We start from the raw sequence: 72,089 nt of genomic DNA on the forward strand, positions 1-72,089 counted from the left end.
CAGTCGTACGCACCCCTCTGAATTTCTTTGAATCCGGATATCTTTGCACGTGCGAAATAAACGCTGTCTTACGTTTCGAAAATGATCAAACGACGCAGATGGCCACAGCAAGCTTTTAAAACCATATTGAGAGAATATAATTATAATATAGTTAGCTACGGCACTCTGCAGTGTTACCACTCGTTATGTTGTTCATGATACACTTGGTAGCGCAACAGTCAGTCAAGCAGGCTATTATAGGTATTATATTTTAGTTCTCTTTTAGGGAAATTAAATAATATATTTGTTGCCAGGAATTTGCAGTCTGTACAATTGAAGCGTTGTACCACTTGTTCTTTAATATCACCGAAAGAAAATGAACACATAAACATATGTTATAAATGACAAAATTTTTTATTGCGCTCAATCCGAAACGATTTTGCTCATTGTATTGAGGATTTACAACTGTCCTTAACTACCCAGGAGTTTGATATCGTGCAACTTGTGTGGATCCAAATGGTGATCGTAACCGGAATCTGCAAATATAGCCATCAAGTTCAAACTACACCGCAGTTAAGTATCAACCATGAGCTAGGTTGCAGAGTGCCCTGCCCTGATCACTGTACATGAATAAGAAAAAATTGTCCTTGCTGCTCATCAACGGGAAACAACACGCGTACGCAACGCACCATGCCATGCGCTGCTAATGTGTGCATGGTCGCTTAGCAACCGCGGTGTACATAGATACAAAGGTCTATACCGTGAAACGGGCATACATGTTGTTACGACGATAACAGGAAGATTTTCAAACTTTCTCCTCAGCTAACAGCAGCTCTGGTCGTGCTCAGACTTCACACGAAGGTCCCATTTTGTGGTCTATTTAGTTTAACACTAGGAACAATGACGGAGCTTACGTGTTTATTCTGAGAATAAAAAAAAACAAATTTCGTTCATGGGAAAATGGCTGCCGATTTGGGCGTGTAAGCCAGAGCAAGCTGACCTTGGAGCGACGTAGCCACTTGGGGTACGCAGAGCAACACGGACGAAAGGGGCTTTCAGTATGAAGGAGTCATATGAGAAAGCAGAAAACCAGAAAATACCTCGTTCATAGTTTGCGATGGTCACAAAGTTGCATAACAGCTAACACCAATCATAAAGTATCCCCAGGTTCAACGTTGCCAGTAAATGTTGCATGTGTTTTGCCATCTGCTTTTATATTCTCTGATCGTCTGCTACCTCACTTGGCTGTCTGCACGGCAGAAAGGAGCCAAGTGAGGTAGCAGACGATCAGAAAACCTGCTTTCACATTTTCTGGTGGTCTGCTACCCCATTTGGCTCTTTACATAGCTTATGTTTTATTGTCCGTGCTGCTTTCTTAAAGTTTGTATGATATGAATGTTGTATTACTCTACATAATTAAGTAATCGGAATTTGATTACACTTTCCTGTGCTTGCTGCTATTGTCTTGTATGTGGTTTCCATGGATTTGCCCAGCTGCTAAGGCACTTTTACCCGGGAAATCACTCCAGTTTCTGGGAAATAAAAACTGAACTTAACTGAACTGAAAGAGGGTGAATCCCCATCATCCGTTTCGCTGTGCGTAGCCCCGGTGGTGCCGTCGTTCCGAGAATTGCTTGCACTGTCTCACACGTCCAGATTGGCCGCCAGTTTTCCATAGGCGAAAATCATTTTTATTTATTTTCAGAAATAACACGTAAGTGCCGCCATGTTTCTTGGTGTCAAACAAAATAGACCACAAAATGCGACTTTGTGAAGTTTGAGCGCGAACCGAGCAGCGGTCCGGTCGGGGAAGAAATTTAAAGTTTTCCAATTATCATTGTAACACTATATTTAGTAGACTTTGATTGGCCCATAATGAACCCATTCACACTACTCTAAAAAAGGGCGCCATATTTGTCCTACGTTGTCTGGTGTGTGAACTAAATCTGAGAAGTAGGAACTTTGAGCACCAGCAATATTTGGATAATTTAAGCTATATTTGACCATATTAACAGACAATATTTGACTTCATGTTGGGCTACTCCAAACAATTAAGTTCAAAGCGCTCTTTCCAGGCTAAGAATAAGAAGCGCACGCAATACACTAACACCGTTTATACGTTATTCTACCACGATTACGCGACAGTTGTGGATACGGCCCTTTGCGCACATTTGAATTGAATGTGGGGTATCGCACGCAGTACAAATCACGTCATTTTCTTAAACTATTTACCATCGGAATTCGATGACGTCAATCACTGTTTATACCCAATAAACCCATGTTTTTATCAAAGCGTGTGTTATTTTACCCTGACGGCAATGAATTCTTCTCTCTTTTCTGATGCAGGTCTCCTTCCCCCCCCCCCCCCCTTTTACTTCGTTAGCGCATAGCTCGAAGGCGCACCATGATGCTCCCCCTATAGCATCTGTGCGGTGAGTAAAGGGCCACTTTTGTTGCTCTTGGGACTTCGAAAAAAAATGCGGCTTGGCCATAACCCCTTCTAGCAGTCGTTGTCGGCGGCGGGGGTGCCTGACTCATCACCACCTGCGTTGAAAGGGACTCCTCCTTTTCTTCCCGGCCTCCGACAACAAAATACAGTGGCCCTGTGGCAGGAATCACGTGATTTGTGCTTGGTGTTTAGTTTTTTAAGGAGCGCGCGCAAATCACTCGAACGGCTGTTTGTTCATTGGCGCTTTGGGTTACCAATACCGGTTCGCGTCGAGCGCCCTTCAGTTCGCCGGCAGCATCCGATATTACGTTACTCCGATTCAGTCATGCAATTACACCAGAGTGCGGCTCCTGTTGCAGTGGCTCTTGTTCCCTCGTCACAGATTAAGTAGTTCAGTGTTGCTCTCCGGTCTTTGGCGTTAACACTGAGGCTGCCCTCCTGCGCGCCGCTCGTCCACCATGCTACCCATACATGACGGAGGCTATGGAGCTCTGTACGGGGACGCCTTCGCCAATGTAACACTACCCTTGCCAGGGCAAGGGCTCATGTTTTGTGTTTTTTATGCAATGCTATTGTTATAACTCCGCATGACTGTACGTCTTCATTGAGAGCTATATACACCCGCAAAAATTAATTTTGACTATATCAGAGGAATGTCAGAAAATTTTAAGTAATTTATTGTATAATTTGGAATGACCAAACACTTGGTTCTGGCTTTCTTTGCACATTTGTGTACATGAACCAATAAAATTCAAATACTATTTCTATTTGCAAGCCCTCCCCTTTGACGATACATTTGATTAGGTTCGTGTGAAGTTGGGGCTGCTTGCTCCTACTCCTAATCTCAGTAAGAGATTTGTGTATATGTTTTAAGCACGCTAGCAGGTAAGCGTCACTGATATGTCACAAATAGGGCTTAGTGCTGAGTCTTTATCATACATTTTAATCACGGCAAATGCTTAACGGAGTCATTTCTTACCAACCACTTCAAATTGTGATATTGCTTTGGACCCTTAGCACCGCTAGTGAGCTTCAGTAGCGATTTCAAAGTAAGAATGCATGCCACAGATTAAGCTCGCTTTGACATCTTTGATTTTCTTATTCTTCCTAGCAGGAAGCCGGCTTTTATTTACTGACGGGGTCATTTATTCGCTATTGTATATGCAAGAAAGGATAGCTGCAGCTGCGGTGCAATGTCGCGTGTTTTCCGCAAGAGGCATGGAATAGGTAACTGCGCACAATTAAAAGGCTAGCTATTCACCAGCCCACAATTAATTATGCCCTGATCTGAAATGCTAAGGGGTTGTGTCATGTCTGTAGTGCAGCTCAAGCTAGGAATCACATTAAGTTGCTATTAGGACTTCCTGCTTATCAGAAGCAAAGAAATGACAAAGCAATTTTATCACCCAGTGCGTACTACGCAAGCCTAACAGAGGTCCAAAATGGTTACTGAATTGATCGGAGAAAATCGCGATAAGTCATGGACAAGAAAACAAGATGAATTAGCTCCACGCCAAGAGAAACACGACGGTATTTGCAGTAATTGTGGCACTATATTTTGCAGCAAACCGCACCTACCACTCGCTGTAGCTCACTGATTTTAGTTAGGACCGGACAAAAAGGATCAACGCACGCAACGCAATCAGCGAACTTACAACTGATTCATTTTTGCAGCGCACTCTCCTATACGCAGAACTGTTTTTTGGCGCAGGTGTGCAACCAACTATCCCCAGAGTCAACTTCGCGTCTACCTTTACCACAATTTGCTCGTGTGGCAGATTCGCTCATTGTTTTCATATGTATAGAATAAAGCAAAAATTATAAAGGAAACGTGGGGCGTGCTTCTTACACCCTGCAAAAAAAAACATACAAAAATGTACTTATGTCATTCAATTGCACGTGATATATATTGTTGAAGTGTGCGTAATTGCACGACCAGTTAAAGTTTAATATTAATTTTTCAGCTGCTTACGAGTGGTGCCAGCACGGGTACACATTCGTTTTTGTTCATGCGACAGCTTTGCGCTCGAGACGAGGTGCAGTGAAAAAATCTGCGATGAAACTCAACTAGCTGCTCATAAACACTTTTTCAGTTATCCCAAGTAAAACGTGTTATGATATTAGGTGGCACGCCGAGGGAGCAACTTCTTCTTTGGCCTATAGTGACTAAAGAAAACGTTATTGAGGGAGAGTGGCGCAAGCTGTGGTCCAGTGGCCGATTTTACTGCGTACTGAATGGTCCGCTCAAGGCACATCGGAAAGTTTTGCTGTCGCGATCACCTACTTTCGACCGTGAAGCACGTGCCCTCCAAGACTGATAGACTCTGCAGATCCACGGTTTGATTTGAATTTCCAGTATACGGCAGGGCATGAAGCTGGAAGACATCTAAGGTCCGCCTTTAAGTGTGTAACACGACAGCCGGGCAGAAGCCAAATGCGCAATAGGAGATCTAAGAAAACTCCGACTCAAAAGGGCGCCCGGAACCGCCAGACCTTGAAGCACCCTCCAAACACGTGTTCTCTCTAGCAATTCAGCAGCAGCCGCGCGCTGGTAGGCATTCTTCATAAACCAGCGATTCTGGTACGACCATGGCCAGAGTGCGCCACGACAGACGGGAACTGGGAGATTCGTTAATGTAAAATTCACAATTTTCGCTACCCGGCGGGAGCTCCTTACTGCGATGACGTCAAAACATGTTGCGATGTTAAATGTACGACTTTTCTTGTGGTAAGGAAATGAAGCCTTGTGGTCGGATAATTTCGCATAAACGTTTACCGCTTAAACCCAATACCCAAAGGCAGCTCTTAGTTGTTTGCGGCCGCAGTAGTACACAAAGGCCGCCACGTATTCGTCTTCACGCGAAGACCATTATTGTAATCGTTGGGGTCCTTGGTAATAAAATGGTTTAAGTGTCATATCTGGCAGCGCATTCCTCGTTAAAAATGTAACGCGAAACTGGTACAATTCGCCTATAATTGCCAATCAATTACTCCGTTTACCACGTTGTTGATCCAAGTTAAAAGCCAAGGTAAAATGCTAACCTTTGGTTGTCATACCACTGTGCTCTGTTTCGAGGCTGATTGGAGGGTTTAGGCAAAAATATTTCCAATTACGAAGAGTTATATTTTTTCCATCGTTTGTTGGATTGCGTTGGTTATAACACAAAAAGGGACTACACGGATCCCACAAATCGCAGAACAAGACGGAGGCGATCTGGTGGATCCTAGCCATGACAGTTTCGGTGTAATAATGATCATTTAATTCTGGATGTAGCCGAATAAAAAAATGAAGGAAGCCAACACTAGCGCGTAAGGCTTGAAGGCAGCGAAGCTGTACTCAATCATTACGACCATCACAACGATTTAGCTCCGCTATTGCGGCCAATTGCTTCTCCTTCACTTTCGCAACTACCTTTACTCCATGTTTGTTGGCATAACGGCAAAGGAGAAGAATCAAAGAAGCAGAACGAAAAAACGGAACGCGCACAATCAAACTAGCCGCCCGCTGGTGCAACGTGTACCCTATCGGGTGCTCTCTGTCGAGAAGGTGGCGTGATTCCTCTACCCACAGTCATAGCCGAGTGAATATGCCGTTGGACTCTCTGGTAGTAACTCATGGTCGCAGCCGAAGGGTAAGACGAATGACTCGAATCCCGTTGGTCTACAAGACCCAGGTTCGAATCTTCCCGTTGTTGATTTCTTTTCCTTATAATGTTATGCTGAGTTTTATGAAACGCCGGAATCAACGGATTGGTAAACCGATAAGCGGGTAAATGAGCAAGACTTGCTGAAACACTATCAATTGTAGCTTGCCAAGCGCGGGCTGGATCTCTGCTACCTCATCTGGCACTGCCCAAGTTTTTTCGCTTTGGTACATTTTTTCCTCCTAACCACGACAACTCAACTTACATTGACTGAACATCCCTCTCACACGACACACTCTTCGATATCATCATTTATGCCCCCAAAAGCGGCCTAGTACGGGCAATTTAGCAGTGGTCTGCACGACGACTGAAGAGATCCCTTGAAGACGACATCATAAGGAGTGGGATCAGCCCTCCCCATTCCCCCTTCCCCCCCATGACCTTTGCCCTTTCTTTTTTTAATAAAGTTAACAACTCTAACAGCTGATTGAACCTCCCCATTTGGTTACAATTACTTACGATCGGTGGATTGGCAACATGGTTCTTTTTCCCCTTGTGAAGGATATTCTTTCTACTGAACGGCTCCTAACAGTTAGTCGAAACGGTTTTCTTGCCAATTAGTACGAAAATGCTTGCTCACTCACCCACGCACCCAAAAAGCAGCTCAAGAAAACACAGCCGAGTTTATACCCACGCCTCTCGACTACCAATCCTGAAAGAGGCGGTGTTACAATTCCCCTGGAAGTAAAAGAACAGATTAGATGCCGTCATTCACGCGTTAAGCTCGCACCGTGCTAGAATTACAGCATGACTCACCCAAGAACCATGAAGGAGAAAACGCAGCTCGATACAAAGCCATTGGTACGAGTGTTGTTTGGATATCCACTTCTCCTGAAAGAATGGCGTAGTCTGCACAATGATCTGGGGTAAGGACGGCGTAAGCTAATTTGGGCTGGTGCATTAATTCATACTCACATAGCGTGACCGAGGGCGTGGTTATAGGCACAAACAAATAGCGCTGACGTTCCCAAACCGATAAAGGCCTGGCACACGTACACATTCCAAAGTTTTCTGTAAAACACATGAACACGAAGCGTAGAGATATTGTGTGATGCTTGGAGAAAACGAGAGGGGCCATTTTTTTAACAGGTTGCGCAATAAAATCACAGGTGTGCATTAACCAGGTTAGATCATTTTATCTGAACCTGTAGTAAATGGTCTGTTGGTATGATTGTGCCGTTGACAACAACACAATCAAGATCAAAAATTCTACAGCTGGACTACATGTATGTCAACTCGGTGATATATATATTGATAAAATTGTACCTATGTTCGATATGTTCTCGGCTCTCTGACTGCAAAATATTATTGTAAAGAATTAGTTCGCACCTATTTCACGTGTGGTTTGCTTAGGAAGAGAGTAGCATAGGTACAGCGAAGAGCAGAAGTTTACGGACCACGAAAGCAGCCATTCTGAGTTATTTCTCCGCAGCCTGGCATCTCGGAGTACAATGTGCGGTAGGTTTCATTAGTTCAGTAATTCTAAAACATCTAGCATGCATTCGACACTTTATCGGGCTGCTATAGGAAAAGAAATAACCTAAATTGCCGTTTGCCTGGTCCGTAACCTTTTGATCGTGGCTGTACATATATGTGTAGGATATCAAGAAATCCACAACTGAATAAGCAACGTTTGATAACGTGCATAACACAATTACGCAAAATCCTTCATAATTCCAAACCACAGTGGCTAAACGTAACTGTATTATTCAACCAATGAGTCAGTATTCAAGTAACAACCGATCCTGTGTACTTTAACCAACAGCAATTAAGTTTATTCAATGTTGACAAGAAAATGAATTTATTAGAAGCTTTGTAAGGTCGCCCTTTAAGCGCATTCGTAGATATGAGACAACCACAGGGGGAAAGGGGGACCCTGCGGCATTGAAGAAAACGGGTGAAGTGAAGAGTTTTTGTCCACTTAATGCAACCAATCACTTAGCGAGTTTCAATAACAAATCCAGTTAGTTACGGCAGGCCTTATGAGAAAGCAAGGCAAGAAATATTAACATCTGCATGAGACTGACGCCCACAGAGCACCTGTAGAATTACGTTTGTGTCTTTTTGGTTAGTTTAAAATGAATGTCGCAGGTTAATTTAGCGAATAATTTTAACGCTTAGCATAAATGTTTCCATGCGTTCTTTTCAATGCGGCAATTAAATACTTAAAGCTTCATTTCAGTTCTACGGCTCCAATAGCATTCCTTCATTGTGTAGCCCTACGCTCGCAATCTCTTGCTTTGTATTATGGCATTTTCCTGCAACCTCGCGGAGATAAAGTTGCCTCCGCCTGGTTTTTAATTATATGTATTTAAGTGCAGTTTCGCTAGTTACTTCCTACGTAACCTTTCGGAATGAACATGCTGTATTTTGCTTTGTCGGTAATGGCTTTGACCGAAGCTTGCGAAAGGGCATTGTTCACTTGAAACTTTAACTCTGCTCTGATTTTGTTTGTTTTTATTTTTTTCGCAGGCAAGTGTTTCTTTTATCAGCGCACACTTACCTCATAAGTGTATGCTAGACGCCAGCGCCGCCGTCTGCCACACATGAAACTCAGGCTTGCTGGCTTCCACAGGTTATCCTCTTTCTCGTTGCTCTTTCTGTTTTTATTTCAAGATTTCTTGCCGTTTCTACGAAAGCCGGGCATTTTATCTGACGCGTGGAATAGTGATCCGTTTTGCAATACGGAGAACCACACGTTTTCATTAAACCAAGCGTCATGGACTTGTTTGCTTTAAACATCCTCGCTACAGTTTCAGATGCAGAGCATCTCTTGCTCGGGGGGATGTCACTTGTCCATGCCCCGTCCGCAACGCCTCTTATGATGAGTGTGGCAGGATGCCCCTAGGGATTGGCCAACCAAAGAATCCATCACGAAATAGCTTCACGTTCAACCACCGTAAGGGAATCGCTGAAGAAGAAGAAGGAGAAGAAGAAAAAGCTGGGAAGAGGAGGGCGTGTACGTTGCTAATCCATCACGACATACCTTCGCGTTAAACCACCGTCGTCATATTCCCGTAGGGGAACCGCTGAAGAAGAAGGAGAAGAAGACAAAGCTGCGAAGAGGAGGGCGTGTCCATTGCTCTCAGCCGGTGCACCAGTGTCAACAACCTTTACCTCACCAACGCTGACGGAGACTACCGATTCTACCTCAGAGACAACATAACAAGAACATGATGGACGAGCTTCGGCGCCTCGAGAACCACAGCCTACTCACCGTCACACACCAGTACTTGCGTGCCTTTGCCACGGGTGTGGACCCGGACGCGGAATTCCCTTTGGCGCTACTATACCCCACATCACTCAACATAACGGCAACACAATAGAACCACACGGAACTCCCAAGATGCTTCGCATCCTCATCAGGGTTCCCCACCGAAGATGGTGTAAGTTTTTCGCAACTGATAAAGAACTCTCCTGTTGGGCTTCCACAGTCTATACGCTAAGTCTTTGTATGGGACGTGAAAAGCCTGGGTTACATTCCTGCCAACATTTTCTTCTAGATCGATTTTACATATCCTTTTTGCCAATACTCCTGATTTTTTCGTTGAAATATTTGCGTCCTACTAAATGTGTCACCACTTATAAATAAATTTGTTTCACCCATGTAACGCCGGCTGTGTATCATTAAATAACGTAGGTTCGATGCCTGGGAACGTAACATTAGCGCATTGTCGAGTGTTTCGTAAGACAACCCATGTAAAATTCATGTCCTCGTGCTGAATAATTACTTGACTGATATGTAGTACTTTTCTCTCAGGAGAATATCTCTGAAATTACGTGTGAGCGCGTTAAAAACACTTATCCTCATGTGTCATCCCGTAGCCCTACCTCCTGCCACACATAAGGGCGCTGCTAGTTTCCTGGACGCAAGAACTGCCTAGAAGCAGTTCTTGCTTTTAGGAAGCCATTTATCTAAAAGACATTTATTGCCAGAAAGTTAGCCTCACCTACCCCGTCGTACCCGTAAAAATACTCGTATTTTTATTCCGAGGTCGAGGTGCAAAAACTAAGTTCTCAGCTCAAAATGCCCTTCAAAATACCTTATATAAACGTATCTCCATTAATACCGGTGTGTTCAGGTGGCGCCGAACGTGATCCTTGTTCTAGATAATCGCGAAGTACTAACCTGGTATATAGGTTTGGATTAGTTGCTCTGCGCTGACGTACATATAATAAAGACCATTCTAGAAAAGTACAACTCAGCGCGAGAAAACATCATCTGCCCCGTTAAACTGCGCAAAAAGTGATAGATTCTGATCGTGCATGCGCAATGGTGCTTGCAGGAACACTAACACTTAACTTCTCACTCAGGACAAACTCGTGGCTCAAGTACGCGTCTACATTGCATTGCAGAGCTCAAAAATCTCAAGTGCTAATTAAATATATTAGAAGTACGGAATATCTACAATATAAACTGTGACTTAGAATGCAATGGGCAAATAAACCAGGATAGCTGGAGCATTTTGACGAAAGCGTTTCTCGGGCGATGATAATGTTGACACAGTGGCAACATTCCCTGGTGGTCTATTCCCCTTCACCTTTGCCGGAACAGACCCTGCCTAAATACTATAAATGTTGGCACTGAAAAACGCAACTCGGCGATTGACCGTTACAATCTTCCAATGTTGGATTCGAAAACATAATCATGGCGGATTGGGTCAAGATGAACTGGGAAGCAAGCACGACAAAAAGCGGGAAGTCTAAAATGCACGCCTTGTTAGTGAACAACGTGAAATTGCAAGACATGTTTGGCGTTGTAAACGCAACGTGAAATTATTTGTTGGGCTTCCCTGAATGTACAGTACTAGACAATACAGGAAATTGCATCGGCACGGCAGATCTTACACAATGGTTGAAAAGGCAACGGTCGATTTAGTTTCTACGGTTTTTACAGTGAGAAGTGTTTATATCAGGAAATAGCGACAGGCTTTAGCACCTCCTAATTTCTGCACCCGACTACTGGTTCTGTACGTTAGCACATATAACCGCAATGATATGAAATAGATAACAGTGGTGATGAAAAGTGACAGTCATGGCTTCGCAAGATAGCTAGTCTGGACGCAATTTTTGGTGCGCAAGCTTGTGTGGCCAGATCTTCTAAATTGTTCGTTTCTGGCGGTCCTAGGACATAAGCACGACCCGCATTGTCACTCCAGCCTAAACGTTCCTGAATCCAGCCTATATAAATACAGAAAAATTAATTTGACAATAAACATAATGGTGTGAAGGTAATGCTCCATAGTGCACTGTTACTGTAGTTCACCTCATAGAAATGTACCTTTGATCTCCCAGCACTGGCAACGGCACCAACACAAGGTATGCTCCACAGCATAGGCACTGTCCAAAAACCATGTACCAGCAATCACCCTGTATAGAGAAGGGGAGTACGTCACACCCGGCACACTGTTACGATAGTCTCCACAGCGTGACAATTAGCCAAACTTTATCAGTAAACGGCTTGGGTCATGATGCACAGCCTATATATTTTCCTAAACCCATGATCACCCCAACCGCTGCATAAAATAAATGTAAGGTGCCAGCATAAAATTTCCCTTAAACCGGGTACCAGCATGCACACTGTATGAAAAAACCGAAGACTTGCTGCATAGAATTGGAATGCTACTCACACAATCTACCAATGATCACGAGGAGGAAAGAAACTGCTGATATCACAAAGGCACGACCAGTTTTTAAAATTAGTTACAAGCACCCCGTTGTAGAGGAACGTCACAAACACCACCCTGCAAGGCGTTGCCTCATTTCGAAAGCTGTATTCTAGCAAGCAGACTGTTACCCTAAATGGCATAACTGAATGCGCGCAAAACTGATGGCTTGATAAAACTGTGGTCTAGCAATCAGGCTGCACAAAAACCTTCCGGTTGGACGTATTGGCTGTGAAAAAAATAAAATATCGTGCGAGAGCATTTTTACACCAAGAAATTTGTCATGTGCGCCGCAAGTTGGGTCATGCAGCATCGGCCTTTGCATGGTTTGCAATGCACAAGGTTGCTTGAGCATGCTCATTTGCATTCTATGTGACTCTAAGCGGATATGTTCCTATTTAAGGACATTGTTCAATGTGAACATCTGCTGTGAATAGTCATGGGTCTGGCATGCCGCATTTTTTTTCGCAACTTCTTAACAGAATCTCTACCTTCGTTTGCAAATTTATTTCACGTTAACCAAAAGGAGCACTTGCTCTCAAGGCGAAGAGACAACGCCTATAGCAGCACATGCTACCGGACTTCCCTTTTAACGCTTTACTTTTAATGAACCGCCCGTCCGTCTAAAAGAGTGGTTAAGAAATCGACTTAGCAATTGAGAGAACACGTTTGGCGCCGGCTGCGCTAGCATTTTTTTACTGTGAGCATTACGACAACTGTGGTGCAGAAAATCCGCCTCCGTAAGCAGCCCGTTGACCGAAACCGAAAAAACACGGATAACACCTTGTGGTACCCACTGAAACCCGTAGGGCCGTAAGACCCTTCCCCACAGATAGAGTGTGAGAAGGATGAGAGACATTTGGCTACTTGCGAGCACCGCGAGGGGTACGGTGATGTAAGCGCTAGAGCGAGGCTGCTTTGGTAATCCTACGTTACGTCAATAGGCTCTGGCCAGCTGCACGGGAACATTACCTGACTGCATAAGTGCAGCAGTGCTTAGCCCTGCGCACGGGCGTGGCCGATGCAACATGCGTCCGTGGAGCGTCCCAGTGGAAACCGACATACTGAATTTCGCGCAGGAGACGCTATTCTCGCCATCGAGAACAAGTTCCGTCCGCGCGTCGGCGCCACGCCGGCAGCAGGCTGCGGCTAACTCGCAGTTCCGTGTCATGCAGAAAACATTTTCCGCGGGCCTCTGGGAAGTGCTTACGGTGCGACAGTTAGTACAGCGTCGACGGTTATCATGCGAATGTGACGTTACGAACCTGTCGTCACCGACCTTGACCGCCTCTGCCTAATGCGCGCGCAGCAGCGGACTCTAAAGTGACCCTATTATGCCGTATCACGTGCTGCACTTTTTGTAGACGTGTGATAGATGCGCTGCCGTGTGTCTGCATTGGGAGGGAACTACAGTCTTCATCATAACGCAACAGATCTTGAATTTGACGTGCAAAGGAGCCAGAGCTCAAGACAATAGTTTATTTGCTCAGCACACGCTCCATACCAACAAACGAAAAAAATGTTTGCTTGCTGTCACTGCTTTTACAAGAGAAACTGAAGCTTACAGGTTGCCTAGCATAGGCACTACCGTAGTACTGACTACCAGACATGATTCTGTACAAATAAACCACATACGTCAAGAGACATAGCTTATGCACCGTGCCAACATCATATACACACAAGCAATCAACCTGTACAATAACACGGCACATGTTAACGTGCGCCCTACAGGCGCCTCTATAAGACACATTGCCACCGACAAAGCTGTAAAACACAGCATTAGGACTCTCGCAACCATGTATACGGGCATCCATCCTGTACAAAAAAGCAGCCTACGTCAGTGAGTAGCATACGAACCATCCTAAAGCCTTGTGCCAGCTGTCGCAAAGTACAAAAAAATGCTATGCGTGATGGTACGATATGTTCCTTCCTTAACTTGGGTAGCGGCAATTACAATGAGTCCAAAGCATATACATCTGCGGTTTCTGACCTGCAGAATTCGGAAGGCCGGCCTTGCCCGCTTTTTTTATCCACCTCCTACCATTTTCAGAATTCATCGTTTATTACTCATTTCTATCGCCTGCGCAGCCTTCTCACAAAACCAACAATAGTCCTGCACCAAATGACGGCGTACGTCAGACTGCACAGCATATGGACTACCCAAAAACCTCCCACAAAAAATTACCGTGTATAAAACTGGCGCATGTTGTTCTCCAGACATTCACAATTTACTAAAAAACGGTTTCCAAAAATAAAATTCACGAAATATAGCGTAACTTTTGCTTTGCAGCATACTACACCCTGTCCCGGTATTGTACGAACAAGCACCCTGCATGCGGAGATAGTATATTGTCACTCATCGACGAGAGAAGCTAGGTCCATGTTTAAATAACATTGGTTAGACCAACGTATGCATCGCAGTAAACGAAGACAACCATAATGCGGCCAAGAAACAGCCACTAACCTGACATACACGGTTTACGGTAGGCTAATCAAGCGCTCAAGCTTTTTCTCTTTCAAGCTTTTTTTTTATTATGCTTTTCAGTTATCGCATATAATTGATGTAATTGTTCCGCAACAGACTTTGACTGAGTTACTTTTCAGTGACAATTTGTTTTACAAATTTAAATGAGAAATTAAAGCGGCCTAATAAATGAAAACAGCACTTTTCAAAGCAGTAAAAACGAATTGGAAAAGTAAACTTTCCCCTCACTGATACAAAATTTAGGTTCACCCTACCTTGTAGTTTGAGATGACACCAGCGATTATACATCCGAAAACGTAGCAGCCAAATTGAGCCGTGTACACCATGCCTATCTCTGCGTTAGTCAGCTCAAACTGCAAAAAGTGGAATACAAAAATATTCAATCAATAAGTTGTATTTTGCTGCTGCTACTAGCGCAACCTCCATAGAAACACAGCGTATGTAATCACACTGACAACTCACAGAATTTGATAAATAAATTAAAAATCGAAACTGAAAACATAAGCACGAAACCCAGGAGGAGAATGTACATGGCCTACCGTTCTTCACAGCCATGCAAAAAGCGTTTCATACCAGTCTGTGTAAGAGTTTATAAATAAACAGAACAGCGCATAACTTGCCTGGGAAAGTCATTCTCCGGACTGGGCATTGCTTGGGAAAATTCCTAATCGTTTTTAGATGTTGGTAAGCATTCACATATGAGGTAAGCAATATGAGCTGAAAAAAATTTGATTACTGAAAGGGCTTTTGGCACATTCAACAAGTTCCAAACACTCCTTCCTTTTGGAGCCAAGCATTGTACCTATGGAGCTGCCCCAGTGGCGCTAGTTCGCACGGTGCACATACACGAAGTACAAAATACCCGTTGCGGCATGAACTCCCACGTGAATACCCTGCAGACCTAGGATTTATTGGAAATTTGGTCACTTTTGTAAACTTGTAAAACAGCATAACTTCATAAGCATTCAACTTCAGGCATAAACTGCAAAACAGCATGCATAAGGCTCCTATGCGTTTATTGGAAACTACTCTCGAAATTTGAAATCTCTTCATAAACAACTTTTAACTTTGCGTTCATATCGCATCTTACCTGTGTTCAGTTCATTAACTGTGCAAAGTGCAAAAAAACGGCTCTCTTTTTTACAGGATCTTAGTACAAAATCCCAAAATGTGTTCTGGGGTACTTGTATTGATAACATCACACGAGAAATTGCCATCGGATAGTACACGAAATGGTTTGTCTGAAATAAAAACTGATCAAAGAATGCCAGCAAGGACACGAAACTTAGCAGGTAGGCTCCAGCAAATCGAAGATCAGTATTGCATTTAAGACAATCGTTTCAATTTGGGTCCTGGTAGGATGCGAGCCCGGGGACACTCGAGTGCAATAAGAGCAAGAAACCCAACCCGATACGCTGTGGTCTTTGACTCCAAATCCTGTGTTAGAAGCGTGTACTGGCGCCTATATGGGCATTTATTATGCAATAGCCAAGGCAAATTTAACGGCTAGTAAATAACGAGGGCACCATACGTCTTTATTGTTTAACCATGTGAATGCGGGAATCGTGGTGTCATAGTAACCATGGGGTAAATAATGCATAGGAACTAGGATGTTGGAAATGAGATGACAATATTTTCAGCAATCCGAACTTAATCGGATTGCCAGCATCCTACACAGTGCTTAGTTGTCCTTGTATGTTTTTATCACTGTTACGTTTTTTTTATATTGCTCTCAGAAAAATATATACTGCTGCGGATGTAGATACAGTGAGAACGCTGTGTGTTGCAATCGGCTGTGCTACAGAAAAGCGAAAAAGGGACACGATTCCTATGTTTTGATCTCACGCTTGTAGCAAAAAGGTGAAACTCAAGCTTAAGTTCTGTATTAGTTTCCTTGGAAGGGAAGAGTTTACCGCGAGCTTAATACTGGCACAATTTATGTGGTAATAGAAAATCAGTGCCGTATGGTTGAATCTGCGCAAAATGTTGTACGGTTACGAGTACACTGAGTGAATTGATAAGTATTCCAGGAATATTTTTCTAGAGATTACATGTTTTGGATGTATAGGCCGTAGGAAGTTAAATATATAACAACCATTACCACTATGAACGGTATACGTACCGACTATTTCTTTTAGTTTCAACCAATATTGGGACATTCACCTTTGCCTATATTCCAAAAACTATGCGGAAGTTGCAGCTTCTTGCAGCACGACAATTTTAGAAGGATGTTACTGGGACTGTATCTTTTTCGCGAATTAGAGCATCAACACGATCACAACTTCTCTTGTTATGCGAGTGCTAGCATACTTCACTTCGCATTTCTTTTCAAATAGTATGTCGAGTGAAATTCATTGTGAGTTAATATTTTTGCGTCCGCAAGGACCAAATTCTTCGCACTCCTCAGCTACCCGTTCAAATGCGTACGGGCCAATTCCTGTTTCTAAGGGCTCCTAACTTAATGTTTACTCTCTGGCGTTGCAGAATTGCATCCTGCATCCTGCATCTTGCATCCTGCATCTTGCATCCTGCAAAATTTGAACAATGTTTTTTTCTCTTCACGTGTCCTACAGCAATGAGCCGAATATGAATACTTGGGACTGTTCATGCTGTTATTTTTTCGTAAAATTGTGACAATGTGCAAACCCACCACTGCAGTTTCGGCCACGCTATTTCTGGTTTTTGTTTTTTTGTGGCTGCTTAATTTTGAAAACGTGGAGTTGCAAAGTCACTAGAAACAAACATAATAAATTTGTGAGCTTGCGTAGATACAAAATTTCACCTTTTTGTGAGGGCACCATGAAAATTTGTAGAAAATTTATTTATGGTTTGAGGGGCCTAAAACGTGCCAATGCTACACAGGTTATGAGGCGCGGCGTAGTAAACGGCTGCGGGTTATTTTGACCATTTGGGTATCTTTATCGTGCAATGAAATCTCCAACACTCGGGTGTTGTTGATTCCCGCTGCCATCAGAAAGGCGGTCCCTGCGGCCTGGAATCGATCCTACGTTCTTGGGTTTAACAGCAGAAACCCTTAGCCACTGATCAACCGCGGCGGGTGTAAATTGTACGCAACAACGTTCTTCTGGACGTTGTTAGTTTGAACGTAAGAAGAGTTGTTATTGTTCATAATAATAATGTCTGAGTCTGTGTGGTGTCTGCCAATGGAACTCAGTTTAGGAATGGGCTGGACAACTTATTTCGGGTATTACACACGGCTTAGTAGGTTAAGCAAGCATCCTAGTAGCGTATTGTCATAAATGAGATAACTTCATTAGTCCTTTTCTGGTACTTTTAACACTAAACTTGTGGATGCTCTCAGGTTTGTACTTCTCCCTGCTTGTAGAAAAATTGGGGCGTTTTGAAATTCAAAGAGAATGCGAAACACGCTAAAAGTAGAGTCTGGTATGGGTTCTCTCTACCGGAGACGATATAAGCTTTTCACTCTCCAGCAGAAGCAAACTTTTTTGAACTGTTTTGAACTTTTATTCTTTCCTAAAGAAGTTAGTATCCTTCCTTTCTAGTACCCATGTACAGAAGGGGAAAGGGTACCGCTGCTGTTAAGCTAGTCGCTTTTACGTGCAATTGGGCTTGCGAAGAAAATCTCGAAGAGTAAGCTTTTGTGGTCGAAGAAAACCAAGCATAAATACAACACCAATTTGACAACACTGTGACACCTTAGAACACATTGTGTGAAAATGAGACGGGCGTTATTGTAAATACACACACACCACACACACACACACATACATACATATATATATATATATATATATATATATATATATATATATATATATATATATATATATATATATATATATATATATATATATATATATATATATATATATATATATATATATATATATATATATATATATATATACATATATATAGTGGCCATGGCCCGCCGATTGAATGCTGCACCCTTTAATAAAGCAATTTACACTCCACGGTGTTTCAACAAATACAACCATAGCTAACAACCTGCCTGAAGAAAAGTTTATATTAAAACGAGTCCATGAATTGCACTTCCTCTAAGCAAGCCTAACTAGGGCACTGAATTCAAGAAAATAAATAAAATTCTGCATAAATTCAGCGAATTATCTACCAATGCGTAGCATTTTTATGCCGCCAGTCTTCAGTGTGAGTTTTTACAGTCAAAGTTCTGGGTTTTTCAAATTCCTGTCTGATCAATTATCTTTATTTACGCCATTATAACGATCCGAAGTGAAGCGTTCGCAAAATCTGTATAATTGTTGAAAAGCAGGTCGTTACCCTGGTTACACTGCTTGCCATTTTGTGTATTTTTTCATATTGCCGAAATGTATTATTTTGAAAATTTTGTATCACCAATTATCTCTATATACGCCATTATAACGACTATAGGTGGAACTTTCTCGCATCTGCATCATTACGGAAATGCAGGGCGTTACACGGTTCGCCAGTTTCCGAAAGTACTTTATATTTTTCCTATTTATTTTCAAAATTTTGTTCCCCAGATTATCTCCATTCGCGCTATTAAAACGATTACAGGTAGAATTTTCGCGATATCTGTATTATTGTGGAAATGCGATGTGTTATACGTTTTGACATTTCCCGTAGTTATTTGATATTTTTTTGTTTTTAGTTGTTCAAAATTTTGTTAAACTAATGATCTCCAGTCACGCCAGTATAAAGATTACAGGTTGAAATTTCCCGAAACCTGCATTATTGTGAAAATACAGGGCGTCACAAAGTTCGCCGCTTTTCGCAATTATTTTAGATTTTGCTTATTAATTAGCTTTTCAAAATTTCGTTCGACCAATTACGTCCATTTACTTTATTATAAAGAGAACAGGTGGAACATTCGAGAAAACTGCATTTTGTGGAAATGCAGGGCGTTACTCGTTTCGCTATTTTCCGTAATTTTTTTTTCGGAATTTCATGCGACCAGTTGCCTCTATTTACGACATCATAGCGATTACGGGTTGAATTTCCGCGATATCGGCATTTTTGTGGAAATGGTGTGCGTTACATGGTCCTGGCTGTGGGGGTACTCGGCAAAAAAAGCTACGCAATAAATACACGGTGCGCATACTTCCGTAAGACTTGGCTCCAACGTTGACTCATTGAATCCCGTGATGATCCATTCCATGGTCAAAGTGAACATATCAGCCAGGAAAACTGGATCACAAAGTAACCGCCAGTAACGAAGGTTCTCTTCCTCGGCATTAGGTCCTGTTTTGTTATTCTCTGCGAAACAACAGGGAGCGGTATGTGCGTTGCATTACCCATTCCGAATTATTTCCTCGTCGCATCATAAAGGTTGCTACTTGTTAAAATTTTTAGACCCACGCTGATGATCTAGCTTAAATATATCGGTTATCTTTCCTTTTTTTTCCTGCCTCGGCCAGTAAGTGTGCACAAGTGAAGAACAGTTCATACCTTTTGTTGAATTTTTGTCTGCTAACGCATTGCTCGCCATGCTACGCCACACAAGAAAATTCTGTCTCCTTACAGGGAAGTTTTCTTTCTACAATGCACACAGTGCTAGAAATGTTGCTCAGGCTTCATAGAACGACTGCGCGCCCTCAGTGCCAGTTAATTAAGTAAGCGAATCAAGATTGCATTAAAAATGGTATTCTCCGAACATGGAGTCTCACTTGACGTCCACTTTTGATTTTCTCTCGCACTGTCTATGTAATTCATGGTTTCGGCGAGTTGTGTGTATTCATAGGCGTGACATTCAAATGTAGATCGACGAGTCAAGGCATAAGCTGGCTGTTTTACTGACAAAAATGAATGTCAGTTCTATGCGTTTAACTTAAGGTATACGTATTTACGTATTTACGTAAACGTATACGTATTTACGTAAATACGTATACGTATTTACGACAACGGCGCTGTTTAATAGAGGGCTTCTATACGACCACAACACGTGCCGCATATTCGCCTCATGATTCGGGTGTCTAAGCTCTGGGCATCCATGTACCTAAAAATGGCTCAACCTACGCCTCGTCTTTAATTTTCTGAACCGATGTCGGGTAGCCGTTTATGAAACAAACTGTAAGAGAATTCCTTCTATGGGGCTCTGCTGTCTGCAAAACTAGAATAAACATTCCATTCGTAATGGTGGATGTTAAACTGCTAACGTTACCCCTACTCGACCACTGCAAATAGCCGCCTTTCCACTGTCATTGGTGAAGTGTAGAGTAACGAAAAATTGCTACCACAGGAGATTTTAGAGTTCGTGCTCTTGGGCAAAACGAAAGGTGAAATCTACGTGCACAAGAACCTTGTAACGATTATTCCAATTTGCCTAGCGGAGCCTTTGCTGTGCGCGTGGTTTTGATTATGTGACTATTAGCAATGAGGAACCGAACACATATAACCCCATATGCCATCCCCGTGCGATATCCACCAAGATTCCCTACATTTCCTTCATCTCCGCTACACCCTGTCCTTCTGTTCACTGCCGACGAATCAAAGAAATCGTTCGGCATGAGAGGCTTTGCAAAGCCACACATGTAACAAAATTTTTGAAGTGCGCTAAGAATGCTGATTGCACTGTATATTGTACGAAAACGCATATAACGCCTCCAAGTTGCCCCTTCTCTGGAGGATCTTTGATTCGCGGTGCAACGTGCAGCTCATTGTTTCGCTACACGGGCGTCGGCAGCACATTTTAAACTAGCCTTTTTCCCTGTTCTGAACGTCAGCCAGTCATTCGGCGTTTGTCCTGTGTAGGATGTATTTAAAGCATAACGTGCGTCTTGGTAACCATTAAAAAATGTACTGAAATTTTTTGTGTGCGAGGGAAATTGCTTGGTACTGTAAAAACGCTGGATGGCGACGTACATTTGGCAAGCTGTCCAAGAACGCTAATCGCGTCAAAAACTGATACCGCATTCACATAATCTGGTACGCCTTTCGGAAACAGAAGTGTCAGTGGTTGCACAAACATGAATGCCAAATGCAGTTGTCTGGAATGATGAGCCTGCTGTGCTTCAACAAAGGGTTGTATTTTCAGGATAAATACTGCTAGTCCAGTCGATTACGCGGCAACACTCTATGGAAACTCCCTAGGTGAGTTACAAACCAATAAATATTTGATATTGTGTCAAACACGTCCGAGGCACCAGTTCAAAAGTCACAAGTTATGTGGAAGCATATTCGTTGTAAGGAATGAGGCTATTAGAAGCGAGTCTGCAGTTTGTTGCGGTAAGGGACTAGGAGATCTACAAGAGCAGTGAGCAGGCGCACATCCTGACTCCCGCAACTATCCCCACGACCACGAATAAGGGAAACTTACGGCAACAAGATTTTGAAATATGTATATATATATATATATACAAATAGCAGAAAAAAGTAAGGATGAAATAAAGAGGATAAAAAAGACCCTTTTAACCGTAAGCCGGGTTTTCATTACACTATTGTAACCATCTACAGGGCCTAACCGCACAAAATCCAGATGTCAGTGTGGATTCCAGTACAACAGAAATGTATACCTGATAATTCCGAATATCACGTGCGTAACAAAGATGTCACTTGGCGTGTACATGTGCGACGACTATTATACAGCTGCTAAACATTCTTGCAGAAGCCTAAAGAGCACATATATGCACGCAATGAAGGTTAGCACCCTTCGAAGTCATAGATACACATGCCTGTTTCCAGTCTAAATCTGATACACGCTCTTAGTGTCCCTGTGGCGTTAATAGCGAGTGCATGTCGTTACTCTAAAAACAAAAGACCTAGCAACGCTCAAACGAGTTTCTTTGTTGGTGTTTCGGAAGTTTAGCAATTTAAGATCATTTTAAGCGCGAAGTTATTTTTTTTCCCCAGAATAAGGTATCGTGCGCAGAAGTGCTGGCAGAATCGTCATACTGAATCCTTGCGAAAGCCCGAAAACTATTACGACCCTCGAAATAGCCCCAACTAAATCCTGACGTTTCGTACATTTCCAAGGGAAAAAGTTATTAGCATGCATGTGTCCTACGATATTTCAAATAGTGATCATTTGATTTGATCCGGCATGTTTACGGCATCGCCGGAGCTGGTGCCCTTCATTGAAAACTCTTACGTTTTTACAGCTATGGTGCTGACGCACGCCACCTCTAGGAAACTTGTGAAACACTGGATGAAGCCAACCTGACCTAAATAATGCTTAGAGGCTCATTCGCAAACATTGGCTAGACCTCCTATGGCCGAAAACTTGTCTTTACTCAACAGCAATGCTCCGGCTGGCCGCTGGACAAATATTTTTGCTGCTCCCGAATGTCTCTTCAACAGCACAAAAATAGGCGAGTTGTTGCATGCAGTCAGCCCAATAAACGTTATGGGTAGATCCCAAGACGGTACTTTCCAAGGTAATCGAAAACACATCAAGTCAGAATACTGCAAATTGTAATGCCCGTGGAGACTTTTGCATATTCTCTTTTAATACCATTTCCGATGGGCAAAATGAAGATACGGATAAATCCTACACCTGGTAGCATTCATCAAGCACTGTTTATGTTGTTGTTTCGTTGTGCTAAATGCAGATGCGGATAATTTTCGCATATGGTGGGTTCCTCAGGCACCCGTAGCGGTTGCTGTGTACAGTTTGTGATTCTTTACGCGATTACCTTGGTTCGCTCAGGTAATATAATGTTGGGTTAACTTTCAATTGGGCCCTTGCTGCCGCAGTTAATTATTGTATTAAGTGCCTTTAATGTATACGACATATCCTAATATTTTCATAGCAACATGCGGGACCTAGTGGCCAACACGCGAACACCAATAGTACATTGCCAGTCAATCCTTTTTGAATTAAACTAAATAACAGGAAGGGTCCCGGCAGGAATATTTTTCACAAAATTCAATGTATTTCTTGGTCCATGAACAGAACTATCTGGCAATAGATCATTAAGTTTGGTATTCTTCCATGGCCCACCTCTGAAGCAATTAACGTATTTTGGGTTCGTTATTATGCCTACGCACTCAGCTGCAACCGACGTCACCACACGCCCTCATAATGTAAAAGAAGCAGGAAGCTGCTGCCTTACAGTCATAGTACATTGCTTATTTTTAACCGCTTTACTACCCGACACGACAGCCTCGCACTTTGCTCCGCAAGTAGAATGCAGTTGGGCATGATGATGATTTTGAATGACTCCACATCTTCCCAAATAAAATAGTGCGTTGTGTTCCAACGTCTGCTGCGATAGATTTTGCGACCATGTTTTCTTTTCTCGGCATCGCTGAACGATTACACTGTAGTACAATGCCCCATTATACTAGAATCTTTAGATAAACAACCGAACTTCACTCATATATTCTGAGGATCACCTAATTCACGCCACATATGGAGAGAAAACAAATGGTCTGCAGTTAGCTAGACTAGCTGAGTTGCTTGTTGCAACACCGGATTAGGATGATTGTTATACTAACCGATCACTCACACACGCACACACATATGTATATATATATATATATATATATATATATATATATATATATATATATATATGCACAGTTGCACGCATGCACATACACCCAAAACGCGGACACTAATGGGGTTAACTATTTGATTACATAGAATTCTAAGTGTCCCCTCGAGTGGGGGGTTTCAATAAATTTTAACAATGCTATTTTGTTCGCCCATGCTCAAAATCAAATTTGTAGTGGACATTCGCCCCGCGATAGCCCGCATAACGTAACTACATACGGTTTTTTTATCGGCGGGTAATGAAGGCGGCTATGTATCATACTAGTAAACGTTAGAGCTCGTCTATGCAGTTCCGTATGTCGTGTGATTGACAGAAGACCTACGCATTGAAGTTGCAAAGCCCGTAAAGCTTGTGTTTATTTTGCACATGTACAGGCGCATAGCTATCACAGTGGCCTACAGAAAAACTGCGTAAATCTGAAAACCATTTGGGATTCCTGCGTGATACTTACGAGCTCCTCTCTGCTGATATACAGAACATGCAAGCTGACCTGCATGAGAGATAAGAGCTCCTCTCTGCTGATATACTCAATATGCAACAATTCTAAGACAGTCTTGTCTAGGCTAATCATTATTTGTGCGGTCCCGAAGTTCTGAGGCCGACGAAATCCCCTACGACGCTGTAGAGAACCTCTGTCAACCAAAAATAACTTGCTTGCATCCCTTTTCACGAGTTGCTTAAGCGGGGACAATTCTTGTATAACGATCCATAGAACTCCCTTAAACGAAATGAGTTCGCATACGTCCTAGCTATACCGGTTAGAGTTTTTGAAATTCTTCTATTATAAGGGCTTTGCAGCGCATAATAAAATTAAAAAGATTCCAAAAAATGCGCGACAATCCACCCTCCGAAGGTATTTGGAAAGCGAAGCTGTAAACGTCACCCACAACGATTACCCATGCGGCATCATTTGTATACACACACGTGGCTCTACAAAGAGTGAAACCAGAGACAGGGAATTACACTTAATCACACCCTTTATTACTTCGAAGAGATATTATTTGCTAAGGTTAAATCAATGCATGAGTAATTAATAGTGGTTGGTTGGGTTGTATTGGGTAAGCAAATGAGTGGAAACACTATTTTATAATATTTATGGAAGTTCACACCCGGTGTTAGACGATCTCACCTCTCCCCAGTTTCTGCCGCCGCCGACGAAGGCGACGAGATCGTGGGCGGAGAGAGAGGAGACATGAGATGTCATGCGTTGGTGTGAGCTTCCTTTAATTTTTATTAACTCCTAGTGCATACGCAAGGCCCGCACACGACCGCTACACATGCCGTGGGCGGAGTGCACAGCGGGGCCAGGGGTCGTGGGAAGCTAACACATGGCTTTCCGCAAAAATGCCGGGGTTAAAGCCAGAGATGTGCTGGGTGAGCACGCCGTCTGTCTCCCCCGTCTCCGCGTTGTCTCGTAGCTCAACCGGTAAGACAACGGGCTCTCGCTCTGCTTGTCTATTCGTTCCATGTTAAAGTTCTGGCGGTGCCAGTAACATCTTTTATTGTTCGCGGGAGTTTTCTCTTGACACCAACCCTACTGAAACGTTCCGTATATATGGAATTATGGGAATACGGAGTTCATACGCATTATGCCACCCCCAAGCACACTGAAAGTATATGTTGGGATAAAAAAACAGGGAATCAGATTAGTGTGCGCAATAAAAGCGCTTGACATTCGTTTCGTGTTTTTATCTTCAATAATAAGCAAAATGACGCTCCGTATCCGTATACTCCGTATATATGGAATTCATACGGACAATGATATGGCGGTTCTAGTAAACTTACAGACATAAAATCGGTGTCAAATTTTTGGATAAGTATGCACTATTTCGTTCTCGTGTGTTCCTCATAAATATTCCGTGTTTTGTTGCGGCTTTGTGTCATTCTAGGAAAGTACTTCGTATTCCCATATTTCCATATATACGGAACTTCTCAGGAGGGAACGGTGGCGAAATAACCCTTCGGTGTAGAGGTTTAAAGCTTCGCTTTAATAAAACGCACCAAACAAGAACATGGTGCCAGTTAGTATCATGCGGGTCAGCCGTGAACTCTACTCGGTATTTCCCCTACGATATTTTACAGTAATTCTTGAACTTTGTTTTAGTGTTTTACCTTCGAGGCTACCTCCTTCTAATCATTTTGAAGGGTCCGAGATATAGACGCTGTTAAATTTCGCTGGCTTCCAGACTTGTACAGACGGAAGCTAGCTTGCATTCGCCAAGCGGACGGTACTGAGAATTTAAATAGAGCGAACTAGCGCGTTCTTTGGTTGCTCATGTACGAAACGGAGGAACTCGTACCTCGCAAATTGTAAGATTTCTCAGGTTGACAGAAGGAGCTTTCGGTTCATCCATCAACTTCACAGCAAGCTCATATACATTATTCTAGTGATAGCCATGAATATTTGGCTTCGAATATGTGAAAGACTGCGTAAACTTTACAGAATATTTTTAAAAAGAAATGTATAATTTTTATCACACATTTTTTCAAACACTTTTCATGGGGACTCGTCGTATAGCATGCTAAAGTAAATTTTTATCCGACCAAGCAATATTTAACTAATTGTATTGGAAGGGAAACCGTCATGTGCCCATTTTTTTTGAAACAGTAATCCCATCTTTGCGCTACCACGTTCTGCATCTTCCGCCTACTGTTGCTTGTTACCTAAAGCCCACATTAGAGCATGGGGCCGTTACTGATTACAAGGTTATTACATCACGAACAAGATCCTATGTCATCAATAAAGCTGTTCGCCAACTGAGTGTCCTTTCTTCAAAACAGTAAGCCTCCCTTGTTTGGCGGGAAATGTAACTGGCCAACGGGGGGCTGACTTTCATGCATGTCCGGGATGCCGCAGTGGTCTAAAGTGTTCCGCAATTTTTGCTGTTTCAACAGCTCAATACGTAGTGGAAGATTCAGCTCATCCGCACAAAATCCCACTCTCAATTCATACAATTCTTTGTACGTAAGGGTTGGAATGTCACCGCTAAAGGTTAACTGCCTAGGTAGCCTGTTCAGAGGGAAAGTAGGCGGATATTTGTGAACAAAAAGAAACGCCTCACCTGAATAGCCGTCCAAGGTGTTTCGATAAAACACGATGATTGGTAAGTTTATTGCAAGAAGAAGGCCAAATACAAAAAATGGAAGCGGGAATGCCCAGACCTGAAATTGATAGTAATAATCACCTTGTTCACTGCGTAAACCAAGGTATTTCATTCTATGGAACATTAGAGATTTAATTCTCGATAATTGCGGTACTTTTGCACTCATTTTTCTGTCATTTCCAAATGTGCAGGAATTGTGATTACCATTTTTACGACTGAAACTGCGCCCAAATAAAGTGGACCAAGTGAAGAGTACACATACCACGCAGTCCTTGGTCCAGTTTATTTGTGCGCAGCTCCAGTCATGAACCATTTTCAACTAGCCCGGCTTTCCACTTTACCACCTTTATGCCAGTGAGAAGTCGCATTAAAAGACACAGCCGTAATAAGAATCACAACTACAATCCCGGCACAACACAAGTACGCATACCATGAACCAGTCGAATTGATCGCAACAGTCGTAGCACAACACACAAAAAGAAAAAGGCGCACAGACATAAAAACACATGCAGGCCTAGTGGATGCAGCGTTTTTGCCGAGTTAAGAGCCATGTGAATATTGTTTCGAGGTTCAGAACGCAAGTTTATGCCGAGTATTTCTAACAAAGTAATAGACATTACCCAAAAGTGAAAACAATGAATCAATCAATAAATCAGTCAATCAATGATTATTTCTGTGCCCAGGAGCAGCCGGAGGGTATTCGTAGAAAAGCAACAAAAAAAGAAGCAGGAGACGCAAGACGTGCACATCTCACTCACACAAAAACGAAAATACCATTGCTTACACTAAGTGACAATTACACGCTTCGACAAACATGCATACGCACGCACACACACACACACACACGCACGCATGCACGCGCACACAGCTATATATATATATATATATATATATATATATATATATATATATATATATATATATATATATATATATATATACATATATATATATACATATATATATAATAAACAAAATGTAGCGCCTATAGCAATTGGGCAATGCACCCGAATGGTTATTGGGCATGCCCACATACTGGCACGATATATATGCAGACGAAATAATGTGAGCCGTACAAGAACAGACTGATCTAAGATGTCTTCCACGTGAGAAAAACAGCATAAAAGGAGTGCATACAAGAAAAGATACGGAAAAATGAAACAACAATAAGAAAGAAGGAAAAAGGTTTGCGTTGCTCGCGCTTCGCGCAAAATGACAGCATAAGTTTCAGTTGTGCATCATCAACACAAGAATGAAACAGCCTAAATGTATGGCATGACAAGCTCACGGACCTGCTTGCGATAGAGAGTGCGGGACCTATTAAATATATTTAAGTATTGAGACTACCGGTTGTACAAATAGACCATTCGGAACAGAGGGCACAAGCCACGCAGGCATTTCTTACTATGAGAAGCATCATGTTTCTTGGTCAACTTCTGCGGCACACGGAGTGGAATATGTTGTAGCAGCACTTCACAAGACTCCGCGCCGTGAACATTTTCACTGTGTAAAGAAGATCTGCCTTACTCCGCCTGGGGATTATTCCTGGTAGCTTCAATGCAAATGGTGATCCAGAATTATTATTACCAGCGAAGCGATTGGTAAAGATCGATATAAACTTATTTTGACGCTGCCATTGAACATACAGTTGGTATTTCGCATGCTATTCCGAACAATACAAGCGTACTCAAGCTGCGGATGACAGATCGTAGTGTAAAGCTTGACAAGAGAATTCGGTTCTTTGAAGTCCTTCGATATCCGGCACACAACACCAAGAGATCGGAGAGCCCTAGGACTAAATAACCGGATATGGGGCGACAAACTCCGCTTCCTGTCAAAGTTAACGAGGTCATTAACCTCTGCCACACAAGGTAGCACTTAACCGTTTATGTTATAGGGGAACAAGATGTAAGTTTTTCTTGTGTATGTCATTTCCTTAGTTTTAGATGTATTGACAAGAAGTTTATTGCATACACACCAGTGCGAAAATGGCGAGATTTCCCTTTGGAGGGCAGAACAGCTTGCAGTGTTCGAAGCAAATTTACATATATGGATATCATCAGAACATAAGAAAATTACAACGCTTAAATACTGGCGAAACATCATTTACAAAAATTGAAAAGAGATGTAGCCCGAGAAGATATTCCTGAGAGACACCACTGGTAGCCTCATAGCAAAGTAAAGTCTTCGCATTTGGGCCTTCATTAGTTGCCATTAGGCCTCGCCTTAGGGTTAGACGGCACACCCAGCGACGAAGCAGTCTTGAAGTTATTGGAGATGAAGCAACGCCCACCACCAGACGTTATGCCTTTTGCGAGAGCACGCTTGTTGCACTCACCGCCACGAATCAACTTCTGTTTTACATAGAAAACGCAGAGCAAAGAACGCACGCATCCTTACTGGGAGCCATCTTTGAAAAAGATGCACAATTAAATAAATAAATAAATAATAATAGTAATAATAACAATAATATAATATTAATATCATAACAATATTATACTAATAATATAATACTAATATTGTAGTGACGCCATCATCATCGTCTTCACCAGCGTCACAATCATCATCAGCAATATCAGTCAGCTGGCGCTTAGAACAGATGCGGCACACCTCGGGAACGGCACCCTTGTTCTACGCGCCTCGTCCTGTCCATGGCAGCGCCAACGCAACCGCAATAAACGTGGGCTCGGCCTCACGGCCTCGTCGGCCGCCTAGAATTTGCTGTTCCGGACGCGAAGCTTCGCCATGGCATCGCACCGCTGCTTCCCCAGCCACAATGCGGACAACGGCATGCGACGAGCGTCTATCGCCCTCATAGAGCTAACCGGGATGATTCCGTTTGGGTCAATTTGTCGCACCACACGGCGTGGTTAACGATCCTGGAGAGTCATTTCTATGTCAGCGACATCGAGTCGTAGGAAACAAGGTACCTCGTCACTTTAGAGAAGTTACCTGCTTACCTCACTGAGCGCATTCAGCTGCCGGCCCCAGGCCCAAGTGCATACGACGATCAGAAGGCCGCTGTATTAAACCACTACGGTATGGGAAGTCTTTGTCTATACCACCATGCCTTGCAATGCCATTGGTGGAATACACGTCGCCAGCAGGTCCACCCTCGCCTGACCAACAAACGCGGGCCCCGACTACGACTTGCGGCCCTTCCGAGTTAGAGTTTCACTCAGTTAACTCGACGCAACACCACGGCGCAGTTCTACACGTTGTTGCGTCTGCTGCACAAACCCACGCAGGTGTCGACTGCCTTGCCGCTAATAACTGGGAAACATAACCGCCTTCGCCGCACAGCACGGGTGAGAAGGATCTTTGAGACCGTTCTCCTCCCCGCTCACGCGAGCCTTCTCCCCCGTCACCGGTGGAACAGCTTCCAGCAGTCAACAACACGTCAACATCCTCGCAAGTGCAACTTACACTCGAAGCTGATCAGACTTCCCCCGACAGTCCTGACACACTGGCTATGATGGAAGGAAACACCAGAGAAACAATTGCGGGAAAACCTCTCTACAAACGTCGCCGAAAGAATAATTTCTTGTCGCTATGCGATCAGACGCGCCATAAACTGGTCACCCCACCTCGATCGATTCCCTGCTACAGGAGAGTATTCGGTATACGGTGTCAGAGGCGCTCTGCTCTCAGACCCCAGATGAAACCAGCACAAGTGCACCGCACGACAGGAACCCGACAGACCGGTGGTTCGAGAGACGCTTGTCGTTGGCGCCCTCCGCTGCTCCGTCTTTCACGGCGCGTGCGCAAGTTGCCCAGACAGCGACACATCCCCAGAGCTCACACCACAGCGAAGCCAAGCCCGCACTTTGGCTGGCAGTGGTCAGCATCATGCTTCATCTCATCGCTGTCCTTCGAGTTTTCCCTGCGGTTCGCTCCGCCATCCATTGTAGCCGTCCCCCCCCCCCCCCCCCCCCCATCCCGCAGTGCGACCGCGGCCGCACTCCCAGCCTCGTCCACCCGAGCTTTCCCCCACATCCCCGACGCTACCTCACCGAAGAACAGGGCCGTGCCGTTTAGTCAATGCCTGCCACTTAACCACTGACTGCCCACGGACTCTTCCTGACTACGGACAAATTGTACATAGCTGTCGATGTTACTCACGGCGATCAGCACAGCCCTCTCCGCAGTTGCATGCCGCTATGTTCTATCGGCAGTTCTATACCCTACACAACCATCGCGCTCCTTTCCCGCACCGGCTAAAATGGGCTTCGGTTTTTTTTAGGTGCGAATGCACTTTATAAGCGACCATGAATTCCGGCGACCGCCGTCCGTCCACATAGCAACAGCTGCGGATGCGCGCGCTCCTCGTCTTCCTTGGCAACGGGGGGAGATGGGCGCGCGCTGCCTGGCCGCTGACATGGCACATACCCACGTGGGGGATTGGCCAGGAATCTCCTCGTCTTCCTTGGCAACGGGGGGAGATGGGCGCGCGCTGCCTAGCCGCTGACATGGCACATACCCACGTGGGGGATTGGCCAGGAATCGGGCGTGAGAAGGGCTAATGCACCCGCTTAAAGGAGTACTGAGACGAAATTTCAAAGCTGAGATCCGCCCTAGCTATCAAGTACAACGACAACACAAATAGGTGTCTGTGCATGGCACATACCCACGTGGGGGATTGGCCAGGAATCGGGCGTGAGAAGGGCTAATGCACCCGCTTAAAGGAGTACTGACACGAAATTTCAAAGCTGAGATCCGCTCTAGCAATCAAGTACAACGACAACACAAATAGGTATCTGTGAATAAATGCATCTTTCTTTCTTTGTAGTTGTGTGTGTGTGTGTGTGTGATCTCTCTTTCGCGAACATTACCGAACCGCGCAAATTCAACTCCTGCATTCGCACTTTCACATTCTTCCCCTCGGGAAAATGCGGGGAAATTTTTTAATCGCGCCGAGCGCTAGTGGGGGGGGGAGCTCTGTAGTGACTCTATCATCATCATCTTCACCAATGTCACAATCATCAGCAGCACTATCAGCAATCTCGCGCCTAGAACAGATTCGGCACACCTCGGGAACCGCACCCTCGTTCTACGCGCCTCGTCCTTAAGGACTGACCAAGTGTCCTGGTAATTTTATGGCTCTTAGCCTGAATGACGTGGAATGACGTGAATGACGTGAGCAATAAATACGCGGGTTTTGTTTTACTAAGCCGCTTCTGTGAATGGTACCCCGCAGCAAGGACTGTGGAACTCCCTGGGTTCACAAAAAAAAAACAGAATTCATGGAATAAACACATTTAATCATTATAATAGCATAAATGCAGATAATTGGTCCAAATATTTTTATAAACAAGGAAAATAAATAGAAAAGAAAGATTTTTCACAAGAATGATCTGAGGAAATAAAGAATAGTCATCTCATATAGCTCCTTCAGAAACCAAGGACTAAACAAAGAAAAGCCGGCGAAAAAACGTGCCAAATACTAATAAATATGACGAAAATAAAAAAAAAACCGTGTAGTGTTCTGCATTTCCGCTTAGTTGAATAACTAGCTGAGGTAACTGATTCCACGGTTTTAGAAGTGAAAATTTAATAGTGGAGCACCGCCGCTTCCCTTTACCCCACATTATACATTTAAGATTGAAGCCGCCGTAGTGGCTCAATGGCTAAGGCAATGTGCTGCGCAGAACGAGGTCGCGGCTTCGATTCCCGACCGCGGCGGCCGCTTTTCTGATGGAGGCGAAAAGCAGAAACGCCCGTGTGTACGAGATTTCGGCGCTCGGTAAAGATCCCCAGGTGTTCAAAATTATTCCGGAGCCATCCTATACAGAGCGCCTCATCGCCTGCGTTGCGTCGGCGCGTTTAACCCTACAACCAATCAAATCATTTATGATTGAAGACACCAGTAAGGCACGTACACGCCAAATTATTGGCGAGACATCTGATTGCGTCTCTGCAAGTGTCGTCAAAAGATGATAGTCTAATGCCACTCCCGACTCGTAACTGTCTCTCTTGTCTCATCCGCCTATTTTTTGCACTCTCCCCTTGCTGCTTCGGTCCACCCATGGAAATTTGTGGAGTTCAATTTTGCCGCGTTCGCACTGCTGCACCGTCTGTTAGGACTTGAAAATAAGCGGTCGGGCTACGAGATCGAGGTTAGGGCGGCAGCACTATTTGTCCAGACAGACAGACAGACAGACAGACAGACAGACAGACAGACAGACAGACAGACAGACCGGCAATTTTGACGTTTTAGTATCCCAAGAAAGACTATCGTCTTAAAAAATCTGCAGACCTTGAGAGAATTGTTTACTAATGCGTTACATTCTTATACCGCTTGTCTTAAGTGTTTAAAGCCAAATGTTTTGGTTTTTCAAAATTTTGACCGACCAATTTTATCCATTTAGGGCACAGGTGGAAATTGCGCGAAATCTGCATTATTGTGGAAAACCGGGCGTTACATGGTTTACCTTTTCCGTATTTTTATATTTTTCTTACTTTTTACTGTTCCAAATTTTTTTTTCGGCTAGTTATGTCCATTTACGCTATATTAAGGAATAAAGGGTGAACTTCTACGAAATCTGCACTATTGTGTAAATGCGCGGCCTTACATGGTTTGCCATTCCGGGTAATCTTTCTATTTTTTTAATTTTTTATTTTTCCTAAATTGCGTTCATACACTTCTTATCGTGATTACAACGCTATTATAAAGGCTAACGCTATTATTCCGGCTCCCGATAGAAATTTTGGAAAACTGCAATATTGTGGACTGTTCTACAAGATCCGTATTTTTATTTTGTTTATTTTGCAGAATTCTGCTGGACCAATCATCTACATTTCCGCTATTATAACGATTACCGGTGGAACTTCGGGCATATATAAATTTTTGTGGAAATGCAGGATGCTACACGGCTCGCAATTTGCCGTATTTTTTTAGGGACGAAGCTCCTTAGGGCGTGGGTCTGTCCATCCTCGACGTATCTATGTAGCCACCTCTAGTTTAGTTCTTGAATTGTTTACTAGATGGCGTGGCTACCTCTAGTTTAGTTCTTGGATTGTTTACTAGATGGCGGTACTTGTATATGATGAAAAGATGCGCTTGGATTGTTTACTAGATGGCGTGGCTACCTCTAGTTTAGTTCTTGGATTGTTTACTAGATGGCGGGGAGCGTTGTAATAAAATCCGTTCGCTGTTGGCGCGCGCTCGGAGTCACCCGATGGATAAGGCGTCAGATGTGCGAGCCCGCGAGGCAGAAGCGCTCCGTGAAGCTGCGCGACGCTGCCGCCAAGATCCTGCCGTACGAGAGCGGGAAGCCGAAGCGTGTCGTCTGGCTGCGCGACGACGCCGCCAAGATCCCAGCGTTCGAGAACGAGAGGCCCAAGCGTCACGACAACGGCGCGAGGACCCTGCCGTACGCGAAGCGGCACGGCTGCGGCGCGAAGAGGATCTCCAAAACGTCAGAGAACGGGAAGCGGCGAGAAAGCGCGCGTATCGGCAGGCAGACCCCAATGCAGTGAGAGCTCGTGAGGCGTCTGCAAAACGCATCATGCGAGCTCAGCCCCAAGGTGCCGACGCGCGGTTTAAGCGAGACTTTCTAGACGTTACGTTCGGACACAGATGTAGTGGGCGAACTTTCACTGAAGAGTCACGGTTTTACCGATGATTTCCCCTCAGGAGCTTCGCCCACTCATCATCATTCACCCCGTGGATATGCTGTGAATTTTTTCTTTTTAATACTTTTTTGTTTTTTGTTTTTGAAAATCTGTTTAGCCAGTTACTTTAATTTACGTTATTAAACGAATACCGGCTGAACGTCCATTAAATCTGAATTATTGTGGACATGCAAGGCGCTGCACGGTTCGCCATTCTCTGTATTTTTCTATTTTTCTTACTTTTTATTTTTTCAAAATTTTGTTCCACTATACGTGTCCATTTACTATATTATAGCGGTTACAGATAGAACTTTCAAGAACTTTGCCTAATTGTGGAAATGTGGGGTGTTACACGGTTGGTCTTTTTCCGTTTTTTGATACTTTCCTTATTTTTTGGTTTTTCAAAATTTTGTCTCACCAGTTACACCCATTTACGCTATTATAAAGAATACAAGCTGAGCTTGCGGGAAATCTGCATTGTTTTGCAATGCGAAGCTTTATAAGGTTCACAGTTTTTCGCAATTTTTTTTTGTTGATCCACAGTTCATTCGAACAATTATCTCCGTTTCCGCCTACTGTTGCGTCTACTGCAGATTGCGATAACACAGCCAAGACAAAAAGGGTGCCAGTTACACTTTTGCCTATACCGCCACCCCGCTGTCAAAATAAACACCCTACACAGCAGGCACGTCGCAAAAGGGAGAAGCTTTTCGCCAGTCTTCAGTGTCTAGCATGCGTAATCATGCCAACGGCAATTAAACTTCCCACTTTAATATCTCAGAGTTCGGATGCCCCAGAAGAATTCTGCCAAATGAAACTGCATCTAAGCACGATTGTCTCTAACTCTTCAATACAAACAAGCCTGCTCACTGGAGCCACTAAAAAGGTTATTATTCAATTTTACTTAATTAGCCCCCTACATCATTAATTACAACCCAATTCTGTGTCCCCCTTGGCGCATAACCTCACTGTAGCAGTTGTCTTCACTACCATCTAAGCGCCTAATTTTTAAAATATCTCTCGACCTAACTTTCATCACCCGGTATGTAAGCCATATACCAGATACGGGTAGTTATCTCCCCCAAGGTAGCGTGATAAGAAATACATCACCGAAATATCGGAAGTTTTTTATAATTGTTCTGAAAATAGCGTTGCGTTTGAGTTACGCTCGTTCCTGACACCCTGGTGGCCGACGAATGAACGAGGTGTGAGCTCGAAAGCTGGTGTTGCAAGCGGAATAAGAACGCTACGCATTCGTCAGCAATTATATCACTTTCTGCAGATTTTAAGAAGTGTGAGCATTTAACAGGAGCCTGCTATACGGCGTGTCAGCTTGGCAGGCGTAGATGTGCCAGGCGATTGAGACAGGTGTCTACGTTTTTGACATGTTTTACGTGCGATAACGACAAGGCTCGACAAGGTTGCCAAGGTGCGCGGACTGCTCTCACCATCCTTTAGTTGCAGCCACTTTTTGCAGCAAATTTGTACACCTTCACTTCAGAAAATGATGGAGTGCGCGGAAAATCTCGGTGGTGATGCAGCTATCTGCTCAAGGGTAGAAATATTAGAAATTTGCACGCACACCGAAAAAGTAGTCTTAACCTGTACTCACATCAATGAGTAAACCTCCCAAGTAACTTCCTGCCATGTTTCCTGTCCCCCAAACGAATTCATTCAATCCCTGAAATCAGAAGGGAAGAGTGGGTCATTTTCCGAAGTGTTAGAAAGGAGGATCATAATAATGCGCGTAATAACGAGGAAACCCAAGCAATAAAACACAAACAGGCGTTCCGTTCCTCCAAGGTAGACTGACATTGAAAAAGGTATGTGAGAAAGGACTGCTCGTGGACATATAGCACTGTGAGGCTAACCAATCTGGTGACATGCATGTTCTGAATACCTTTAATAAATACTCACAAGGATGAAGCCACTGTTGCGTTGAAATGTGGTTGTGAGAACGGTAAAACTGGAGACGAAGTACATGTTGTTGGTGAGTCCTCCAATGAATGCTGTCGCCAAAGACGTGCCCAAAAGAATTGCGCCATCTTGTATCCAGTGAAGGGAACTGGTGGAATAGTGAGTGCGATTTTGCTGTCTAGATCTGTGATGGCTTTTAATGCACGAGTTAAATGATTATTGAGCCTTGCTGTATATTCGCTTACCGCCAGTCGAACTGACTATCACGCTTTCATTTATGATGACCTCATCAGTGTGCGCGGGTAGCAATGAAATTTGTATATTTTGATAAACTTTCAACATGCAACCACAGGAAGGAGGCCCTCTGAAGACATGCGAACCATTTATGCTTCAAATAACAATATTCGTGTAAACATTCTCTTCAACTTACCTCCCTAAGAACAGGTGAAAAGTACCCGGAAATCATTTGTTTTATAAAGATGCTACTCGCTTGTCGCAGATGGCACAAACTGAACGCAACAATAACAAAATTATGTGACGCGGTCATAATACTATTCCTTCGAGACTCAACCACAGGGGCCTAGTGTGAGCTGCACGAAATGTCACGTACATTTTGTGTCGTGATGGGGCATGCTCAGGATTGATTTCCGGTTATGAGAAACTATGGAAGGCGTTTCGTCAAGATGTCCGCAATTAAGATGTATTTTCCTTCACCAACGTGATTTTGCATAGTTTTGAATCAGGTAATTTCGACATTACTTTTAAAGATGTGTTTTCCGCCTTTGCAATTCACTACATTTACTATGGACACAAAACAGCTGACGTCAATTTGACATTACCATCTGTTTTATACATGCAATCTCTATATATGTACTATTCATAGCCGAACATCTGAACTAGGGTTTAATCTTTGGCAAATTACAACTGCATTCTCTGCTTGATGCTCATTAGACAAAAACACTGCAGAGGTGACAAAGACGGCGCTTCACTGAGCAGTTTACTGAGTTTTTTCGCGCGCATCCTTACAGTAAACACGACTAAAGCCCAACTAGGTGAGCGAATGCTAACCTCTGTTGGGTTGTGCTTTTTTATGGCTTAGCATGCTCGCGTGAGCCTCGTTGCTCTACAGCGTTCGTGCTGCAGATCATCTACAGACAAGCAGCCCAATTCAAACTTATTTAGCCGATCATATATTTGCCTACAGCTTCCATCCGCTCGATCGCCGTGAATGGCTACTGTGTAGCTGCCACCCTTTATCAGCACCACATTGGTAATATCCCGTATCATTCCCATCATTTAACAGCATATTTAATGCAGCTTGTACTCAAATCAGTGCTATTGCAGAACCCTATATTCTGGCAGAATTGTAGGTCAAAAACTGGTCAGTTGCAGCCAAAAGGTTTTGTATTATTGTCTGAAAACGGCTCAATTATGAAGCATTGTTTTGTACTCAAAATAAGCATTTTTTTCTTGCTACATATGTTGGTGGTTGTTTTCGCCATAATTTGGTGTTGTTCACAAGAACTCCGAAAGCACCAAAAAACATCTGCGTCGTGAGTTCTGTTACTAAAACTTTAAGCGACGCAACATGTCTTACAAATGAACAGAGAACTGCGTTATGATTCAGGCCAACAAAAAGTAATTCGTATAATTTCGAAAGTGATTGGAAATGTTTCACATAATTATTTCGTTTGCCTTATTGAGTGAACATGGCGTTAAGCCTTTCTAACATGAAAGATCGCAGACGCCCACGTGCGCACAAGTGCACGTACATGCAAGCTCTGTGTTTTACGACATAATGCTAAAATGTCGTCGTATACCTGGGTTACGACATAGCGGAAATAAATCCGAACAGAGAACAAGTCACAAACGAAATCAGTCTGACCTTTCGGAGATGCCGGAGACGGACAAAGATGGCTTAATATCAACGGCAGGGTATGCGTCGTGCTCGGGATAGTGGACTAGCAGACAGCGCTCGTACCATCTTGGTCCGTCTACGTCTGGGACTATTCTCGCTTGCTTCCCCGCTTACCCATGATACGTTTGTCTCTCACCAGCCAGTGAGCGCTGCTGTGACGTTACTAAATTGTGGTGGCTTTAGAATGTCAGTCAATTATTCAACTTCCTCAGATGTCTGACAAGCTACCGCGTGAAAGCCTCTTTTGAGTAAGTTTTTTCGCTTGTCAAGAGGCCAATTTTTATTTTTTTGTTTGTATACTCAAACCAATCGTCTTTTTAGGGGGAGATTTAAGTATTGATATGCTGAAAAAACTCCTAAAAAGGGCGAATTATTTGCGATTCTTGATTCCCATTTTTTGTTTAACGTATTAACCACCCCCCCAACGTATCACTGCAACAAGTGAAACTCTTATGGACCTTTTTATAACTAATGTAGCGCTTAATGACATATTTTCTGGTACCATAATGTGACACTTAGCGACCACTTGCCTATCTATTTAGTGACTGACACGTACAATACGGCAAAAAAATTTACACGTTGGAACGTGGTTTATGCGTGCTCTACGGCTGATACTGCATATGATCATTTCAAAGAAATTTTTTCTTCTGTATATAAAAGGTATTTTTTATACAAAGAAATAACTAAGGCAAAACGTGCATGTAAGCCTTGGGTAATGTTCAATCTATGAAAAATGCTACGTACAAAAAAAACACGCTGTGCCAGGTGTTCTTGAACAATCGCGATTTGAATGCACTGAAAGCGTTTAAGGCCTACAGAAACAATCTTGCCAAACATTTGGGCAAGCCAAACGCGTTACCATACTATTTTTAACGGTATCGTAGATGTCAAGCAAATGTAAAAATAACAGAATATCAAGATATCTTCAAGTAATAGGACGCCCCGTGTTGACAACTTTACAATTGATAATCAGAAATTTAAAGCGAAACCTTTAGCGAATAAATTTAATGGTTACTTTACTTCTTTGGCAGGAAGTACTTACAACGAAAATGCGTTACATTACATGCCAACGCCTATAGCCCCCTCAATAATTATTGACCCTGCGGAACAATCTGAGGCTAGCAACGTTTTTATGAAACTTAAAAAAAGCAAAAGTGAGGACATTGACGGCATAAAAATGGAACCGGTTATTTTTGTTCTCAATTCATTATTGCCCTGCCTGGCCCATATCTCTAATATTGTTTTAATCACAGGCATGTTCCCTAAGCGGATGAAAAATCCCATAGTCGCAGTACTTATAAAGGTGGTCACAAAATGAAACGAGTAATTACCGGGCAATATCGGTATTATCAATAGTTTCGAAGGCTCTAGAAAAAATTATGTTAATTAGATTGTATAAATTTTTGGGCTCCCATTCTGTTAACACAACAGCACAATACGGGTTCACAGTTGGTGCATCGACGGAGGCAGCACTGTTGCATCAAAGGAGTTCATACTGAGCAACATTGAAGCAAGAAAGGTAACACTAGGCGTACTCATAGATTTTACGAAGGCGTTCGACAGGATTGATCACCAAAGCTTGTTAGAAAAATTGTTTTATTACTAGGTTAGGGGTATTTTGCTTGATGTAATAGAAAGCTACCTTAGTGATCGGTACCACTGTGTGTCTATAAATAGGCAAATATCTACGCTCAAAAACTCAACCGCGCGTACCACAGGAAAGCATATTAGGGCCTCTTCCATTTAACCTTTATATTAAAGATATTGCAGACGTGGAACAATCAATAATGTACACTATGTATGCAGACGATACGAGCTTGTTCTTTACGGGAACAAATGTAGACGATTTGATAAAAACAGCTAATAAAACCGTAGTCAATTTTTTGAAATGTTCTTGTCATAATTCATTACAGATCAACAGCTCTAAAACCAAGGTCGTTCTTTTCTGTGCGACAGGACTAGTACGTAGGTACAAACAAAAACTGTTGCTGAAAAATTTTAATACTGAATTTTCAGAGAATGGCAAAGGTTTAGCTGTCATCTTTTATCAACTAATGTTCGTGGATTCTCATAGTGAAGAATTGTGTATTAAGCTAAGCAAAGCCCTTGGCATGCTAAGAAGGAGTCAGTCGTTTCTTCTGGTCCCCCAGAAATTTCTTAATTTTAATACCTTTTTTGTTCTCATCTACCCTACTGTCAGTTGGTATGGGCTTCTAAAGCTCAAACATCAACAATAAGTTGTATACATTTCAAAAATGCGCTTTACGGGCTTCAGCAAATTTAGGCTATCGAGATCACACATACCAATTATTTGTCAAATTTAAAGTTTGAACATTTTAAGCTGCATCTGAATGTAACCTGTGGTGTCTTTGAGGTCTGAAATTCAAAACAATGGTTCAAACCTGAGTGGTTTAGCGCATTTACAGCCGATAATTTTGTTGCGTCTGACGCGAAATTCTGACCACTGGCATATCCCGCGACCACGAACAGATTACGGACTCCAAATGTTAAAACACTCTTTTCCACACATACTAAATAACTTCGAGCTTACAAAACACCACTTGTGTCTCCTTTCATGTAGCGATATATTAAACCGGTTGGTATAAGGAGCTATAAGCGCAGAGAAATTGCATTCAGTACTTCTAAATGCATAAAAATTCCAACATTCTACCCCTTCCTGTTAAATCATCTTATTATGGTATAAGTTGGCTTTTTCCCCCCAAAAAACTTATGTGCTTGTAAACGCCCAAGTGTGCATGTATACTGTACTTGAAAAATAACCACTAGAATGTTATTTTCTTTTCTTTCAATCATATGTGAGGACCGTATGGGGTTTGGTGTGCCATTGTTTCTGCTGCCTTGTACAAATGGGAGGTGGTGGTAAGCTTTTTTCCCACTTTCCATGCCAGAATTGTTTTTATTTTGTGTAAACCATAGTGCATCGTTGTGGGAAATTAACTCAGGCTTCAACTTCATTTCTATACTGCGAAGTGCGAAGTAGACGATGATTTCGGTAGGGGCGGGGCTACCGTCATTATTTCTGCGAAGCAAAAGGTTGAACCATTGTCGTAGCAATGTTTTTTCATGTTGCTTTTCTATTCGTTTTTTAGCGCCCTGTTCTAGCGAATTAGTTTAAAGAGGAACAACTGCGAGTGAGATATTCGCGGTAGTACGTATGTTAGCTTTTTGCATGGCTGTGCAGCCGTTTGCTTTCTTTAATGATAGCTTGTATATGTACCTTGAAACCCTATTATTTCCACCTCACTTTATGCTCACAAGCGCGGACAAACCTGAATATTATTTCTTTCTATGTAAATATACAGAGTTTTGCTTTTCGCTTGTACACTAGCCTCAGTGCACTAGCCCACTGAAAAGCTTATTTCTGAACATTGAAACCCATTCTTCAATGTTGCCCTATTATCATTGCGTACGCCACTTGACAGCAGCTTTTCTGTTTGCTATGTAGGTGTGAATTACACGAACCTCAAACTTGATGCTCCACGGCAGTTCTGATGATAACATTTATGTGTTGTTCCGCAGCAAAATACGCGAAAAATACGCCAGGCCCTGAGGGTGAGCGAGGAAGGTATGGGCATTGCTGCAAGCCATTTTGCGCCGTGTAAGGTTACACCGATGGTCGTGGCCAGTGGCTCAGCAAAAGACGCGACAACCACCATCGTGGCTGATTTCAAGCCTAAAGGGGGTCTTCTCGAAAGTGCATCGTTTTAATCCTATAGGCTACGTTCCCGGCCAACTTAACACGACCAGTCATCAGCTGGGTTGATGCATAGAACGCCTTGAAATACTACTGTACGTACGAAGCATCCAAATGCATATAGCATACGCGTTTCGTGCAAACTACACACATACTTCTGGGTTGCACAGTTCTGCATACAACCATGCAATAAAACAATACTGGAATATTTACAGCTTTCATGTTCAGGTAAGGTAAGCTTCCACCACAAACTATAAAACTGGTTAACATTCTACTGCCTAAAAAAAGTTGTATTTACAAGACAATTCAAACGACACTACAATGGAATAAACCTGAAATGAGAAAAAACTGCACAACTGCAAATTTTAAACCACTGCAACAGAAATCGCTTCAGAGTGTGAAGGAGCGATTGAGCCTGGGTGTCGTTGCTTCACGGAGCATATATACCCCGCAGGTACTGGCACTCGCTGTTCCTTACTTGCAGCCTTCGGTGTTATCTCTACTAACTGCTTGAGTAACAGTCCAAGAACATTTTTGATTGTGTACCAGTGTCACTTCGAGAGCGTGTGCCGAAGCCTCTGTGCAGCCAGGACGCGATAAGGTTAAAGGGCAGGAAGAACTGAGCAATTGGCTGGAATGCAGAGCTATAAAGCCCTCAACCCCTACCATTCACCCATATGAAGGACTACCCCTTGGGGCGTCGCAGCTATAAAGTCACCCAAAACCTTCCGTTTTGTACCTAGGGAAGACAGTCGCTTACACCTATTACGAGGGGGTCAGAAAGAAGATACATCTTGACAGGAAGGAAACCAAACAACGGAGCTGTATGCTAGCACATGTAGTGGACCCACAACATTAAATGGGGTGCTAATCAGCAGGTATTTAGAACTGGCGAATGATACTCAGAAGAACTACGGAAGTTTGGATTACTAACCTGCTGAAGTCCCATATATGCTATCGTGTTCAATCCATCCACGATTGGTTTTGGGCTCAAATTAATCTGACTGAAGGCTGGGCCATGAGAATGTTTTTCCCTGTAGTGCCTTCATGGGCGACAGGGCGTTGACCTCGTAATCTTCAAATATTTATCTCAAACGCACAAACTCACAACTGGCCGCCAGCCAACTTTAAAGGCAAGGCTGAAGCAACGTTTTATAAAGCACCGTGAAGTATGCCTTCTCTGTAACAGGACGCGGTGTTGCTGAGAGAGATATTAATAACTTCCATTCAGTTTAGAGACGCCGGCTCACTCGCATGCAATTGTCGGCGCCTATTCCTAGGCGCCCTTTGGGCGTAAACTGTTTGACACTGCTTAGTGAAAAGTAATATTTGTCAGCTAATACAACTTCCGCCTACACCGTCTAAAGGTATAGTGGTGTGTTATGATTTCAGCAGTACAGGAAAGCATTACTATTGCTGTCAGAAGGCCAGGTATGTTCTCAAAGTTCTCAGGTAACCTTCATTCCCACAACTTCACTTTTACAAACAAAATGCTTCTTGGGTCATGGTATGCCTGCGTCCGGAAATGTTGCCACAATATTCACCGGGCTAACAACCTGCCCGTATAAGTGTCGTCGCCTGACCCTGAAGCTTCAGATGGAACAAATGTCCGCCACATAGTGGGCCGAGCGAGGGCCCGAGCCTCAAGGAGCCTCTACGCTCCGTTGTCCGCAGTATTTCGTTCTAACTCGTAACCGCCGCATTCCTCACGACAAAGAAACAACACGTAATGCCACGTTTAGAAAACTTCCTGTAATACTTCGTAATCGTACGACATTTTCTTGAAAGGACAGAAAACCACAACGTAAGCGTACTTCTAAACAAGACTGCAGCTAATGTGCGCCCTACAAAAACCTGTAAACATCACTGGAGAATACAACACGCTCTCATGAAAGATGTAAGAACAGCTCATCAGTTTCATTCTTATTTTTCGATATATTGAGGCAAAATATAATTCACAGAGCAGCATGCAGTAACCGCCTAATCCTGCGCCGTCGCTCCGCCTCCACAGGCAAGCAGACATTCCGTCGTGCAGCTCTGCGATTCTAATTATAAACTCGCTGGACGCCGTCCCTCCGTAACATTGCGATGAGGTATGGTTGAATAAACTACTGCACGCCCCTTTACTCTCGCGTCCTCGGTCACCATTCGATTGCGCGCCTCCCTCGTGCAGCACTTAGCTTTCCTCCTCACTGTTTTCATTCCCTGCATTCCCTTTCTCTACACTCCACTCACTTTGCTCAAGCCACATACTGGAGTTTAATGCCTGAGCTCTAATTACAGAAATGTCAAAAACTCAGACAGACCGAATGACGCGCACAAGGCGGAGTCAACGAATATAATATTGAAGTTCGAGGTGTGCCGGTATGTTTCCCGAAGCGAAGTCATTGCTCAAGATACGCTGTCAGGCCGCAAGCACTGCAGGCTGACCAGATCAATTTAAGTAACTCAGTGATGAGCGACGTTCTCTCTGTTATATCAAAACATCAGCGCTGTGCACGTCCTAACGCCAGAAACAAACAACTGAATCATCTGCTTTAAAAACCGGATACGATAGCCGTGCGGGCTTGGCTCCGCCCACCCAGCCCAAACTTGTGATTTCTACAGCAAAATTGAGCAGAACGTGGCCATTACGGCAAGGCTACAGTGACGTGTCAATCAGCCTGCTAGCGGACGGCAGGCCAACACATCGAGAGCAAGCCTGCGCGCGGCATAGAACTGGGAACCACACCCAGCGCAGCTGAAGCTGCTCACCGGATGCACAGGTCGCTGGCAATAAGCATACGGAAGACGGCAATGCAACTTCCGCTTCGTAGCTGTTTCTGTGATCCGCGGGCAGCTGCCGGGTCGCCTGATAGGGAGCTATTTGAAACGATTGAAACATATTAACATGGTATTTCGCGGTGTTACGAATCATGTCCGAGTTGATATGGCTGTCCTACTCCATGCCAAAATAAACTTGTGCAAGGTGCAAAGGCACTGCAGCTTGCCCTTTAGAAAGGCAAGTAACACTGCTATGGCTGGAGTTCAGGCCAGTACAATAGAAACACACACACTCAATTTCAAAATAAAACGTGCGCCGTCTCATCAGAATGTGCTTCTCATTAGGTGTTTATGTGCCCTGCAAATCTTTGTTTTGTGGTTTTTCAATGACGGTGCACATTCACATATAAATTCTTTATTTCCGCGATTCTTACAGACGATACCTAAAGTTTTTCTTATGCAGATCTATTCATTTCGTTCCGTCTGGCGTTAATGAAACGAGGTAGGGATAGCGTAGTTCGCCTTGAGAAAAGAGGAAGTTTTCTACTCAAGAGGACCGGAGGGATTGCATTACTGATCCTTAGGGTTTTGTCCCTGCGTTTTAACATTTGCCTATTTGTGGTTAGGGTTATGATCAAGTGATGGTCATTATAACTGATCAGATATTACTGTGCAAGACATTCCATGTTGTTTTGCGTTCATTATTTGCTTTCTTCGAAGCGCTGAAAGATTTTCGAACACTGAGCTTTCTCACCCGAATAGCAGTAAGGAAATGAAGAATCCGCCTTGCCCAAAAATGTAGCCAATTGATGGTTGCGTTGACTCTAGCTGCAACATAAAAAGCAGAGTTTGAAGTAATCTTTAAATGTGACACCACAAAATGCTGAGCAGAGTACATGTTCTTACCAATCGCTCGGCTACCATTGAACCCATCAACATCCCGAGCTTGTAAATGGAAAAGACAAAGCCGTATTGCCATGCTGTAATCGCTCTTGACGAAGCCTGCAAATGCATATTTTCATCAGTCACGGAAGCTTAAGAGATCACTGTTAGGTAAAACGAAGAATGCCAATTGTCTAATACGCCTTCATTTGACGAATGTAGGGTAGCAAAAGGGACAGCGGGAAAGGAATATTTTGATCGCAGAAGCTGGCTGGCGTTATTAAGCAGATGCCTCGGTGTTTCACGTCTGGAAACCTCTGGATGCTCCACCAATACCCGCAATTTTCTGCATGCCTATTTGTTCTTCTTAATACGTGGTTCAAAGTACATAAGCTTCGCCTCACACATCACGAATCCAGCGGTTGTCCAGCGCGTTATCGATGCGGGGCACCGGATAAACATCTTTGCGAGTGATCTTTTCGAGGACCCCATAATCCACACAAAACCTCACGGAACCGTCTTTCTTCTGAAAAAGCACAGCACCACAGATGATGACTAGGAACTAGCCGAAGGACAAATAATATTTATCTTCTGCATGTCGTCGACGTTTGTTTGAATAATTTTACATTCTTTAGGTGAAACCCGGTACGGGCATCGATGGACGACACAGAAACCATCCGTTACAATGCCATGAGTGCCCACAGAAGTCTGCCCCTGAACAGAAGAGTGAGTGTCATATAAAGCTTTGTGGTTTCCCAGTAGGGTCAATAGGGTGTTTGTTTGCTCCGTGAAAAGGTCGGGATTGATCTTCGCGCAAAGAGGGAGAGCCGGCGGTTTAAGATCAGAAGTATCCACTGTTGCAATAGAGTCAAGCGGAAGAACGTTAACGGCATCATTGTTGGGCACAGAAGCAATAGTGGCGTGTTGGGGTACCAAGAGGGTCTCCGATGTCGAATTTATAGCGGCGAGATAGGCAGATCGACGAGAAAAACGGAGAAGGCACGGTGGTATTAAAAGTCCTTTAAAGAAGACTTTTCCGGTTGGTGCAATCAACACGTCGCCGTCAACAATTTGGCCTGCTGACACTGAAAGAACAGCTTCTTGGCCAGGGAAGAGTGTACAGTCGGAGGTCGTCAATAAACGCAGATCTGACGCGCTATCGACACTTGCAAGCTCTGTATCTGCGATATGAATCAAGGGTTGACCACAGGAGATGATAGCACATGTCGAATTGAGAACGTCCCAACCAATAATTACTTGATAGACACACGAAGAGAGTACTGCAAACTGAATGTGATGGTCACTGTCATTGATGAGTATACGCGCAGTATAATTTGCTGAAGGCCGAATCATATCCCCGTTCGCACTGCGTGGAGCTGGGCCGGAGTAAGGAGTCCTCATATTTTTTAGTCGAGAGTGCAAACGTTCATGAATGATATATATGCTGTCACCCGTGTCTACCAATGAGTCCACAGGGATTCCCACAACGACGACAGTCAAAGCGTTCCATGGGCGGTACGGGGGTTTTACATTTTCCCTTTGCATTGCCGTTTCGCCCTCCAAAACTGCAGGACCTAGTTTTCTGGAGCGTGGTTGATATGATGCATGACAGGTCGCAGAGGCGACACAACCCGGCGGTGTGGTGATGGTGAACGGCGTCGTTCGTTTCGGGAGCTGTGAGGAAAGTCAGCGGCGCCAGGTGGAGAGGGAGAATGACGTGGGGCTGACGTATAACGCTGTTGGCGGAAACCGTAGCCAAAAAGGATGTTGTTGCGCTCGTATGTGTCGCAACCACGTCGCTCGTCCTGTTGACGCCAGCGGCAAAACCGGGAGATCTGGCCATGTATACCGCTGTAATAACCAACGGGTCGGCCCACAGCTAAGTTTTGTCGGGATGTTGCCATGCCTGGTAGGGAGAACGGGGATCCAAAGCCGTAGGAATGGGCGCCACATAGTTGGTCGGAGGTTGAGCCAGGATAAGAGTCAGCGGTATAGGTGGTCGCCGGGCAACCTCTGAGTAGGATGGAACCGGCAGAGGAGTAGGAGAATCGGGAGGAGTGAGGCCTGTCATAGCGGCAGGTTCCTCTTTATGATTTCGCGCAGGCCAGTTGTAGAAAGCTGTACATGGGCACCAGAAGCGCATCTTGAGGGGTATAGTGAGGTGGCTGGAAACGGCTCTCCAACTTCTTGGCGGCTTCGCAGCGAGCCGCGGGAGAGCTAAAAACCTTGCGCAGTTGCGTGGTGAAGTCCGACCAGTCACTGATGCAGCGCTCATTGTTCAAAAACCACGTCTTGACTGATTCGTCCAGGGACCCCGAGAAGTTTTGAAGCTTCGCGTGGTCGTCCCATCTGAGAAAGGCCCTGACGCGTGCGAAGGTATCAAGCCACTCCTCAACATCATCAGCCCTAAGGCCACTGAACATCGGCGGATAACGCCGGCGGCTGGTTACGAGTAAGGTGGGATCGCGCCTGAACCCGCACCGCCGGCTCCGCTGCCGGTTCCGCTAGCAGGTTCCACTGTCATATGCATGACGTCTTGCGGTAAGCGACGACCCGAACGGAGTTTCAGGGGTGCACTCAGAGATGGAGGGCAAGGGATCAAGACGCACGCTCCACCACTTGAGAGGCAATTCCAGGAGACTTGGCGGATGACGTTTATTCGGTAAGCGGTACCCTGGCAACAACAGGATCAAGGACGATGGCCATGATGGCGCGTCCGAGAAAGACGAAGAATGATGAGATGATGATGGACGCACACAACGCAGCGACTACGACGAAACCTGAAGGCGGTATTGGCCAGTCATAAGACTTAGCTATGGACTGATGACGGGACAAACGGAGAGTATGCATGCAGTCGGGCTAGGCCTATGTTACAACAACAACAAAAAAAGGAGAGACCGAGAGAGAGAAAGGGGTCGTATTAACAAAGCAGCGTTCAAGGTTGCACCACGACGGGGCAACGTACGCGGCGGGGACTGCAAGTTCAGACAATGCAGAAAACTTGACAATTGCGATTTCAAAAGGAAGGTAAGAGTATAGAGTAAGGTATTCAGTGGTTGGGGAGAGTGATTTGGGCGGAAGCGAAGATGGGTGTGCCCCCCCGCGGATGGAGAGAATAGATACAGGGCACAAAAGAGCATTGCACAGAAGCTAGCAACTGCAGTGGAAATAGGTAGGGTCTATAGATCACAAAGGGTTAAACATTCCTAAGTTGTGGTGGGAACGCGGCCTCTTTCCCAAGGACAAATAGCATTGTTGAGCCGCATTAGGCTAATAAAGCTGCTGTATTTGGAGAGTTTCTGCTAATTCTGATGGGAAACCTAAGAGTGGCATTAATGAACATCGTTATAAAAATTATGGGGGCGCCAATATTATTCGAGGGATAATCACGTTAGTTATCCGTAACTTTCATTAATCCCAAGCGTCGCTGACGCAAACTTATAAATGAGATAATTGATTGATTGATTGTGGGGTTTAACGCGCCGACGCAACGCAGGCGATGAGGCGCGCCGTAGTGGAGGGCTCCGGATTAATTTTGACCACCTGGGGATCTTTATCGTGCGCCGAAATCTCGTACAGACGGGCGTTTTTGCTTTTCGCCTCCATCAGAAAAGCGGCCGCCGCGGCCGGGAATCGAACCCGCGACCTTGTGCTCAGCAGCGCAACGCCTTAGCCACTGAGCCACCGCGGCGGGTATATAAATGAGATAAGATTCCAGAACTTCGCGGTCGTGGTGGGTTTTGAAGGCGCATTCTAAAATCGTTGCTTTAAAGGGGCACTGACAAAATATTTTGCATGTTGTTTTCTTGGATGCGATAAGTAGCTAGTGAACTACTTATCACCTGTAAAAACCTCATTTGCTTCAGCGTGCGACGGTTGTTTAATTAGAGGCATTTTCAATGCGGCCAGTCGCAGTTTCGGTTTTAGCGGGTGCCGCAAAACGATGGATTTTGTGCGAACAAAGCAGACCACGTGACCGTCGGAGGGATATAACAGAGCAGAGGTGCCGTAGCACTGTCGAATCCGCATAGCCGTAAGTTTCTGCGAATGCCCTTACGTACTGATCTCGTGAGCCGCTTAATTAATAAGCGACCGTGGACGTGACGCAGGCGCTGCGAGTGCAAAAGCGACCGCGGCTAAAGAACGAAGCGCGACGCATTGGGTGGCAAGACACGCGCTGGGAGCAGCCGGCCGGTCTGCCTACTGGTCCGCATACAGATGTGTTTGGCTTAGCACTGCGGCGGATATTCTATTGCCGCTCTCGTAAGTGATGCAGATGACAATTTTTAATGCAACCCGCCATCGCCTCATTAACTCCTTTCTCGTATAAGCTGCCATGGTTGGGGCTTGGGTACAATTTCGTGGAGGGTAACAAGCTATCGTTCGAGCTACCTCCGCCGTCCTGGGCCACTTCACGGCTGTGGACGCCGCTTGCACAGCGACCGTGCGGCTGCTCGCTCAGTGGGCGTTTCGTGTCTCCGGCACGTTTTCGCGTCCAATGTAAATAGAAAGTGATAGAAAAAGAGTGCCTGTAAACGCTGTAGAACTTTGGTCGCGGCCAGCTGCCCGATGAGCTGACGAAATCGCGGCGCCTCCGCCGCTAACGATCGGGTCGTTCGTTCTCGAGAGCAGAAGCTCCGCCCCCGGCCCTACGATTGGAGCGGCGAGCCGGGCGAGCCGGCGACAAACGCTGGCAGTGCGGAAGCGGCAAACACAAACTCGTGACGTGTTTGGATGTTGTTTATTTACAAAATATCCACGGGATCTCGATTGCCCGTGGTCCTCTGCTGGCTGTTCGGTGGCGTTTCGTACACTTTAAAATTGATTTTAAATATTTGCTAGGCTGTATTCGCCGCTTATATTTTGCAGATGATGTATATGTGCTCACACGAATCTATCTCCGAAGTTATCTCGCCTTCAAAATTTTGTGTCAGTACCCTTTTAAGATGTTTGAATGCATACCCGGGACTGTTCACATGTCTTGACCGGGGCAAATAAGGGCAGCTTTTTGCATGAGAGCGGTGATTATTGAACCGTATTCGGAAGGGCGTTTCAGTTTGGCCGATATATTGTTGCCTACAAACAGTACTCTATAAGGTATGCGACATTAGCGGAGTCACAGTTAAAGTCACCTTTTATATTTACGTAGTAGTCTGAAGTCGTGCGGGTGGCGCGCTGTGTAGTGGTCATGTGTGGGCATACTTTACATCGGGGTTTAGTACAGGGCATGCAGCCAGTATTTTCCGGTCGGTTGATGCTAGAGTTAGTAATCGGAACTAACTAAGGCAATATCTTTATGGCTCACCTCGAATCAAACTTTCTTAGCACCCAAAACTGAAAACAACTGCAGGTATATTGATGACATATTCATGATTTGGCAACACGGTGACGCGGAGCTCCTCAGCTTCATTGAGGCATTTAATCTAGCCCATCCTAGTATTTCCCTTGCTCATTCATATTCGGAACACAGTGTAAAGTTTCTGGACGTCACCGTTACTACCTCCCAAGGTCGGCTTCAAAGTAAACTCTATAGAAAACCGAAAGACACGCGGCAGTATTTGCACTTCCAAAGTAGCCATGTCAGACACTGCAAGACAGCAGTACGAATTACAGCCAAGCCCGCCGATTTAGGAGAATTTGCTCAAACCAAGCCGACTTTGACTCAAACTGTCGAGAACTGAAGACCGCCCTCCTGAATAAAAAATACCCGGAACAAGTTATCGACGACGCTATTGGGCGAGCCAACCAATTAGACCGTAACGAAATCTGTAAGAAAAAAGCCCCGAACGTAACCTGCAAACCAAATTAGTTTTAACCCACTCATCCTCCGCTCCAAGACTGTCAACCGTACTAAAAAAACATCACAATATCCTGATGCAAAGTGACCGCTTAAAAAGCATATTCCCCGAACCACCACGCAATGTCTATCGGCGTAATAGAAATTAGGCGACTTTCTTACTAACTCTCGTATCAACCGACCGGAAAATACTAGATGCATGCTCTGTAATAAACCCCGATGTAAAGTATGCCCACACATGACCACTACACAGCGCGCCACCAGCACGACTTCAGACTACTACGTAAATATAAAAGGTGACTTTAACTGTGACTCCGCTAATGTCGTATACCTTATAGAGTACTGTTTGTAGGCAACAATATATCGGCCAAACTGAAACGCCCTTCCGAATACGGTTCAATAATCACCGCTCTCGTGCAAAAAGCTGCCCTTATTTGCCCCTGTCACGACATGTGAACAGGGACATTTGAACATCCTAAAGCAACGATTTTACAATCCGCCTTCAAAAGCCACCACTTCCGCGAAGTTCGGGAATCTTATCTCATTTATAGGTTTGGGTCAGCGACTCTCGGGATTAATGAAAGTTACGGGAAACTAACGTGCTTATCCCTCGATTAAAATTGGCGGCCTTATAATTTTTATAACCATATTCATTATTCCCACCCTTGAGTTTCCCATCAGAATTCGCAGAAACTCTCCAAATACAGCAGCTTTATTAGCCTAATGCGGCTCAACAATGCCATTTGTCCTTGGGAAGGAGGCCGCGTTCCCACCACCACTTAGGAATGTTTCACCCTTTGTGATATATAGACCCTACCAATTTCCTTTTCAGTTGCTAGCTTCTGTGCAATGCTCTTTTGTGTCCTCTATATATTCTCTCCATCCGCGGGGGGGCACACCCATCTTCGCTTCCGCCCAAACCAGTCTCCCCAACCACTGAATATCTTACTGTATACTCTTCCCTTCCTTTTGGAACCGCGATTGTCCAGTTTTCCGCATTGTCTGAAGTTGCAGCCCACGCCGCGTACGTTGCCCCGTCACGGTGCAGCCTTGAACGCTGCTTTGTTAACACGACCCCTTTCTCTCTCTCGCTCTCCTTTTTTGTTGTTATTGTTGTAACATAGGCGTAGCCTGACTGCATGCATACTCTCCGTTTCCGAAACATCTTCCGCTCCTTCTCACAGTTTTCTGCAAAGCTATATAAGAAATGTGTTCCAAATGGTTGTGACAGCCAAATCATGTAACTGTACTCTGATGAAGAAACTAGCAGCAACCTTATGAAAAGGCCCAATCAGTGACTAGATTAAAGAGTACTTGTCTATGGGATCACAATACGTTCAAATTTATCAAGAAAGGTCCTGCATATACACAGTCAAAGTCACATCGGGTGTACCCCAAGCGAGTGTTCTGGCACATGTTTTATTTTTAATATTCATAAGAGACATACCTAAAAATATCCCAGTTAACATCAGACTATTTGCCGATGATTCTATTATTTACCAAGATATCAATTCTCCCAAGACTATCCATGGCTTAGCAGTGCTTTACAATCAATGTCTGATTGGTGCTCCGACTGGCAGATGACCCTGAACACAACAAAATCAGCTCTTCTAAGAATAACCACAAAATATCAGATACAGAATTTTGCTACACCGTTAATAACGTTTCCTTGACAGTCGTGAATGAACAGAAATATGTTGGCGTTACTTTAAGGCGTGACCTTATATGGGATTCGCATGTCGCCAATGTGACATGAGCTGCCTTACGCCGACTCTTTTTTCTCAGAAGACGACTAAGGCAGGTACTACCAGAAACAACCAGATCTTCTTATAATACATACGCAAAACTAACTTTGGAATATGCAAAGGTCACCTGGTGTCCTTACACTAACACACTTATACAAAGACTTGAAAGGCTGCAGAGGAAGGCTATTAGGTTTAATTATAGCAAATACAGGACAACTGATTCGCCCACAGAACGTTTTAAAAAATCAAGAATATTAACCCTTAAACAGCGAGCATAACGTGCTCGACAGATAACGTTATTGGCGGTGAGCGTGACCAGGGGCGGCGCTACGAAGCGCGCCTCCGTGACGTCGGCTTAGGGATTCTCGATTTTGTCGTCTGCTTCACTAGGGCTCACTCTCCCTTCTGTTTCTTGGCGCTCGGTTGATGTCTCACGCTTGCCCGCACAAGATTTGGCATGTGCGTAAATTTTATCATAATAAGAGACACAAAATCACATACACTAGCTCAAAACGTGTGTTAAAGTGCAGTTTTGGGTACCGCTACGGAATAAACATTGCCGGCGTCGCCCCATTCCTTGCGAAGCCGGTCATGTGGGGAGAGCCAAGAGTCGGAGCTAGGGGTCAGCTTCTGTATTAAGCAATATTTCGAACAAAGGTAACAGTTAGCTGCTAATAACTGACAACAGCGAAATTGCAAGACCAAAACTAATACCATGCCTTCAGGGCTGCCGGCTTTGGCAGAAGGCATTATGATTCCCAGTAATCGTATGTAAGGTATGAGTTTTTGCAGCGTTGACGAACGCTCGAAAATATTGTATCGCATCCCTTTACGTTGTAATGTCATGAAAGTATGCCGGCATGCATTATGAGGCTGCAAGAACTGTAGCTTGAGTTTCAAATAACGCACTGTGCATCTAGGCGCGTGTTGGTTTTATACCACGAACCAGTATGGAGGTTTATTCAGCAAAACGAGTCACGTCTGCGGTAAAGATACAGTAACACTGTTTGTTCAGACCTGGAGGGATACCTGAGTACATTCCCAACAGCCATGTCTTCCCAGTATTCAGATATTCGGGAAAACTGCGCTCAAGAGGAGGAGTAGGAGGGGTTAGAAGGAGGAGAAAACTCTAACAGTAAAATCGACCTGATTAGTGGTTCGGGACCTCAGTCCAGGATAATTGCGTAAGAACATTTTTTTACAATTCATAGATCGCCATCCCGGGTTTGTTCTGTACGCCTAGAAGAGTTAAAGAGTGGAAGAGAGCTCCTTGGAAATATTCATCGGTTTCTAGCCCTGTAATATATGCCCGTATACTATTTATTTGAAATTTTTCAGATGTGTCAAAAGCTTGCAAAAATGACTGAATTACTAAAAATATCCTTTTTAATGCACTAAAGCATCAAAGCGGGCGATTTCCCGCACATGCACTGCTGCCCCTCATAAGCGGAGTGTAGCAGACGACAGGGGCGCGAGTCCCTAGACCGACGTCAGAGACAGGGAGGCGCCACACAAACATCTCACCTAGAGTTCCTCTATATTGAGGAACTAGCCACCAATCTAGCCGCCAATACCAATTAGTACAGAGAACTAGAATACTTGGGTAGTGGAAAAAGCGGCGGGCTCCGAGTGAGGCACTTGGTGTCAACCGCACAAGGCGACGCTCGTGTGCTCCGCCCGAGCGCTTTTTCGCCTGGGGAAGCGGCGGGCAGGCGTGCGTCGTGGGCACTCTTCGAGGGGCTGCTGCTATTTTTTAAGTGCGAATGCACTTTATAAGCGACCCCGAACCTTCCGCCGTCCGCATAGCAACAGCTGCGGGTGCGCGCGCTTTTCGTCTTCCTTAGCAACGGGGGGAGATGGGCGCGCGCTGCCTGGCCGCTGACATGGCACATACCCACGTGGGAGATTGGCCAGGAATAAGTGCGAAAGCACTTCTTAAGCGAGCCTGAATCGTCGCGCTCGCATAGCGCCTCCTCTCCTCCCTCGCCTACTCTCCTAAAGCCCCTTTACTACTCTCCAGCTCGCAACACCCTCTCTCGGCGCGCCAGCCAGGCCACTACACTATATAAAAAAAAAACAGCATCCGGCGCCAGGTTTCGCTCTGCGGACTTTGCGGCCGCAGCGCGACGCTCTACCGACTAAGCCACGGACGCGACGTTGATATCAGTGTTAGTAACGCGCCTTATATCTTTAAGCATTCAAACTACGTCGTCAGCGGCGTGCGTTGGCGACTCAGCGGCGTTATAGCGGCTTGATAACTGCGTGGTGTACACGTGATACTACAAACCCGCTAGTTCTGCCTTCTCTCACGTGACTGCGCCTCCTCTCCCTTCACTCCGGTCGGCGCTTCGCAGCTGCGGTGCGCTGCGGTGCGGTGCGCTCCTCCTCTCGAACATACACGTTAATTCACCAAGATTTCTGCAGAGGGACAAACGAGGCGTGTTAAGCCGAACGTGATCACGAGGGGGTGTTAATGTAACTAACGGGCAAAATGCCACCAAACTTCAACAAACTCCCCCTCATAGCATCACCCCGTGCTTCGCACTTCCTCATACTCCCCTTCGGGGAAATGCGGGGGATTTTTTTTCGTCTAAATTCATCAACGGTGTGGCGAATGCGCTCTGTAATCGCGTTCAGAATGGTATATAATACAGCAAAGTGCTTAAGGGAAAGGTAGTTATGTTCGCTCATTTTTCATCAGATGCATTGGCCAACCGAGCAGACCGCGCCCGATGCTTTAGGGATCGGGCTAGCGCGTGATACTTTTTTTCTTCGTTGTTTGCTGATTTTTGTTCGTATTGTGACAACTGAGGAAACAGCGGCCCACTTTAGTCTTGCCAGCGTACGTCAATGGTTCTGTTTTTTTCTTGATTGCTGATTTCCTATATATCAAGTTCGGCTTATATACCGAGGAAACAGCGACGTGCTTTAAGCAGGCCGGCAGACGCAAACATTTGTGTTTTCTTTTCCCTAATTTGATATACGCAGAACACATCACAGATGCCTTTAAAAGTTCAGTCGAGTCAGCTAAAGGCATGGCAATTCAGGATTCACAACCGCAATTATCACCAAGTCATGCGGAATCATTTCATTCCGCGATCATTTTAAAACTGTGCACTTCTAGGCACACGTAATACCTCTAAACGTAAAATATTCGCAGTGTCCAGAGTTACGTACGACGTAACCCTAAGTAAAAAATTATGTCCTATGTAATTTCACCCAAAAAAGTGAGGTTATTACGCCCGGCCCGCGCAGCGGACGAGAGCAATGCGGAGGGGAATTTGGGTCCGTCGTATTATACAGTAAAAGATTTAGACATGCCCGAAGAGAAGAGAAGTTAGAGTTAACTAGTTCTTTCAACGGAATAGAAATTAAAGTTACGTTTGACTCAAGGTCAAGTAAAATTGTTACGTATGACGGAACTGCAGTACACTACGCCCTAAGTAATCTACGCAGCATTATCGCAATGGAATGCACAAGGACGGATATAGGCGAGTTGGTGGTCTAGCATCACCTACTCGCCCCACTTTTTCCGACAATATTATGCAATGTTTCGTTTTACAATACCTAACGGCAGTCAAAAACAACACGAATGTTCCTGCGTTATGTAAAAACCGTAGCGGCATTGGTAAATTATAGCGGTACCCACACCATTGTCCCCTTTTGCGTTGGTTGCTCTCACGAGGGCTGCAGCAGCGGTGTGGGTACGGATTTCGTGGGGTTCGTAGTTCCTTTCTTTATTCGAACTATTTAAATTATTTTATAGGCATGCACATGCACTTGTTCGTGTATGCAACACACCAAAGAAATGAAAAAAAGACTTTAATTACAAAAGGGGACCTCTTGCCGCAGGCGCAATGCCAATTTTCGCGCCCGTATGTAGCACCGACAAAGAACGAAGTTGACATGGCTCAAAACCAGAGGTTTTTAACAACTACGATTAATAATTGATTAAGAGTAGTAAAATGAATGTTTTTTGTGAAGATTCGTCTTCGGTGTGTGAAATTCGCGCTGTAATAACGTTGAGAAGGCTATTATAACGCAAGGTCCTCGCGAAAAAAGTATATGTAGCTATGTTGTGCGCATTTACTGATTTCTCATCTTTTTATCACATTTGACCAACCAAGCAGAACACGTGTGCCGTGCTTTAGGGAGTGAGGCTGGCGTGTGTATACTTCTTTTTCTTCATTGCTAGCTGATTTTCCTACCGTGTTGCACGTGTTAACCAAGCAAACAGCGTCGTGCCTTAGGCATACCGACGTGCGCAAACATTTCCGGTTTTTTTTGCAAATTTCTTCCATGCTAGAGGACTTCACATGCCACTATTTAACACGGCAATATATTTAGATAAAAGCCCGAGACCGGCCCCTGCCCTACAGACTTTAATGCAATAAGCCTGAGCTCCCGAAACTCTCTTTAAATATCAGCCCGCGCCCGACAGACTGAATGTGAGTCCGAAAAAGGTTGCTGTTTCTAACATAAAAACGTGAGCGTAGATTAAGTATATTGAATTTAATTTTTTTAAAACCTGGACTGAGCTTTGTACAACATAAATATCCTGGCACATAAAATAAATTTTAGATAATATCGGAAAAACATTTTTTAAGCGGCACTGTAGCGACTTTGTACTTCGTTTTTTTGTTTTCATTTAACGTAAACTATCAATGAGCAAACTTCTTGGTATCAGCAATTGAGAATTTGTCACGATTTCCGGACCTCACACACTGCATGCATGCATCCGGGCTGCCACGGACCGAAAAAAAATGTTGTTGAAGCCCGAGCACGGCCCGTGCCCGAGAAAAAATGCGTGCTGCCTGACCCAGGCCCTTGCAGGGCACACACCAAACACGACAGGCATGTTTTAAGGACTTCAGTCAAGTGAGCGAAAAGCATCAGCATTCGCAACCGTAATTCTCAGAAAATCACCACACGGCACATTTTATAGCCCGATCATTTTACAACTGCAAAGTTCATCGGCATGCTGGTCATCTATTACCATAAAATAATTACCGCATTACAAATCCCCTAGTTAATGAACCGTACTGGGAACGTCTTGCAGACGTAAGATAAATATGAACAGTTAGGAAGTCAACAAACAAAAGGAGGGTAAAAGAAATCGCAAACATGAAATATTTCTATCGTTCACAAAAAATAATAAGGGTACAGACACACCCCACAATATTGCACAATCCTTTCAAACTTCATGAGCCATTCCCCTTCTGCAATTAGAGAGCTTCGCAATAAAAGAAATAATCAATAACATTTAAGGATCACTGTAGCGCCTGCTACGCTCCTCTTGTAATTACGAACGCACAAAAGATCATGTGCAACGGCTAAAAAAGGTAAAAACACAGCGTGAATCCACGAACCGCCGCATAGCGGCACCTGGCTCAACGTGGGCCGCTTCGGAATCTCCTCGGGCGGGGCACACCAGCGCCACGCGCGGCGGTTAACTTGTTTGGCTTCAAGGGCACCGTGTGGAGCAGCCGCAGCTTTTTCTACTACCCAACTATTCTATTTCACTGTATAATTAGTAAGAAAGCAGTTAAACATAGATAGATCGAAGTATATATCAGAAACAGAAACCAGATCAATACTACTCACACATTCACTAACGCTTCGAGAATACCAATGCCGCACCAACTGTTTTAGGTTCTCCTTCTTTCCACTTGCCATACATGAATGGAACAAATTGCTTTCCTCTGTACAAGCAGTCCTATTAATGAAACTTTTCTTCTTTGCTGGAAAATAACTTGCGCACTTCGGTGTAATTCAGTCATAGTAGCAGCTACTTATTGCATCATGTTGTTGTTTTTTGTTTGTTTGTTTGTTTTTAGTATTTCAGACGCTGCATGCAGCTGCATGATTCTTGTGATGTACTAATACTGAACTGTTACACACATAGGTGCACAAACCGATACTGTCTTCTTTAAATTTTGAACAATGTTGTACGTGTAAACGTTGCATCTCGGTATTATGTTAAAGGTTGTATTATTTTGGCCTTCCTCCAATAATTCCTCATGGGATTGGCAGTATGAATAAATAAACAAGTAAATATAAATAAAACTAAAAAATAATAAACACACACACACACACACACACACACATATATATATATATATATATATATATATATATATATATATATATATATATATATATATATATATATATATATATATATATATATATATATATATAGCGAATCAGGCTGGGAAATGAGGGGCTCGTGGAATTAAGACAGAAATAAGGGATTGGCAGTCAAGAAAAGCTCGGAAAGCAAAGGGTATGATGTGGTAGGTCATTGAAACAGATCAGGAATATGGAAAGACAGAAATGAAGTGGAGAAAAAATGCCCGCCGGGTGGAATCTGAAACCACGACCTACAGAATACGCGTCTGGTGCGACGACCACTACGCCACCGGCGGAGCTATTTTCCCCTCCACTTTCTGGGGTATTTATGAAAAAGTATTTTTGTTTCCTGTGCTGGGTAGGGGGGGGGGAGAGGAGCTAGCGCCACTTGGAATACTTGGGGTGAAGGAGACCTTCTTTTTAACCCCCGTTACGTGACTCGAAATTCTACGACTTGTCGAGAGTGGTATACCAGCGTTGAATCCTATTAATCTCCTTAGGTGCCTCGTGGGTTCTGATCCCACCCGGCGGGAATTATCACTGCAACAGATAAGTAAATTGGAAAGACAGAAAGAAAGTGGAGACGTATATCTACATCGTGAGTTCTTGTTTGGTTGGGTCATATTTAGGAGAGGACAACGCGTGCTGCAGCTTTTGAAATTCAGAGTACCGACATCTTCACCCAATAATAGCCGCAGCATATTCGCATTTTGCGGGACTGATTTTTTCAGAAGTCTTCCAAACAAAGATGCCTGTATAACTACGCGTATGTACCAAGCAGTTGTTACTTACCAGGGTGGGGAAAAAGGGCTGTAGTAGAGCGAACCCAGCTGAAATCCAGAACTCATTGTGAATCATAGGGAGCAACCAAAGGTACCTCTTGACTGTTTGCATCGCGCGGACGGGCGCTACTTCTTTCCGGAGACATGGCGCGGGACCATTCGTAATTGCCCCTCGTACAGCGCGGTCACTGTGATTGCTGATAGCCGGCATCTGTGCAGAGTCGTCGAAAGAGACAGATTCCTATGTGAAATGCGCAGTGTCGTTCGCTAGGATTATACTTCCCCTAATGCCACCTATTCTGTGCTGCGTTAAAACCGAGCGAACGAATCAACGAGCATCAACCGCAGGGCAATGCAATAAAAAAGGTGAAAAAAGTGAACTTTCCGTTGGTGTCATTTTTTTTTCACACAACATCTGCTTGAGTAGAATAAGCGCAGATGGCTAAGCCGGAAATGAGGTTGGGCACTAGATTTTTCGCAACGTGTACTTCACGCGAACCCGCCGTTCCCTTTCGCTACTTAAGGTTCCCCCGGAAACAAACTGCGTGCGCTCAGACCGAGTGTTGCACCTATCGAAACACTAGAGAAAAATAGGCAGCCAGAAAAAGACCACATTCTATGGCAGGGTTCACTGTTGGAACGTAATAACATATGTTAAGCCGGAACCGTACTTAGAGATGGGATGTTTCCTGTTTTGCATTTATTTATTCAGAACCGCTATCAGATTGTGGAAAGACAACCTTGAGACCTGTTTAAGGCGCAGTTGCACTGCGCCTAAATAATAACAAAAGTTTGGTTAGTTGGCACACTTGCGCGGTGAAACTAAGCTCGACAAAACGAGAAGGGGAACGAATAAGACGGGATGGCGCGCTACGAGGAACTGACGTTTTATTTTAAAAAAAGAGGAAATATACACAAAAAGACATAAATCGACCAGATTTAGGGTAAATCCCCAAGGTGGAGTAAGTTTCTGTAAAGGAAAGTTTGACATCCACCTAAATGCAGCCATACGGCTACAAAGGGAAGCTATACGGCTTTCTCAGAAACTTCGCAGTTGAAGAAAAATTCGTCCTGGTCCTGGGCAGGACGAATTTTTCTTAACTGTGAAGTTTCCGAGAAAGCTGTATAGCTTCCCTTTGTAGCCGTATGGCTGTATTTAGGTGGATGTCAAACTTTCCTTCACAAAAAGACATAAAGGTTCAGAAACAAGAATTGAGGGTAAAGTAGGACACAAGCGCTCTGCACGTGCAAAGCCGTCAGTTATGTGACGTCGAGGTAATTAACTTGCTAGTACTATATTCATACACCCGGGAGCTCATGCACGGCTGCAAGGTTCATTCTATTTACGGAACTTCAGCAACCTCCCATTTTCTTGCTTCGGACTTGTATTCGAAATCAAAAATCAAAACCAAAATCAGTTTATTCTCAACAACTCCAACAGGGCTTGGGGACCCTCAGGCGAAAAGCGGCTATCAACCGCTTGGAATTGCATCATGGTCCTCGTACATGTTAGCAGCATGTGATCAAGCTAACGAACCTACTCGACTCTCAATACATTTGGGAGCGTTTTGAGAAGAAACAAAGCCATCTTACAAAGGCATGTCTCAACAGAAGACCAAGAAACAATACTTGGTACCCCTCATTTAATACTTCAAAAGTACACATGGCATGCCAATGACGCTTCATGATAGTTTCAGTAGTGCAAAAAATACAAAAGTGTGCAACTTCAATATCCACCATGCCATATTATACAGAGTAAAATGCAGTTCTAGTTTAATGGTTTGTTGGCTCGCAGATACTGTAAATACCAAAAAAACGGAAGCATAAAATAAGCCAACAAAATAACCCAACTTTGTGAGACGCAGAATGACGTCCCAATGTCACGTATTTTTCGACATTTTCGCTGCCACCTGACAAAATGTTGTAAGGAAATCTATTCGCTTTTAGCGTGTTCATTTTTGTCGCAAGAACAAGAGCAGAGAATGAGCACTAAATATCACAAGGGCACGGCTGGAAGCACGATACCATGCTACAATCATGTACGGGCATAGACTGAGCGGATCCTTACTTTAATAATGGCATAGTCGAACATGGAGAAAGGCACCAACAAACACTTTTTCACCCAGAGAACAAATTTTGTCTTCAATTGGTATTTCAACGATATGCAAAAACACAAAAAAGAACAGAATATGCGCAGATAGAAAGTTCCCCCTTTATATCTTTGCCGAAACAGGTAACTTGTTTTCCACAACGTGCCAAAAATAGCGGCTTTGCACGTGCACGGCCCTTGAATCCTGCCGCACCCTGCCTTTTCTGTCTTCCAAACTTGTGTGGCTGCACTGTCTATATTTGGGTGTCTATACGCGCCGTTCTTTCTTACTTGTTCGTTCCTCTTCTCGTTCACTTGCGCTCCGTTTCATCGCACTAGGCCGACACGACTCCCACAACGAGAACACGGTGGAGCCGATTAGTAGTCGAATTGTCGATTCACTCCTGAGTTGCCCAACCACCTTGTTATAGAGGCTACAACGGCGGGATCACAACTACAACTGCCGAATTAAAGTCAACAAAGAGTAACCCGTTCACCGTTTGGAGCTGCCACCAAATGCAGTCGGAGACCAGTCTTGCGATCCACCGGCGGACTATTCCGTTTAATAAGTGTGGTTCTATTTTGCAAGTTTATAAAATCTCTTAGGTGTTTATTCTACGGGAAACAAAAACAGGTGCACACTAGTGCTCATCAGTATTGTGACTTACGACACGTCATTGATCCTCCCTAAAGGGACGCCGAAGACAAAACCGAAGTGTTTCCTAATTGATGAATTGGCGTTTACAGAAAATGAATGTGCAGTAAACCTGGATGTAACAAACCATTATGAAGCGAATTACCGGATTTAACGACGATTTCCCATTCTTCATGGCCAGACTCTATTAAAGTCGATGTGTTTGCGAGGTCTATGTAACGAAGCGTTCCGACGGTTAACCTTGATGTAAGAAATTCGCTACGCCAATGAGTCATTGTTTCTTGCGCTTTTCTGGAAGAGCAGCTGGAGAAATACACTAATTTAGCTCATTACACCTGCGCCTCAAACTACCGTGCGTTTTTCCACGTGTGAGTGCGGTGTCGGATAGTGCTAGGCCTCCCTGTCGGCGTGTAGTCGCGCGTCGCCAGTGTTATCCGTGCTGTCGGTTCATTGATGCCAGAAAACGAAAAGTTTTGTCTTTTTATGACTAGCCCCCAATTTTAAATGCCGTCTTTGCCACCGAGAACGAAGAACGTCGTCACCCGCTACAGTATCCGAGCTAGCACACTCTTACCTATGTTGAGTGCGGAAAAGAGGATCAAGTTCATCAAAGTCCTAAAAGCGCTCTTTCAGAATATGTTTGGTCCTTGAATCGGGTTTCGGCTCCGAGAAGTGTCAAAAGACAAAAGTGATATTCGAGTTAGTTTTTTATCACGGGTGTGAGTGACCTTGCTTCTTTGAAGTTGCGTATTGTGACTAAGCTTGTCGTAAAGCAGCCAGCGCAAATCACGCAGTTTTTACGGTAAAGTAAATCCTTCAAGTGTGCTTTCACCGTCACTGATGTCTAGCTTTTGGTTCCGTTTCTGCTTTCTTCACGCGAGTCTCAATTTGATTGATTGTAGGGTTTAACACGCCGACGCAACGCATTATTTGAGGTGCGCCGTAGTGGCGGGCCCCGGAATAATTAGGGCCTCCTGGGGCTATTTAACGTGTGCCGAAATCTCGAACCCAGGGGCGTTATTGCTGTTCACGTCCGTCAAAATGCAGCCGCCGCAAGCCTTAACTTAAAACTTAGAGGTAATGAAAACCTGCATTTAACGCAACATCGGGATTTTTTGTCAACTTCGTTATATGCAGGTTTGACTATGCCCGAATTTGTGGTAGTACCTTTAAAATATTATCGTAAATCATGAAAAAAAGGAAGCTGTTAGCCGCTCAGCGGAGTTGATGTAAACCGCAACTGACCGGACGGGCCAACAGCCACGGGACGAACAATAGGACGAGAAGCGCGAAAAGAAGTTCTCAAAAAAAAAAAACGTAAAAGCTTTCTTTACACGTTACCCTTCATGAGTCCTAAAGAATAATAAATTTACGTCCGCCTGCCAAGCCGGGGCGCCACTGGAGTACGCGATGGTTATTGCTGGTTCGGCGTAGTCCCATGCTTGTTACGTCCAGCTCTACGCTACGTCAGCACATCTGTGCAGCTGTAAATTTGAATGTCTTTTTGGCGTTTTCGAATTACAGTGCGCACGCACACCAGCATAGTAAGAGCACGTAAATGCGCGTGTATAGTCTTGTTTCCACTACGGATTGGGCTCAGTTACAAGTGGAACTAACAGATGGCGCCACGTTGTCAATACGTGTACATGGACGGCAAACCAACCCACGGTGTAAATGCCCCACCCCCGTCCGCTAGACGTTTTGTAGGTAAAGTAAAAATTCGCGCGGCACATTCCCATTGTTTAACCACCATCGCAAGTCCCCTGCGGCACGCATATTGGCGCGCACACAGCAGCAGCTTCGAATCTGTAGGCCGGGCGAATTATTTTGTCGTATGTGGCGAGAGCATGACTAGTGGCTCCAGCGGCCGCGGTGGTTCGCTTGGTAGGTTTTAGATTTCCTGCTAGAGCACACCGCTGTGTCACTCACTTCCGGTCGTCGTTTCGGTCACACGAAACATCATGAACTGGTGCGAAGCAAGAAACGCGTTTTTCAATTGGTAATGTTTTGGCAAATAAAGCATCTTGCGCCGACGAATAAACGCTGAAAGGGCTACCGGGTAGTTGAACTTTCGTATGAACCAAACTTGGTAGTGTCCCATTAAATTTCAGCTGCAAACCTGCAGCAAGCTGCAAGCGTGCGGGTGGCACGTTTGTAGAAAATGTTTGATGACGACAACTTGAAGAAAACAATTCCAGAGTTCATCAGGATATTGAGGAATTCAAATCAAGCAAGGTTTCTATCGTAAATCATGATAGTGAGAAACGAGGACCCCTTTTTCGGAAGAGCGTCTGTGCGACACCTGACCTTAGCGATCGGCTTTACAATTTGAAGGGACACTAAAAAGGAGAAACAGGTTGGCCTGTACGGACAGAATATGGCGCATAGAATGTAAACACACAATTCTCGCAGCTAACAGTTGTTTAATAATGCGAAAAATTTCTGTAATGTAAAAACAGGTTTTGACGCCCCATTCGCTTTTGGTTAGTACGTCTTGTGACTTCGCAAAAGTTAGAAACTGCGATAGCCTTTTGGATAAGCATCTATTATAAATGTTTTCCTTAAATAAACAGTTCCGATGTGGTTGAGCGAGAAGAATAATAGTAAATGAAAACTTTCACTGAAGTGATCTTATTTAAAAAAGAGACTACAGCTTTTACACATTGCGAGACAGGCTGCTGACCATGACGTTTTCCTTGCGCTTAAGCCAGCCATCATGCTTTCAGCTTTGTAAGGAAAGCATTGGTGCGCCATTAGCCAAATCAGTATTCTACGATGGTAAACGTTCGCGCATCTGCGAGAAATATGGAAGGAGCAAAAGCAAGAAGATTCACTTCCGGTGACTAGCCGAGCCTCCTGAGCTTCCTATTTTTCGTTCTCCGCGCGGGCTTGCTGGTATCGGTACAGCGTTATCGCGCCGGTTCAAAACGTATCGGTTCTGAAAGGACCAGGTTACTTACTAAAGTGGTTTTCCGATCGGTCCCACTTGTGCTCTTCCGTTCGCCGCGAGCCGCTATTAATAATCTGTAAATGGTGTGCCGCGTACCTCTACACTACGTTTGCTTGGGTGAGGGGGAGCTCTGCAATGAGGACTACTCGACACGAGTGCCAGAGGCAGACAGAGTAGAGAGAGAGAGAGAGAGAGAGAGAAAGAGAGAGAGAGAGAGATAGTTTATTTCGCGCTATGTTCCCATGAACGAGGAGAATATGATATGGTCCTGGTCGCCAGACGAAGAGGCGTTCCCGGGCGGCCCCTTGCACGATATTTGAAACGGCCCTTCTCGCTTCTTAAGGGGCTTCACTCGCGGTCACCTTGATAAGGTCTTGGTGTCCGTTGTAGGTGGACGCACTGGCACACATTGCTAGTTCCTTCTGTTTCACATTACAGAAGTCCGATAATTCTTCTCGGCGTGGTAAATGTTCTCGTGGTCGCCCATGGCTTCGAGACGTAAAAGCAGGCGTTGCTAGCGTAAGACCGCCCAGCGCCGCCTAGCGCCAACCGTTAGCGCTCTACACCACACTGGCACCTCGCTCCTACTTTATGACGGCATGGCTATGCTACGAAAAATGAAAGGGAAAGCGGAGAGTGAAATGCCACCTTTATTTACTTATTTCTTAACAAATAAAGCATTGTTTCTCGCCAAACAAAAGCTGGAAGACCTTCGAAACACACGATATTTCAGTTAAAAGAAACTTTCTTTCAGCATTAGGGTCAATTTAATTAACACAGCCATCGCTCATAGCTACGTGTGGGGCTTGCGGGCGGCTTCTGCAAAGGAGTTACACAGACAAAGCCTTACTTTTTCCGTTCACGGCGGTGCAATCCAGCGATGAAAGATCAATGTGCAAAGGTTGCCCCCCTTAACTAGACAGAAATAACGGCTGCCAAAAAAGTGTTGCAAAATATTTTCATTTGACCCAGCGTCGAACCATGCCAAATATCTTCGGTGGCCAGCACTCCCTGCGGTACGTCTAGGCAAATCGGAACCAACAGTAATCAATTTTTTGAAATTAAGTGTAAAATCATTCAAATATTTCCAAGAACTGTGCGGTGCCGCTGGCGTGCTACAGTGGGGTCTTCGTTCAGAAATGACAGCACGGCTCTAATAGAAAAACGTAGCGGCATTCCTGACTCTAAAGTCAGGAATGTTGCTACTCTCTTCTTTCAGTAGCGGCATTCACGCAATACGATCGGGCATGCTGCGCTCGCTGTACGTATGAGTTCAGCGGCTAAGCGCGGTGCAATGTCATCGGGGTTCAATCTTGGCAGCACGTTTTTTTTTTTTACTTATTCATCTTTTAGACCTGTTTTCTATGATACATTTCCCAATTACATTTTTGCTGGCGTAATTTTTTAAGTAATGCTTCTACGCCGGCGAAAAGTTTGATTCAACCGCCGATTCGCTTCCACTCCGCGTTATATACTATGCAAGGATTTGAGCATCTCGTCGGTAACTTTACGGCTTTGTATTCCAACTAGCGCTTGCCCTGGCGGGCCACTATACCATTGGAAATAACGCATATCGAGTTATTTTTTTACTTGTCGAATTAGTTCACCATGCAGTTGTATGTGGGCCTCTATCAGGGCTGTGCAGTTACAGTAAATGGCTGTAACAAATGTCTAATTTTGACCACTCCGAAAGACATTGTATGCCCTTGGCGTGATAAAACAAGTACATGCGCACCAGAGAAGGGTAAATTCCGCAGGCGCGATTGATAATTATTATTCACACTCTTACGGCGTATAGCATGGCTCCTACGGGGCGCGCGTGGTTTCAGAAAACGCCGCGCACTGGCCCAACGGGTGCGTGAGCTAAGCAAAGTGGTAAGATTGAATTGAATTGAATAAACCTCTGCTGTATTGAGACCGCCCGGTAGTTCAGAAAACGAAGAAAAGGCCGAGCCCCGTGTATGCGTGCCTCGCGACGACCGCCCAGCGTCCTCGGCGCACGTTCGTCCAGCCAAGCATACCCACCGAGGAAGACTGGCCCAAAAAACCTGCAGCGTTCGCTGTAATCGTGGTAACACTTGCTCGGGACGAGAAAGTGCCAGGGTTCACCGTAATAATGGTAACACTTGCACGGAATAGAAAAAACACGTCGTGGGGTAGGCCCCGTCAGGGTGATGTCCAAAGATTTTCGCTTGCAAAAAAATGAAGGAAGCTCACACTTACAGCAACAAAGATGGAGTAAAGGTCGTTGCACAAGCGCAGAAGAAGCAAATGGGGTGCAATCACGCACACAAACCGCCATGATTGTCGCTTAGGTTGCGTACAGCTTCGCTACATTCACGGCTTACGTATGAGTGTAAAGTTCCCCCATTTTTTTACTTTCACTTTACCCGTGATCATTCATCATCATCGTCAGAGAAAGTTGGATTTCCTGCACGTGGTATTGGCGCACAACGACACCAGTGAGAACCGTAAAGCTCCGATTTAAAACATCCAATTTCTTCTCGATTGCAGATTCACACCATAGGGATTGGTAAGAACGAAATCTAACACTGCTGCTAGGATAAATCACATGATACATATATCATCGAAAGCCGCATCGATATCTCAAAGGGCGATAAAGGTAATCCCGAATTTGCGAATACACAATTTCCCTGTTTTCTTCGCGTAGCAATGCAATTTTCGAAAATCCCGCCTTTGTGAGCCCCTACGCCATGATTGAAAAGTACTCCCTAGATTTGAAGTCTCTAGCTTCAACAGGTGAGGTTGGACGTTCATGAATCGGTCCCGTCGATCTGTCAGTCGGTGGGTGTAACGCGCACTTTCTATACGTACAGGTGGCATCGCGAGGAGAGCAGCACTGAGTTTTTTTAAGCAAAGCTTTGTATTTCTACCAAACAAAGCTTCAGGCGTGGAGGACAAGAAAATCCCAACGTGTGTGGGGAGGGGGCGGGTGGTTTTCACTCACGGAGCACAGTGTAGATAGTGCGGCGAATGGTTACCCAGCGTTCCCCGCGCGCTGCTCAAACTGGTGGGAGGGCTTTGTCGGCTGCTTTAGCGACGGTTGTTTTGCGTCCATTGCGCGCTTCCTTTTACGGCTTGAATAATTTGTTCGCCAGGCCTTCCTGGTTAACCCGGACTCCACAGAAGTAAATGTCCATACGGCAAAGATACGTAAGAATTGGTTTTTAGAGCTAGAAAACAAAATGCAGAGACAACACAGACATCTGGCCACTAGAGAAACGCAACCTTTTTTGCACTGCTTGCCGTGAATGGTACTCCGTTTTCTAAAGTGGTGAATATCGATTCGATTGTGTTTTAAGTGGTATTACAAAAGGCGAAAGGAGCAACTTGTTCTAATAAATTGCGATTATAAAAGTTGCCTTACCTTTATCGCCATTTTCAAACATACTAAAGTAGCTAATTTACATCGGCATAAATGGAAACAACTAAGCTCACATGCCGAATTGTTTCGGTGTCTGCGCTTCGGTCGCGCGGTGGTGTAGCCCCGAGCTAGCATATCAGGATTGCTCGGTTTCGCTGTATCAGCCTTCGAAAGGCGTTTTATTTCTCTCGACTCGCGGCTGGGCTGAAGCGGCGGTGTCCGCCGCTCGAGCCCGGCCGTTGCTGACGATGCTCGATTCGGGTCACAGCCCCCGCGAATTCCAGGTCAAGGCTAGCAGAATCACTGGTTTCACTCCTTGTAAAGCCACATGTGTGAATTCAATAGACGTCGCATGGGAAATTGTTGTAGGTGTCGTTTTAAGCTTTGCTTTCCTAGCAACTTCACAGCGTGGATTGGATTTTTGGATTTTTCTTGCCGTATTTTGGAAACGCCTTATCGGACTCTCGGAATTAAGTGGCTAGATTACCGTCGTATACGGCCTATACTATATAAATATTCTACGTAAACGCGATAGCAATCCGCTAAAGCCTTGTGTTCCTCCTGCCAACAGTTACCGGTGATTGAATCGGTGTGGAGGGTTTCATTTTATGCGTATTTCGCCATGTAAAGTACCGGTTGATCAGCCTCTCAGCTCGAGGAACTCCAGCAAAAATCTCATGGTGCGTTTCCTCTCTCTTTTTTTAATGTAGAATTGAAGCTTCAGTACATTTAAAGCCGCTGTAGCAGCAGCCACAGCTTTCCTGTCTGCCATGAATATAATAAAGTCAAATCGAATATGAAGCCCACATGCGCGCGTCCATAAACGGCTGCACCTGTTACCGCTGCGCTGCCATCGCGTGGCTGCAGAGAAGGCAGCAATTTCAGTATAGAAGGAAATAGATCCAATCAGGGAGTATGCTGTCCGAGGACAGGCACTGCGTCGGCGTGTTTGGCAGGATAGTCACCCCGCTGTCTGTCGGAAGACGCCCAGCTTTAAAAACGACAGCCGTTCTTGGACTACTTATATGCGATCGTTTTGGTATTCCTGTGTGCCTCTTTGTTTTTGTGTTTATCTGTCTGTACCTCGATTCGGCCGCGTAGCCAAAGCGTAAAAACAGTCCTTCAACGAGTTGTTCGTACAGGCATAACTATTCGGAAGGTCTGAATCTGGAAGGCCATTTTACAGTTGTCGTTATAAACATATGAGGCAAAACGTGAATAGATAACGGGTATTTCTAGTGTTTTTTAAATAAGAAGTTCATGGCTGCTTGACTTTTGCGATACGAAAAAAATGGGCGTCCAAATTATAGTTGATCCAAAAATATAAAAGGTACTCCCGCTCAACCCTCGACCTCTAGACAACATTACAAGGATTTCAACAATATTGAAAGGTTCCAGTACATGGCGCGAGCAGTGAAACGCAAGGAAAATTCGCTTTATTTACGCAAAGTTACACCGTGCGTCTCGAGATTGCAGCGAGACAGCAGGGGAAGAGCGTTAGAGGTGGGTGGGAAAAGACGACAGACCAATACGAGGTAGTGGCGGCAGAAAACTACCAACTCTCGATGACATGTACAAGGAAGTGAACAAATAAGCGACCATTTTTTGACCTGAGCCGTTACCTGAGCAGTGTGACCTGAGCCGGGATACGAGCAGGGCGGTCTGACGCAGCGAGCTACTCAAGAGCATCGCCGATAAAGTTTTCTTCGACCTAATAGTGTTACCACGCATCCAGAAAGATGCTGTTGTCGGTCGCCTCGTTCACTTCGTGGCTGCTCTGTCGCATTGTCCGTTTCAAGTATTAACATCTACTACTAATATTCAGGTCATTTCTTCGTAGTACACGGGAATGTTCACCAAACAGGTTTCGGGTGTAGTGGATGTGCTTAAGCTTCGGGGTTACGTAATTGAGAAAATAAACTTGAACAAAATAGCAAGCACAATCTCCTGGTGGTCTTTCTTCTGAGAGGTGTTTTAAAGCAACGCTTTCTAGCTATACCAGCCAATGGTTCCTTCGTGGCGTGCGGGACAAGAAACTCCCAACGCGGCTGGGAGGAAGAGGGTGGTTTTCACTCACGGAGCACCGTGTAGATATGGCGAGGCAAGTGGTTACCCAGCGTTCCCCGCGCGCTGCTCACACCAGTGGAACGGCTTTGTCGTCTGCTTTAGAAGCAGTTGTTTGGGTCCCTTTTGGCGCAGCTTGGCGTCCAGTGCGCGGTTCCTTTTCATAGGTTCAATAACTTGTTCGACAGCACCTCCTAAGTAACCCGCACCCGAAGGAATTAAGTGGTCGTGCGACAAAGATACGTTAAGTGTTGGTTTTTAGGGGGGGGGGGAAACAAAATGTAGAGGCAACATGCAGACACCTGGCCGCTAGAGAAACGCTACCTCTTGCGCACTGCTTGCCACGAATGTTACCCCGTTTTCTAAATTGGTGAATTTCGATTCGATTGTATTTTAAGAGGTATTACAAAAGGCCAAAAGAGCAACTGATTCTTATAAAAAGCGCTGATAAATGTTTCCTTAGCTTTCTCGTCATTCAGAAACATACTAAACTAATTTAAATCGGTATAACTGGGAATCACTAAGCTCACATGCCGAATTGTGTCGGTGTCTGCGCTTGTGTCGCGCGGTGGAGTGGCCCCGGGCTACCACACAGGTTGGTTAAGTTCCGCTGTCTCACTCCTCAAAAGACGCTCCACTTCACTACCTTCAGTACAGTGGAGGCGTCCGCCGCTCGAGCTTGTCCGTGTCCGTGACTGCTCCGTTCGGGACACCGCCCCCACGAATTACAAGTAACGGGTAGCAGAATCACTGGTTTCCCTCTTTGTAGAGTCACGTGTGTGAATTTAAGGGACGTCGAATGGGCAGTTGTTGTGGGC

At 44.5% G+C, this 72,089-nt stretch overlaps 1 protein-coding gene and 1 long non-coding RNA gene across 2 annotated transcripts; both read right to left on the reverse strand.

Annotated features, from left to right (window-relative positions):
* Positions 1–404: 404 nt before the first annotated feature.
* LOC144167426 (MFS-type transporter SLC18B1-like) lies at positions 405–36,526 on the reverse strand. Its single transcript, XM_077696692.1, has 10 exons — positions 36,395–36,526; positions 36,090–36,158; positions 26,822–26,921; positions 19,367–19,521; positions 14,538–14,636; positions 11,414–11,502; positions 7,048–7,143; positions 6,889–6,963; positions 6,717–6,810; positions 405–515 (listed from the first exon to the last, which is right to left on the reverse strand). The coding sequence occupies exons 1-10, from the start codon at positions 36,458–36,460 to the stop codon at positions 423–425; spliced, it is 936 nt and encodes a 311-aa protein (XP_077552818.1). The 5' UTR covers positions 36,461–36,526; the 3' UTR covers positions 405–422.
* A 9,018-nt stretch (positions 36,527–45,544) lies between these two features.
* Positions 45,545–60,411, reverse strand: LOC144167427 (uncharacterized). The gene is made up of 3 exons (XR_013321994.1): positions 60,139–60,411; positions 45,697–45,792; positions 45,545–45,618 (listed from the first exon to the last, which is right to left on the reverse strand). It is a non-coding gene; the product is annotated as an uncharacterized LOC144167427 (long non-coding RNA).
* Positions 60,412–72,089: the final 11,678 nt, after the last annotated feature.

The sequence above is a fragment of the Haemaphysalis longicornis genome, unplaced genomic scaffold, assembly GCF_048455015.1.
Source record: "Haemaphysalis longicornis isolate Haplotype H1 unplaced genomic scaffold, Haemaphysalis longicornis Haplotype H1 scaffold_2, whole genome shotgun sequence".
Lineage (NCBI taxonomy): Eukaryota > Metazoa > Arthropoda > Arachnida > Ixodida > Ixodidae > Haemaphysalis > Haemaphysalis longicornis.

Coding starts and splice junctions, on each gene's coding strand:
- LOC144167426 (XM_077696692.1), bottom strand. CDS start 36,460: ATGTACTTCGTCTCCAGTTTTACCGTTCTCACAACCACATTTCAACGC. Junction 6,964..7,047: donor CACGCCCTCGGTCACGCTAT/GTGAGTATGAAT, acceptor CCATTCTTTCAG/GAGAAGTGGATATCCAAACA. Junction 6,811..6,888: donor TTCTCCTTCATGGTTCTTGG/GTGAGTCATGCT, acceptor TTTTACTTCCAG/GGGAATTGTAACACCGCCTC.